Source organism: Oryza sativa, chromosome 6 (genome assembly GCF_034140825.1).
Source record: "Oryza sativa Japonica Group chromosome 6, ASM3414082v1".
In the NCBI taxonomy this organism is placed as follows: Eukaryota; Viridiplantae; Streptophyta; class Magnoliopsida; order Poales; family Poaceae; genus Oryza; species Oryza sativa.
The window spans coordinates 31,749,831-31,818,837 of record NC_089040.1 but is presented as its reverse complement, the minus strand read 5'-3'; the positions used below and the strand labels follow the sequence as shown (position 1 = coordinate 31,818,837).

Here is a 69,007-nt window from a genome sequence, read left to right as displayed (position 1 = left end):
CGAAGTATGGGCTTAGCTTAACTACAATGGATTATAACATGCTAGTGTTGGAAGAAAAAGAAATAACTCGCAGCTCTGAATCTCAGAACCATAAAAAAAAAGGCCTAGAACATAGTTGAATCCTGCTTTATCCAGGGATGGGTTGACCGAGAAATATCTTAACACAAAGGCACAAAGGCAAACAGCTGGTTGTTCGTTCCAGTCTCTAAAGCCATCTTAACACAAAGGCAAACAAGAGATGGCAGATGTATAAACAAGTTCAAACATATAGCACCCACTGTATCAGTCTTTATTATCTCTTTCCCAAGACACAGCAAGGCATATTTTCAGGATTCCAGATACAGTTTCACAACTTGCGTCACCAGTATACATATCACCGTATCACATTTTATTCACGACTACGGCTGGTCGACACATTACAGTTCATGTTTGACTGTCCAACATAGCACCACCACTGGATTCCTCCTGGCCGATCTACATGTTTGGTTTCAGGTTGAGACGTGAAGCCAGCTTCTGCCCAAGGGACGCATCACACTGCAACAACACACAAATATATGGTTTCAGTGTGTCAATACAAGGTACAATTGTACATGATCTCTCACTGACAACTGATAAGCACTTTGCACCCACGAAGAAATTATGTTACCTGCGACCAGTAGGAGATCCAGATGCCACGGAGTTCATGTGTAATACGAGGATCTGAGAGAGCATCAACCCACCGCTGGAGAAAACGATCTTGCCTGTGTTACATACAAAAAGAAAAGTTTAATTAGCGTTGTTGCTCAAACTCTTCGATGTGTTCACACGAATTAAATTGAACAAGAACAAACCTGGCAGGGTCAAATGACCGGTATCTCTCACCAGCCTGTTGGAAATTGTTCTCCTTGTCAATGACACACTGCATTTCCAACAAAAAAGAGAGGCAGAAAACATTGTGTCAAATGCATGTGGTCATTGTACTTTCCAGGGTACCACATCTATAATACATATTTCATCGCATTCCAAATCAGCAAATAGTCTCCTAATGTAGCGGGACAAAACCATGCTCACAAGGTAACAGCGCAAGGAGTTCAAGTGGACCAAGTTACACACCTTTTCCCGACAGCCTGTTAGAACACGAGGAGGAATAGGGACCTTCTCAGCATGACGTGCAGCATCAAACCTTGAAGGGAAGTAGTTAACCTAAAAAACAAGGCAAATAGATGTAAATGCAATAAACTGAATTGAAGGGAAGTAGTTAACCTAAAAACAAGGCAAATAGATGTAAATGCAATAAACTGAATGATAGTCCCATTCTGTTTGTGTTGACTGGAAGAAACAATATGTAATGGACAAAAACAGAAAGATGCATCACAACAACTGAATGCAGGAGATGTATCTCTGAAAGTATATACACACAGTACCTCTTCATCCCTGTGCATGAAATTCATGGAGCCATCGTGGTGGTTGTTGTGGTATGCACATTTTGGTGCATTCACAGGAAGCATCAAATAGTTTGGGCCAAGACGGTGCCTTTGGGTATCAGCATAGGAGAAAATTCTTGTCTGGAGCAGCTTATCATCAGAGTAATGGATTCCAGGGACAATTATCGCTGGGCAGAAAGCAAGCTGTTCATTTTCTGCAAAGAAGTTATCAATGTTTTTGTTCAGGACCATCCGTCCAACTGGCTGCAGGGGGATGATATCCTCTGGCCATGTCTTGGTGACATCAAGAGGATCGAAGTCAAATCTGTCCTCATGATCAGGATCAATAGTCTGGATGTAAAGCTTCCACTCTGGGTAATTCCCTGCTGCAATAGAATCAGTCAAGTCCTTCGTGGCATGGCTGTGGCAGGTGCCGCCAACAGTCACAGCTTCATCATCCAACAGGCATTTGACACCACAGGTAGGCTTCCAGTGGAATTTGACAAGGTGAGGCTTTCCATCCTTATTGATTAGGGTGTAGGTGTTGACACCAAAACCCTCCATGTGCCTGTAGTTGAGTGGGATGCCTACATCGTCAAAGAGGAAGGAGAACATGTGCAGGCTCTCTGGGTGGTGTGAAAAGAAATCAACTATTCTCCAGTTCTCCTGCATATTGGTCTTTGGACTTGGCTTGAAAGCATGGACCATGTCAGGGAATTTCATCCCATCTCGGATAAAAAAGACAGGCATATTGTTCCCAACAAGATCAAAATTACCCTGAAAAGCATTGACTCAGAAAATATCAAAATATGGCAGCACTGAATGCAAATCAGTAAATAAACAGTAAGACAAAGTTGTAGGTGACACTGGTTAGATATATGTCCAATGTGTGAGACTTTTGAGATATATAAGACCAAATTACCCTCATTTGCTTTAGTAGATATAAGATTAAGCAATGCACTGGACCTATGGAGTGTGGAGGTAAAGGACAACCAATCTTTCATGTTCTACTTAACCAACTGAGAACAACTAGACATTTGATTCTACAGCCTTATGCTTGAAGAATACATTATACTGAATGTCTCCCTCCTACAATCCTATGAAAGAAAGAAGCGAAAGAGCAAGTACCTCTCTAGTGTAAAACTTGACAGCAAAACCACGTGGATCCCTCAATGTCTCAGGGCTTCCACGCTCATGCACGACTGTGGAGAACCGAACAATAACTGGGGTCTGAACACCAGGAGCACGGAGAAAATCAGCACATGTGAGGTGAGAAATATCATGAGTAACCTCAAAAAATCCCTTGGCACTGGCTCCCCTTGCATGAACGACACGTTCAGGGATACGCTCCCTGTCAAACTGTGCAAGCTTTTCAATCAGATGATAGTCCTCAAGGAGGATAGGGCCTGTCGATTGAAGAATTCATCATGTCAAACCACAAAACAGCCATGATTACAGATTGCAAAAATACAGGAGTTGCTGAGTATAAATAAAGGGAAAACACTAGAAAGAAAACTTCACAGATCGATGATAGAAGCACTTAGTTCTAGATGCAAATACATCTTTGTCAGAGTTTGGTACTTTTAGTGACCATGACATTTGGAACATGACTTCCAGTCACTTTCGAAACTTGAGTCATGTTGGATATATGTATGAAATAGACTTGTGCTTCTCTGGTACTCCAGTAAATTTGATCGTCATCAGATTACTTTGTAAAGTGAACCGATAATGGTAAAAAAACCCCCAAAAAACAAGAATGCTGTTTTAGAACTGAGGACAAGTGAGATAATCACTACTATGAATGGGGAAAAGGTCAATTTTTATACGTTCTTTATTAATGGTATGACAGATTGACAGCGACAGAGAAAAATATCAAGACTGCGTCTTTTAGCGTTGATGAAGGAGTGTAACCGAGCAATAACAAGAACATAGTGCAACCAAACTAGAGATCTTCCTCTTTGTGTGTAAGCAGCACAGATGAATCACAAGGTAGTGACAAGGACATGTTACTCAAAGCAAAAGGCTGAAAACCCCCCCACACCAAAGATGCAAACTTTGAATAGCTCTAAAGGAACAATAGTAAGGCAAGATCGCACACGTCGTGCTACAGTCCAATTCACACAGATCCAGGGACCTTTTCTGTTGCTACCAGACACAGACAAATTATTAAGCATCTGATCGCTCAAAGTTAACATTGGATCATGATGGAAGCAAGCCCAAATACGCCTCTAAGCAGACATAAAGCACATGGATCGATAGGAAGTATAGATTCGTGGAGGAAGAGATGAGGAAGATGGAGGATGGAGCAGCTCAGTACCTCGCTCTCCGACGGTGAGGGCGGAGTTGTTGTTCCAGACGGGGGCGCCGGAGTTGGTGGTCCAGAAGGTGGAATTGCTCCCGCTGGACGGCCGATGCTGCAAGGAGGAGGAATCCAGTGAGTCAGTCAGATTGGGATGAGCGCATCAAGAAACCAAACCAAACCAAATCGACGATCGATCTAGAAGAAAAGAAAATCAGGAAAAGGCGGCACCTTGTAGGGATCCATGGCGTGATTTGTTGTGGGAGAGATGAGAATCGAACTGGATGTGGGGAAGAAGAGAAGAGAAGAGAAGAGGATCGGATTGGTGGTGATAAGGACGAGGAGAGAAGAAAGGGGCGGCCTTTTTTGTAGTGCAATTTGGGGACGAAGAGAAGGGGGGTTTCGTAGCGTGCTAGTATGCTTCTTGCCGGCCTCCCTTCTCTTCGTCCACGTCGTGTTTGTTTATTAATGGCCGTCTTGGGGTGTGTGGGGCCCACAGGCAGCGACACAGGTACCTGCTTCGGTTGGTGCGCGTGCTTGTCACGTACTACGAACATGGATCGATCCAAAAAAAGGGATCACGAGGAGATAAGACTTTTTTAACGCGAACCAAACGGATTATTATTATCCGGACTCTAGGATTATACGTACGTACTCTATTTTGTTTTGGAGCTTACTAGCTCGCTCATCGTGATCGATCGGATCACTGCTTTTTTCGTTTTTGTTTAAAAAGAAAGCCAGAGACTGGGAAATCAGGAATCCGGCCGGCATCCCAAATGCTAAATCCTGTATAATTTCTATATGTGTTTTCTCAATCTCAAAATATAAGATGCAACCATTCCTAATAAAAGAAAAACATTATAGTTGCTCTTAGTTTACATGGTAAGTTGAGACCATTGCTAGGAGCGATCTTCAATGCTTGTTGCAGTGATCTTGTGCTCGAGCGAGTAGGTACATACTTATATCTACATATTATTCTCTTTGCTTTAAAATATACAAATCTAATGTAAGATATTTAGATTTATAGTATTTTTTTTTAAAAAAAAATGGGATGGGTAGAGTAGCCTTCGCGATGGATGCGGCAAACTAAACTGAACTGACGTCGCCGTCAGTCGTCGTGTAGTATAGCAGTGCTAGAATATTATGCAAGTGGCAAAGAATCACGGTGTGTTCATACGACGTGCATGCATGTGGGCCATGTCCCATGTGGCTGACTTGCTACTAATACTGTACTCGCTCCGGTTCGATATTAATCGACATTTTGGACGAGTTTGATATCAAACTTTTATAACTTTAACCATTAATAACTTTAATAATATTTAGTTTAAAGGAACTAGAACAACATATATAGATTTATCTTTTAAAGTACTATAATAAAAGTAAACATATATTTATTTATTATATATATTATAATGGAAAAATAAGATCAAAGATGTATCTTGTAGACCGTGTCATTGTCCAAAACGTTAATTAAAATGAAACTGGAGGGAGTACTATTCAACCATTGCAAATTTACCAACAACATACTCCCTCCATCCAAAAAAAAGACAAACCCTGGTTTCCGTGCCTAACGTTTGACCGACCATCTTATTTGAAAAAATTATGAAAAAAATAAAAAAGAAAAGTCACACACAAAGTATTAATCATGTTTTATCATCTAACAATAATAAAAATACGAATTATAAAAAAAATTCATATAAGACGGACAGTCAAAGTTAGACATGGAAACCCAGGGTTTGTCTTTTTTGGACGGTGGGAGTAAGTTAGCCCAATAACTAATTAAGGCTCACCTCTCCAGCCTTCATTGATCAACTTTTTAGCCCAAAACTATAATAGTAATATATCATCCAATTAATTTTATTTACAAGCATGAATATAAAAATATTAGAATAGAAAAAACACATAGGGCTTGTTTGATTTGATACCAATTTATTGCCCTACCAAAACTTTGGTAACTTCAATTGTAGCAAGTGTATGTTTATTTTGCTACCAGGTTTTGCCCACAATAGTTCAAATTTAACACTACCCAATTTAGTAGTGCTAAAACTTACCAATATTTTGGAGCTACCAAGATTTTGGTATGGCAAAAATTGGCTCCAAACCAAACAACCCCAAAAATATAATAAGATTATATATAAAAACATAGTATTGGAAAGCACAGAATAAATACTATAGCATGTTGTCTGGAATAAGGGAATAGAGCAAAACACATGATTTTTGCTATTTAAGTATTAAAAATAGTTTTTATTGCTTGATGAGTGCTTAAATATGCTCATTTAAGGTCACATATATTGATTTGTCTCGGAGTTCTCAAAGGAAAATGAAACAGTGGTTGCTATGGAATTCCTATAAAAGCATTGGGTGAAAGAAAAAAAAACCTTCATTTTTCTCATATGATATCATGCACATTTCCTCCAATAATCCAAATGAGTGAATAATATTTATATCCAGGAGGAATTGAATCCTTCAATTTTCCTCTAAAGTTCCTACGCTCCGAGAAAGCCTTAAAGCCATCCGTGTAATGTTACACTATTTGCCTGCTCCTAGTTTTATGGGCTTATATAATTAGGTTGTTTTTAGTTCACGTCAAAATTAGAAGTTTGATTGAAATTGGAACGATGTGATGGAAAAGTTGGAAGTTTATGTGTGTAGGAAAGTTTTGATATGATGAAAAAGTTAGAGGTTTGAAGAAAAAGTTGGGAACTAAACCAAGCCTTAGTCCGGGCCGTTCCTATGTACACTATTCATTCTTTGTTTAGTAGCCACTTGAGTCCATCATGCCCTCCCTCTCTCTCTCTTGAATGTCAGGCTGTGTTCTTCTCTTCTTTCTCAACTTCTACTCGCTCATTTTTATCCACATATTTTTTAAACTACTTAACGGTATGTTTTTATTAAATTTTTATATATGAGAGTTGCTTTAAAAGAAATCACATTAATCTATTTATCATGTTTTTAGCTAATAATTAATCAATCATGCGCTAATAAAGTCACCTCATTTTTTGTGTTAGGAGAAAAATTTCCAAACACTGGTTCAAACACAGCCTTAATATGTTATATTACTAGCTACTATCACTATGTGAATGCCACATCAAAATTTTAGTAAATTTACTATGTGCATGTTGCCATAGCAATTTTTACATGTACATGTTATAGGAAATTCAGTTTATTAGACCTATGTCATGGCAAATTACAACTGTAAGGGTTTGTTTGTAAATATGTTTACAAAATATTTATTTCTATATAAATTTACATAAGGGTCTACTATAATCAGTTGTACTTAAGGTGTAAACCATAAGATGTTCACTTATTCCTTTGTTGCTTACACATATCTTTCTTTAGGTTCTTTTTGAATTGTAGGAATGAAAAAAAAAGGAGGAATATGAAAAAAACACATGATTCTGTCACGTATGCAAGTGCAAAACGGATGATTGCAAAACACATGAATAATCGTTTGATTGGACCGTAGGAAAAATATAGAAATTGAATGAGAAAAATAAACACATGAATTATCATGTTGGCATGCAATTAATGCAAAATAAAAATATTATTTGTAACAGAAATGCACATTCATTTTGAACATGCAATTAATGCAAAATAAAATATTATTTGTAACAGAAATGCATATTCATTTTGAACGAAAAAATTCCGGTCTGATATGTTAATTTACAGTAGTGCATATATACAACACGTAAAATTATAAATAAACATATGCAATTGAACATAAATACTACAAAACATTACTAGTTAGTATTCACATGAGTATATATTTTGCAATTTACACAGCAATATAGGCAAAATAATGTGAATAACCTGGGAGCGGGCCTTTCCAGCCTTTCGGCCTATTTGGCGTGGACATGATGGATAGGGCCATCGTCCTTAACTTTCAGCCACCAGCCCACTTCATCAGCGCCCGCCAGCCCATGGGAAAGAGAAGGCCCACCATCCCAACAATGGTCTTTTGACATTTCGGCCGTAAAGCTACAGCTGCAGGTACGTACGTGTACACCACGACGACGACGACGACTATACGTACGCCATTACACCAGCATAGCCGGAGTGACGACGCAGATGGATAGATAGATGAGATAGATGTGAAGCTCATGGGTTGACCTGCTTAGAGCTAGCTAAAACAAAATAAGCCGTTGATTAGAGATGTACTCCCTCTATCCCATATAAAATCTAATCCTAACATCCCAATGCAAAAATAGTGAAGGGTGAAAATGGCTAAAATGCTCCCCATTATTAAAAAAGTAGTGGTGGTGATAGGTAGTTAAAGGGTATTGAAGGAATAAAATTTCTCGTTTTATGTACTGAGGGTAGGTAGAAAGATAGAAGTTAGTTTTTTATGGAACAAAATTTAAACTCTAGAAGTTGATTATTATTATTTTTGGGACGGAGTGAGTATATGGCAAAGAAAGCCTTTGACTGCGTACCTCCATTGCATGCCCCTCCGACGACGGACAATCGATCCTCTCGTATGCATCTGTCTCAAGCTTTTCTATGGTTGTGTTCGTTCCTCCAGGTTGGGACGGACAATTCTACCCTAGAGAGCGAGGTCATGATGGGCAGGTTCCGCAGAGTGTACGAGAAGATAAATATGGCACTGGACTGGATGTTGTACGGTGAGCTGGGAGTCTCCACCCCTCGCTTCCACTGGTGGAGAAACCATCTTTGATCGGTCCGGCAAAATCCACAATAGTCTTGGATCCAAAAAAAACCAGGAGTAAAGATTGTTTTTAGTCCCGGTTATAAAATTTTTGATCTTTAGTCCCGGTTCATCCCCTGTCAGATGTATGTCAGGGGGCCGAGGATCTTTAATCCCGGTTGGTGTCAATAACCGGGACTAAAGATCACCACTTTAGTCATGGTTGGTACTATCAACCGGGATGATCTTTAGTCCCGGTTGATATCAACCGGGACTAAAATTAAACACGTAGTATATAATCCCTATCCCTTATCCTCTCCTCCACAGTTACAACTTAACAGATCGAATCTCACCCCCTCTCCTCAGATCTATCCTCTCTAACTCTCTTCTCCAACTCCTCCCCTTCCACCTATCCTCCCCCTTCTCTCCCCTTCCTCCTCCCCTTCCCGGCCAGCCTCCCCTTCCCATCTGGCGGGCCGGCGGGCGGCAGGGCCGCGTGCTACGGCGGCCGGCGGCGGCCGGCGGGGCGGCGCCCAGCGGGGTCGTGCCCGGCGGAGGGCGGCGGGGCTTCGGGCGGCGGGGCCGCGGCGGCGGCGGGCGGCGGGGCCACGCCCGGCGACCGGCGGCCGGTGGGGCCGCGCCTGTCGTTCGTGGCGACCGGCGGCGGCAGCGGCATTCTTTTTTTTTTTAATTTGTGATGATTCACTGAGATGTATTTGACTAAGAAGTTACAAATTTGTGATTCATTGTTTGGATCTGTGATGTATTTGAGTAATTTCTTAGGATATTGTGATGTATTTATTTGTGTGTATAAGTAACTTTGATTTGTGATGTAGATTTGAGATGTTACTTCGATTTGTGGATTGGGGGTTTGATTTGGGATATGTATCCCACTTGATTTGGGAGAAAATAAAAAAAAAGAAAAAGGGGATCATCTCACTGCCGTAACCCTCTCTTTAGTCCCGGTTGGTGTTACTAACCGAGACTAAAGATCTATTTTTAGTCCCGGATATTTAAACCGGGACTAAAGATAGCGAACTTTAGTCCCGGATTGGTAATCGGGGGTTACGAACCGTGACTAAAAAGTATTTCTCCACCAGTGTCCCTCCCTACCCCCACCCCCACCTCACCGCGTACACACACCCATCTCCCGCACACCCACACACATGCTCGCCCCCTTCACACTAAAATATTAGGCACACATTGTAGAATCTTTTATAGGTTAATCTAAAAGTGTTGAGCACACAATTTAAAATTTTTCTTAGGATCATGTGTCAGAGGCGTTATATGTATGATTGTATTTTCTACCGATTAAAATCTTACTTTACCATATATTATATACATATTAATGCCGCATGAACAAAAGTGTAGTTTGATAGAAATGTATGGATGGCCGTCCTCTCGTAGAGTTGCAACGTTCATATTTATGGTAAGGTGCCTAATCAAAACGTTAAAAATAAACAAAGAAAGCCATAAGTGGCAATGATATCGGTAAGGCAAATATACGATGAAGGCTACACAACCCTACCTACGTAAAACCGTTTTAGACCATTGAATTGAGTGGATGTTCCCTCGTTTATATACGCTCAATTAGTTATGAATTTTTTTAAAAAAATAACAACATTCATACATCATATATATAGCACTTCATAAAATTCCAGATCCAAACTCAACTCACACATTGAGATATAAATCATACCTAGATTTTTTTTATTGTTTTTCAGTGTGTAGATCGAATTTGAAGTTAATTTTTAGTAGAGTGCTAAATATCAATATGCTCTATATTGTCAAGTTTTTATAATTATTTGTAATTGAATTTAAAAGGAAAAGGAATCAGAATACAATCCCTACTTGTAGTCTGTAGACGACGATGATTATACGCCATTTAACACCAGCATATATAGCTGGAGTGACGCTCGCTAGCTATACACAGATGGACGTGAGGCTGGGGTTTGGGGAGACTATGACCGGGAAGGAGACTAATTAGTACGTAGTGACAACAACCACCTAGCTAGTACTAGTAATTAGGAGTAGTAATCAGCTAGCTTACAAGTGTAGCTGGAGTGACGCGCGCCTAGCTAGCATGCTGCCGCAGGCCGGCACAATGCTTATCTCTTGTGAGTTGTGACTTGCTTAATTAGAGCCAACTCTTACCCTGCTGTGAAAAGAAAAGAAAGGGTAACGTTGGACGAGAGGACTCACATGTAATGTAAGCAACAAATACACTTGCTTCGTCTTGCTCTTGCGTGTTTGGCATTGTGCGAATTCATATCTATCTATCTAGCTTGGAATTTACATAGGCGGGGTAGATATGTGTTGCAAATTTGGTTATTTAGTTGTATATAATTTTTTTTTCATTTCACTGAAAATGTCAGCTATATGTGACACTTTTATATCTTGTATTCTTGTGCATGACTCTGCTAGCTAGTGTAGTGTTTATTTTGGACGACCTGTGTCAAGCTGTTGACATTATTGAAAGTGCATATGCATGCCATCTTAGTATACCTCACGGTAGTTCTTGTTTTTTTTAATAATGAAATAGATATATCCCGGCCTTTACTCAACAGAGTTACAGCCAATTATTACAATATGTCACTCAACAAAGAGTGTAGTTCAAATAAAATTAAACACACCCAAGCATAATAGAAAGTGACCACACTAGGATAAGAAGAACACAATTATTTAAGTCTATTTGTTAATCTCCATCCATAGTTGGCAAAAAGTTGCATAACCGTCGTTTCAAGCTTACAACATACAACTTTCAGAAACTCTCCATCATTATCACATCCGTGCAGCTGTGCCCAAGGCCAAAGTCAATAAGTTGCCCTGAAAATTACTTGTATATATAAGATATATGGTGAATTGTCAAAAACCAAATCATTTCTACTCAACCACAGAGCCCATCATATTGTAGATGCTCCTACGAGAATTACGCGGTAGTTCTTGTGCATAGTTGGTTCAATTCGGGACGATGAAATGAATCTTGTATGTTTTTTTTTCTTGAAAACGTAACTAGCTAGTTATATATCTATGGCATATACATAAACTAATCTAGCCTTAATAAGCTCCATGCTCGTACTCGATCGAGCGAGCTAATAGAGAGCCCGGTCTGCAGCCATGAGCTCGCCGGACGTCGTCGCCGGCGGTGGCAGGCAGCGGTCAAAGGGATGGATCGACGGCCGGGGCGCGAGTGGACTCATGTAGCGCATGTACATTTTGGCATCACATCGATCGGCTGGTAGCTAGCTGCAGCTTGGTGTACACGTGTGATGAGTAGTACGCCATTACAGCAGCATAGCTGGAGTGACGCTACTCAGCTGTACCCACCGGCGCTGCGCCGCGCTATATAACACCGGTACCCCCCTCCGTGCACATCCATCCATCAGGTCTTCCACATACATTTTGCTGTCTCGCCACCGGAGACAGGTAGTATAGCTATGGCCGGTCAGGTGTTCGTCCATCACCTCGGCGGCGGCTCCGGCGGCGACGACCCCACCCACCCATGGCTGTCCCTCAAGTCGTCCCATGAGATGGACGACGCCGTGGCGAGCTGGCGCGAGAAGCTGGCGGACATGGCCGCCGCCGACGAACGCGCCGGCAGGTACCCGTGCCCGCTGTGCGACCGCCACTTCCCCACGGAGAAGGCCGTGCACGGGCACATGCGCAGCCACCCGGGGCGCGGCTGGCGCGGCATGGAGCCGCCCCGCGAGCCGTCCCCCGGCGACCTCGCCCTCGCCGCCGACGGGAAGCGGTACCGCTACGTGTGCGACCGATGCAAGGCGCCGTTCGAGACGCGGCAGGCGCTGGGTGGGCACCGTGCCAGCCACAGCACCAAGAAGGGCTGCTCCTGGCACGCCAAGCAGCTCGCCATGGCCAAGCCGCCCAAGAACGACTTCGACCTCAACCATCTCTCACTTGAGGCCATCCAGGCGGCGGCGCAAGAGGAACAAGCTGCTCAAGAGGGGAACAAGGATGAGGAGCCTAAGAATTAATTAATTAGGAATAATTGAACTTGCTTAGGGTTCGTTCGGTCGGTCGATCGATCGACTTCTTGTGCTTGCGTTGCGTCGGTCTGGGCTTGTGTTGGTTCGTAGCTAGCCAACTCCATGGCTCATGCAGCATATGCACATATGTCTCTTTCTCTTCTTTTTCTTTTTTAGTTTTTGTTTCTCTTTGATTTTTTGTAAGCTCGATCGATCGACAAGAAAAATAAACAAATATTGCAACCTGGATGATATATGTGCATATATGTTCATCATTTGTGGGTGATTTGGGGGAATGTGTGTTTCCCACATTTTATATGAATGTCTACACAATTTGAGGTATATCGATTGGACCTGTTTGACAAGAACAGTTCAAGCTATATATGTCCTGCGTTTTCAGTCCGGCCTGTTTTACAAGAACAGTTCAACTATATTGGTGCAAAGATCGATCGATCGTATCAAACAAAAAATTGCTACTCTAGGTGATGCACTTCTCATTTACCATCTCAAAAATTTATGCCTCCTACATTGTTTTTCACCCTGAATGGTCCCTGACTCCATGCCACTAGAAGAACTAACATCATCACGGCCGTTCAACCGATGAACAAACGTTCCGGATTTGTGGTTGTACCCACGGTTTTGTAGAAACCATCCTGGTTTTCAGTTTCACCTTTGAGAAAATAATTTACTTTTTTAATATATTTTTTCGTCTTAGCGTGAGTCAATAGAGCATTGCACAGGTGTGCTGTACATTGTCGTCCCTAGCACTTCCCAGTGTTTGTTCTTGGTGGTCGACCGGCATGACTCAACTTTTGAACTCGATGTCAAGAGAAATAGAGTTTACTACGAGTCTTAGTTTATCTTTTGACTTTTGGGTAGAGAATCGACATGAATTTTCTTGTTAAACTATGCGTACACACCTTCCCCATTCAAGCAACAAAAATCTTCACCATTCTTGTGAGACTGTTTTTGCCCTTAAACTAGCTAAGTCTTTCATGTACTTAGACCTTAATTTTACAATAGTTATTTATCTTCTTTGAATAAAAAACTATCATTTACTCATGCCTGTAAATGGCTACTTGGAAAAAAAATCTAGTTAGCTACATGTGTAGTATATGCTTTTTTATATAGACATGAACGAAAATACCATGTAAAATGCTATTAATTAGTAAGTTATAGTTGTCAGTCACTAACAAAGGCAACTGATACCGCCTAATACCCTAACGTACGTGTGGCGCTTATGAGGGCGCGAAAGATCACGTGCATGCATGCATGCACATTCGGCTAGCCTTCGTAACGTCCATGTGCATAGGCGCGCTCAGCCTATATTAATTAATTCTTGTTGGTATGGAGAAAGGTGGACTTAACTTTCTTTTTGCCAATGAAATTTTCCACCCAATAAATTTCTATTCATACTACAAATTTTTCCATGTTACTTCCTACTGGCATAGTGTCTACCAGTAGAAAATAGTAGAAAACTCTGCTCGAAGCTGTTAATAGTACAAACTTTATATGGAGAATTTTATGCGGCGGCAAAAAAAAAAAAACCTTCTATACTTCAAAACTTGTTATAGGAGCAAATATTTCTGTTTTGCTCAGAAACTTTCCAGTCCGGATTAATTCTTTTTTTATACAAAATATGGAATTTTGAGTTACAAGCTACTATATTCTAGTGTGCTACAACTATCACGAATTTTCGTGACTGATCCAATGAGGAATGGAAGTGTAGTAAATTAAACCAAAATCATTTTAGATATTCATATTCACGCATCTGCAATTGTGGTATTCTGTTGGGTTAGAACCTCAAAATGCCAAGGAACAAGTGGTATACCATCAAAATAATATTGATTGGATTAATTTATACTATACTAATTGGGGAAGCATCAATGATGTGGTGGAATAATATGTCCCGATACCTATAAATATTACATATATACAATTAAGTGAACTTTCAGTATGAATTTAATAAGATTATAAATGTGCCGTTGGTTTTTTTTAGCATATAAGTTTGTCATATAATTTAAACAAAATATACTACCGGTCACTACTAATAATATCATGCATTTATGCATAATGGACGTTAGCATGGGAGTTACTCCAGTATATGGTTTTTGGAGAGGCTCTTTCGAAACCCACAGCTTTCTACAAAACCACACTGGTTTTCAGTTTCCCTTTGCAAGGAAAATAGAATTTTTGTTTTTCGTATCTTGCAGTGACGACACAATTACAGAGTCAAAGAGTCCTACTAGCGCTGGGACCGGAGTCAACCTTCCTCCTGCGATATACATCAGCGAAGAACAGCCCAGAATTTAATACCATCATGATTCTTCTTCTTTTCTTTGTTAGAGAATTGATATTCTTTTCTGAAACTACACCATAACGCTAGGTGGATGTATGAGATATTTGTTGAGATTTACTAGCAAGGAAGCATGCATGATGCCACAGTTATGTATAGTATAATATGAAAACTATCGTGGGATAAAGAAATGGACATCTGAGATTTGTCTACATCATTATGAGTAAAATTTTTACTCGCAAATTAATCATGAGTAAAAGTTTTACTCAGGATAACGTGCATAAATATCATACGTTTATTTTAGCTATGTACCTACCCACTGAGAAGGCAGGGTAGGTACGTGCTTCAAATTTGTTTATTTAGCTATTTTTATTTTTCACTAAAAAGACAATCTATATATGACATGTGATGCAGACTCTACTGGTGTAATGTAGTGTTAATTTGGAATGATACGCGTTCAGCCGTTGACATTGGAAGCGAATGCATGTCATCCTCTAGCTAGCACTCCATATCTCAGCAGTTTCTCATATATTCTGCTCATGTTGTCTCTACTAGCTAATTAACTGACTAAGACCAGTATCTGAAGATTGAAAACGATGATTTTCTTTTTCCTTCGAAATGATATGAATCACTCATATATAAGAATCCTTTTGGAAAAAAAACGTAACAATATACTCCAGTATAAGCCACACATACAGTTCATTGCGCTTGCTTGCTTCTTGCAATCTAATCGAGGCGATCGAATGATATGAATATATATATAGCGCATATATAGGTTTTCTTTTTGAAAAGAAAAGGTAACATAATAACTACCTTAGCTAGCTAGCATGGCATGTATCAATAATCTAGCCTTTAATTAATTAAACTCCAGTGAATGACAAGCTGAGCAAGCGAGTACGAGATATCTCATGAGCTCGCCGGCCGATATCGAGTGATCGACGTCGTCGTCGCCGGCGCTGGCCGCGGCCAGACATGGCCGGCTCTAGCTAGGGGACTCATGTAAGGCATTATGCTTATATACGGTAGCTAGCTAGAGCGAACAATACAGGGTAGGTGTACACGTACGACGACGACTATACGTACGCCGGCCATTAATTAACACCGGCCAGCATATAGCTGGAGTGACGCTAGCTAGTTTTTTTTTAAGTAAATTTCAAAAAACTACAAATGCTTCAATTAAATTATCCCAAAACTATATATTTAACTAAAGTGATGTATTACAAAACTATAGATTTTAACAATAAATTTATTTCAAAATTATATGTTTAATGCTAAGTATCGTAAAACTACATATTTAACAATAAGATTATCACAAAACTATATATCTTGGGGTTTAAATTCTTAGTACTAACACCTACTATGTTTGAGTTATAAATGTCCAAATTTTGTTATTAAATTGACGCTAAACATGTATATGTACGTAGTTTCATGATAAGTTTGTTACTAAATCTGTTGTTTAATTTGCGATACTTCACCTTAAATATAAAATTTAGTGATAAGTTTGGTGTTAAATCTGTAGTTTTTTTTATACATCATCTTAAATATATATATATAGTTTTGTGATAATATTCTAATTAAGTAAAGTATACACAGTTTCATAAAATTTACTCTTTTATTTACAGACGCTAGCTACACAGATAGATGTGAGGCTGGGGAGCCGGCCGGTGACTGGGAAGGGGATCGACTAATTAGTACGTACTGACAACAACCACCTGCTAATTAGGCCCTGTTTGATTCAGTTTAGAATTATTATAATCTGAATTATTAAGAGTAAGCTGAAATAAACAAGTAGATTATTATGATAGATTATTATAATTTATAAGCCAGATTATTATAATCTAATAATCTCCTCTGGAGGAGCTTTTTTTAGATTATTGGGTGGCTAAAGACCCATTACCCTTAGATACCTTCAATAATCCAGATAAACAAACAGCTCGCAGTTTATTCTATGTTAGCTTATTATAATCCAGCTTAAAATAATCTGATTTAATAATCTAGATTATAATAATTTTAAGCTGAAACAAACAGGACCTTACTCTAGTAACCAGCTTATGTTGCTGGAGTGACGCCTAGCATGCTTGCTGCCGTAAGTATATATCTCTTGTGACTTGCTTAGAGCCAACAAGGCCGTTGATTAGAGATGTAGCAAAAGCAATATTCCTTTGACCACCTACCTGTAATGGCCCTTCCTCCTTACGCATATGCATCTTCTCAAGCTTCTATCCAAGTGTCACATACTCGGCCCTTTGTTAATTCAGCCTGATGACCCCCTTCCATTTTTCTTAATTGATTCGACCGGGTGCTGAATAACATTTTATTCCTTGACGTGATCAGCTTAATTATTTTGGTTAATTAATTCTCAAAACTTACACCTTGGGTTAATTATTAGTTCTTGATTGTAAATTTTACGATCAAGGTAGCATTTAATTGATTACGTACCAACTTTTCATGACTTGTAAACAATTGTGTACATCGTTATGAACTAGCACTGAAATATATACATTTACCTTTTTCTTATAAAAACAATCAAATTTTGAACCAATAAACTTCTATGGAACCGTCAAAGTATTCGCCTTATTAATTTTCTATACATACCCCCCCTCCCCTCCCACACACGTATCTCCCGCACCCCCCAAGCCCCACACACATGTACGCGTGTGCACGGACGCCACACAGCACCGCGTGTGTCCTCTTTCACACTAAAAATGTTAGGCACACAACGTAAAATTTTTCATAGATTAATCTAAAATATTGGACATATAATTTAATGTTTCTTTTATTCATGTGCCGTAGGCATTGTATGTACATCGTATTTTCTTTCGATTAAAGCCTTATTCTACTTTATTTTATATTAATGCCGCATGAACAAAAGTGTAGTTTGATGGAAATATATGGATAACCGTCCTCTCAGGGAGTTGCAACGTTCATATTTATGGTGCTTAACGAAAACGTCCTGGGGTCTTTCGACTAGCTCCATAAGGTGGTGGGCTAGACGACCTGGGTTTAAAGCATCACCCCTTCTAATTATTTGATATTAGGTCCTTTCTAATATTCGCCTTTTTTAAGTTGATTTTTGATAGAGTGCTAAGCTAGATGTCACTATACTCTATAATATTATAGAAAAGTTGATTTTTGGTCGACTTCGATCTCAACGATCACTGGTGGAGAAACACTTTGTTGTCCCAGTTGGTAACCCTTTATAGTCCCGGTTCAAATAACCGGGACTAAAATCGATTTTTAGTCCCGGTTGGTGACTAAAAATATGGTCCCGGTTGTTGTTACCAACCGGGACTAAAAAGTTTTGGTTTTTTTTTCTTTTCCTTTCATCCCGTTGGTCTTTTCCCTTTTTTATTGTTTTTTAGCTTTCGCTCGTGGATCGAATGAATAAAATCAACAACAAAGCCTAAATCAATCATAGATCGAATGAATAAAATCAAACAACAAAGCATCCATATTGTTTACACTTGTTCAGATCTACAACATCTCATCACAGAGAGCATTCATCACAGAGAACAAAGAAAGGAAAAAGAAAGTTCGCATCTACAACATCTTCAGCATTCATCAGATAGCACAAAGAAGAGAAAAAAAAAATTCTCCTGTCGCCGCCTTCCGATCGGCGTCGGCTGCCGCCATCCCGACCGGCGCCGGCCGCCGCCATCCCGACCGGCGCCGGCCGCCGCCTCCCGCCCGGCGCCGGCCGCTGCCCTCTCGACCGGCGCCAGCCGCCCCATCTTGTCGCCCCGCGCCCAACACAGCCGGCCGCCGCCGCCCCCGACGCAGCCCGCCGCCGCCTCCATCTCGCCGCCCCGCGTCGGGTCGCCGGCGGCGGCCTCCATCCCGTCGCCCCGCCCGGGGCCGCCGCGGCCGGCCTCCATCCCGCCGCCCCGCCGGAGGGGAAGGGAGGGGAGGAGGGGGAGGAGAGAGGGGAGGAGGAGATAGGGTGAGAGAAGAAGGAAGAGAAGGATGGGAGGAGAGGAGAGAAGAAGATAAGATGGAGATGGCTGAATGGGAGAGGAGGAGATAAGGATGGAATTAATAGGAGACTTTGCATGCGCGTGTGGATAGAGGTTTTGTTTTTCCTAACTTTAGTTCCGGTTGGTAACACCAACCGGAAGTAAAGATCACCGCTGACAACATACGAACCGGGACTAAAGATGATCTTTAGTCCAAAGATCAAATATGCCCACTGTAGCTACCAACCAGGACTAAAGATTTTTAGTCATCTTTAGTCCCAGTTTTTAGTGGAACCGGGACTATTGTGGATTTTGGTCGACCGACCAAAGATGGTTTCTCCACTAGTGGATCTGTCACTGAAGATCCAGGCAACACAGGAGTGAAGAAGCTGTTGCTGCTGAAGAGGGGAAGAAAGATGATGAGACGAAGAATTAGAGAGAGAGATCAACAAGTGAAGTGTTTTAGGGTTCGTTCGGTCGGTTGATCGTCTTGCTGGTGTCCATGTGCGTTGTGTGTTGGTTTGTACTCCCTCCGTATCCTAATATGATATTTTATTTGCACTATTTGACCACTTGTCTTATTAAAAAAAATTGTGCAAATATAAAAAATGAGAAGTTGTGCTTAAAATACTTTGGATAATAAAGCAAGTCAAAAAAAATAATAATTCTAAATTTTTTTGAATAAGACGAATAGCCAAACAGTGCAAGTAAAATATTAAAATTCCTTATATTACGGGACGGAGGGAGTAGCTAGCTAGCTTCCTACTCCATGGCTCCATGCATGCAGCGCGCCTATGTGCACATGCCCTTTTCTCTTTCTTCTTTTTATTAGTTTTTGTTTCTCTTTGACACTTTTGGTCCTGTCGGGACTTTGTAAGCTCGATCGATTGACAAGAAAAATAAACAAACATTACAACCTAGATCATATGTATGCATGTTTGGGCTCCGCAATTTAAATTCTTCTCTCCTGAGTTTCTTATCTGTTTCCATATCTCTCTCTCTATATATATGTTCTTAATTTGTGTGTAGCTAGTGTTGGGGAATGTGTGTTTCCCACATTATTTATGAATGTCTAATTTTTTAGGCATATTGAACCTGTTTGACAATAACAGTTCAAGCTATGTCCAGCTTAATTTTTTCAGTTATATTTTATAACAGCAGTTCAAGTATATCGGTTGCCCTAAAAAAGGTATATTGGTGCAAAGATCGATCGTATCAAAATGGAACTATATGTGATTTTCTAAATCTCCACTTTATAATTTACCATCTCAAAAATTTTCAACCTCCTACATTGTTATTCACCTGAATATTGGTCCCTGCTTCCCGAAGAACTAGCTTCATCATGGCCGTTCAACGGGTAAACATACGTTCAGGATTTGTCATTTGTGGTTGTACCCATAGTTTTTATAGAAACCATGTGGCTTTCAGTTTCTAATTTGAGAAAATATTTTTTCATCGTACCGTGAATAAATAGAGCATTAATGCACACGTGAGCGGTATATTACCGACCCTGTTAGAGCTTGTATCAGATATGTGTATAAAATTGGTGACGGTTTAGAGAATTGTAATTATAATATGTGCAGAATAGAATTAGAGTCGAACTTTACTCTAGGCTCTTTTTTAAATAAAGAGACACGTATAACCATATGACGACAGTAGTATAGATATGGGTACGATTAGCCGGTGGTTAGCTGTAGATCGAGGGTCATACTACCTGGATACACAGTAAGTTGTTGTTGTTGTTGAGGAGGGGAAGAAAGATCAAGAGGCGAAGAATTAATTAGCTAGAGATCAATAAGCTAGCTTAGGGTTCTTTTGGGGTGTGTTTAGTTCACACCAAAATTGAAAGTTTGGTTAAAATTGGAATGATGTGACGGAAAAGTTGGAAGTTTGTGCTATAAGAAAGTTTTAATGTGATGAAAAAGTTGGAAGTTTGAAGAAAAAACTTGGAACTAAACTCGGCCTTGGTCGATTGACGTGTTGGTGTCCGTGCACATCTCAAAGGCTTCATTTTTAGGTTTTTTTTTCTAACGTTTGACCATCCGTCTTATTTGAAAATTTTATACAAAAGTAAAAAAAATAGTCACGTATAAAATACTATTCATATTTTATCATCTAATAATAATAAAAACACTAATCATAGAAAATTTTTAAATAAAACGAAGAGTCAAACGTTATATCAAAAACTGAAAAATGAAGCTGTGGGACGGCATCTCTCTCTGTGCGTGTGTGTTATTTCTCTTTGGCTTTTAGTCTGAACTTCATTTAAGTTTCTTAGCTCGATCGATCGACAAGACAAATGATATAATTAAATATTTATAAACTGCTAAGCTCATATATATACATGTTTGTGTTAATTCCTTGATTTCAACTCTTCTCTTCTCCTGATTTTCATATATGTTGCCTATCTATATATGTTCTTAATTAATTTGTGGGTACCTAGACTTGGGGAATGTGTATTTCCCACATTTTGTATATATATGACTGCACGCAGTCAAAAAAAATAATAATTTGAAGCATATGGGCCTGTTTTTATAACAGTACGTTCAATGCATGTTTCCCTAATTAATCCTCAGTGTTCACTACTTCGTGCATAAATCGTCCCCATATATATGAGGCTAACAATTCATAGATTTCATCTAGAAAGTACAGCTCCAGAGAGCTATTGCAAGAGCATCAAAATTTTGATCGAGTAGAGCAAACGGCACGCGACGAAATTAAACAAAGTACCCTAGCTAGAAAAACATCGAGAGGGAAGGGCGCGAGGATCTTGCGAGAGAGGAGGCTGGAGCCGAGGTGGAGAAGCGTATGTCTCCCTCTCCACCGTCGGTGCGCGCGTCGCGGCGATTCCGATCCGGCCGGGAGAGGAGACGGAAGGGAAGTCCCTCCCGGTGGTCGGACATCAGAGGAGAGGATGGCAACGACGGTGAGATAGAGCTGGGCCGGCCTGTGCGAGTAAGGAGGTTTTCTACTTGTAGTTGGGCTGATGTGTTGTTAGTTGGGCTTCTTTTTTTCAGTAACCTCACAAAGGGTCTGTTTGGGAGAGCTTTAGATTCTGAGAAGCAGCTGTTTGGTAGCCAGCTTCTGATAATCTGGAAAATCTCTGAAACCCAGCTTCTGGCTTCTTAGTTCATTTTTTAGAATCTGTAACTACAGATTCTCAGAAGCTGTGGACTGTTTGGGGCAGCTTCTAACAGAAGCAGCTTTTGGAAAAAGCTGCAGCTGGGACAAGCTCCCCCAAATAGGGCCAAAGTCACTGTCAATGTACTGCGAAACTAGTACTAATAATTTAACCTGAATAAGATACTAGTAAATTAATTTTGCTTGGTTTCCTATTAAAACACCAACAACGACTTCTCTTATACATTTACCATAGCATAGTATAGAGACTTAATTACAACAAAAATTGCAGTAATGCCAACAAACAATTAATCTTTGTAATTTCTCACTTACATGTTAGTTGTTGTACGTGTGTGTGTGAACATGACAGATTAGCTATCTACTATTGATCCAAAACTAGTGGAGTATATAAAAGAATAATTACTGTTGCGGTTTCTGACAGTTGGTTCGTATTAACTCGATCTTCTTCTTCTCATGAACACTTGCGAGCTAGCTGGATGAGAGAATTGGCCTTCCTCTGCGCTCTGCTGGTGCCGTTCTTGGCAATGTCGGCCAGATGGTCATGGAGATCGAAGCCGAGGGCGTGCGCCATGAGGGCGTTGTTGCTGGAGCCCAGCTCGAGAAGAACCGAGACCGCGCACTCCTTGTTCTTGGGAGTCCCTTCCTTGATGATCTGCACCAGCTTCTCCACGAAATGCTCCGTCCCAACCTCGCCCCGGCACGTAGGGTTGGAGGCCAGCAGGAGGAAGATGGAGAGCGCCTCGTCGACCATGGCGGCCTTCTTGTCGTCGAGCAGCTTGAGCAGCGTGGGCAGGATGCCGGCCTCGATGGCTCTCAGCTTGTTGCCATTGTTGAGCATGAGGTTGAAGATGGCCGTGGAGGCGTCCTTCTTGCCTCTGACGGTGCCGTTCTGCAGGAGGTCCACCAGCGGAGGTATGCCTCCCAGGGTCCCAATGGCGACCTTGTTCTCGTCCACCATGGACAGGCTGAAGAGCGCCGCCGCGGAGTTCTCCTGCCCCTCCACGCTGCCGTTCCTGAGCACGTCGATGATCAAGGGGATGGCCCCGCCCCTGGCGATGAGGAGCTTGTTGGCCTCGTCGATGGAGAGGTTGAGCAGCGAGGTGACGGTGTTCTCCTGCATCTTCTTGTCGGGGTAAGGGAGGAGGCCGATGAGCGCCGGGATGCCGGCGTTGTCGGTGACGAGCAGCCTGTTCTCGGGGTTCTCCTTGGACAGCGTCCGGATCTTCTTGACGGCCTTGCGCTGCACGTCGAGGTTGGGCGAGGAGAGGTCCTTGACCAGCGTGGGGATGACCACCTTGGGGTCCTCGGGTGGCTCCGGCGGCGGGTCGCCGGAGTGGATCTCCACCTTGTTCTTGTCGCACCATTGCATGATGAGGTTCTTGAGGGCGTAGTTGGGCGCCAGGGAGAGATGGCCCAGCGGCTGCTGCGTCTTGGGGCACGTCCTCTGCCCTGCGTCCAGCCATTTCTGGATGCTGCGGCGTTCATAGGTCTGCATTATTTGAATCCATCAGATAATTGATATCCATGGATGGATCGAGGAAGAAGATGATGATGATGAATAGAATACTTGCCCTTCCGGTGGCGATGATGACGGGATCGGTCATGATCTCGAGGGAGATGGGGCAGAGGAAGTCGTTGGGGATCATGAGGGAGGGGCACTTCTCGAGGTACTTGGGGATGAAGACGTCGCCGAGGATGTTCTTCTCGTCGACGCCGGCGATGGCCTTGAGGCGGTGGAGGAGGTCGACAATCTGGTTGGTGGAGTCGGACTGGTGGTCGTTGATGAGCTTCTTGATGGCCATGGTCTCGGCGCGGAGGTCGGCGAGGCTCTGGAGCTGGAGGCGCTTGGCGAGGCGGTCCAGGATGGGGCGGTCGGCGTTGTTGGCGTCCTGCTCCTTGCTCTGCAGGATCATCATCAGGTCCATGGCCAGCTCCATGTCCTGCGTCTCCGTCCGCTTCTTGCTCCGCTTCTTCAGCTGCGCGCTGATCAGCTCCACCTGCTCCTTCACCTCGTCCGACACCCCCAGCTCCGCGTACGGCATCCCCTCCAGCGCCATGTTCATCTTCTCGTACACCCCCCTGAACCTCCCCATCACCGCCTCGCTCTCCAGCGTCAGGTAGATCTTGCTCCCGTCGTGGCAGCACCGGAGGAGCCGCCGCGCCGCCTGGAACGCCCGCCCCAGCAGGGCCAGCCGCCGGTACGCGTCGTCCGACAGCGCCGGCGCCGACTCCCGGAGCTCCTGGACCAGCGGGAGGAGGAGCTGCAGCCACCGCAGCAGGTTGAAGCACTCCTTCCGCTGCGACTGCCGGAACTCGTGGAACGCGCGCGCTGCGTTCGCCGTCGACAGGAGCTCCTCAAGCAGGTCGCCGTCGGACAGCTGCCGCCCCGACGGCTCCGCCTCCGCCACCGCCGCGCCCATCCGCAGCATATCCTTCGATCTTCGACCCTTGCCTGTACGTGCTTGATGGATCGTCGTTGGAGATGAGATTCATTTCATTGTCCCTGCCACCATGCAATACTTCTGCATGCAACAAACTAACTTAATTGCCGGCTTCACCTCAATTCCAGGATCATCTACCTCTATTTAGCATTTCACTACATGCATATGCACTTCAACCTCATACTACATGTTGGTATTCTTTGAGTTTGTGCCTTTGTGGTGATCTCAATTTTTTTTCTTTTACTAAAAAAAATTTTATTTTCGTCCTTTTCAGCACTAGCCCAATATGCTACCTCTTTTCAACCCAACCCACAAGTGAAGCTGTAGGTCCAGTTGGCACATCCTACTACCGTCTTCAACCTTTGTTGGTAGTTTTGTGCCCATGAGATGCCGGAGTTGATCCTCCCAAATCCGGCTGAATTTTTCTCGATCTTCCAAAATTGATAAAGGACTTTTGATCACTAATCTACTCTTTCCATTTTCCCAAAATCGGAGCGAATCAAGCTCACCGATTGGGCATCATCGGCGGCTGTTAAATAGAGATTAAATTCAGCGAATTAAAGCCGAATTGAAATAATAAATCATGGATAAAATGATGATGGAGGAGTGGGGAATAGATATTTATGCAATCAATTGGAGGAGGAAATGTACGGGCGAATTGAAATAATACATCATGGGTAAAATAATGATGGAGGAGTGGGGAATAGATTTTTACAATCAATTGGAGGAGGAAATGTACGGGGAGGTAGATTGTAGTGGCAACGATGCTAGGATTTGGCCCGATAGCGGCTGCGGCGTGCGGATCATACCGGAGGAAATTGAAAAAAACCAGACTTACCACATGCGCGCATAAAAAACCGTTCTACCAAAAAAAGAAAACGGCGAAAAAAACGGAATGGACCAGACGGACTTTGGTCCGATGGCGGCTGAGGTGTACGAATTGGACTAGAGGAGATTGAAAAATATGGACTTAATGCATGAGGGTAGGAAAAAACCGTTCGGTCTAAAAAAAATGGCAAAAAAAACAGATGGACTAAAAACAAAATCAGAAGCCTTACTTTTTTTTTTAATTATTAGGTATAGACTTACCTAGTGCGCGCAGGAAAAAACCGTTCAGCCTGAAAAAAAGGCAAAAAATCATATGGACCAAAATCAAAATGGAATCTGGCCTTACTTATTTTTTAATTAGATATAGACTTATCGCGTGCACGCAGAAAAAAAAATCAATCGGCCTAGAAAAAAAAGGCGAAAAAATTGTTCGGCCTAGAAAACAAAGGCGAAAAACCAGATAGACACAAACAAAATCGAAAGCCTTACTTATGTTTTAATTAGGTATACAGATATAGTTGTACTTGTATACATATCTCTCTTTTTGGTACAGCACGATACTACTGACACACTAACGATTGCAGGCAAAAATGTTGTTCTGGTGTCCCAGTAAAATTACCAAACAGTAAGTATAGCCTGAACTTTTACTGTGACCGTGATGCTTCTCTACCTAGGAAAACAAATAAAAATGGTGGAGACATAACGGTAAGGACTGGACTGAACAGGAGGACCATGTGGACCCAAAAAGCAACAAGAAACCAACGGCATTATTAAGCCGTCACTAGGAAAAGGACGGCATGTAGCATGTCCCTCAAACATTCATTCATTCGTTTTTCCCAATCCCACGATATCTATACTCCTTAAAAAAAAAGTAAAAAATATATTTTCTTCATTCAAATATAAGTGGCAGCATAATATAGATGTGATATATCTAAAACTATGAATTTGAATAACAGTCTATTCAGATTTATAGTCGTAGAATATGTCATATTTGTAGTATGTTGCATTTATATTGGAACGGAGATAGTAGTAATTTATCCCACAATATTTATATTCCTTTAAAAAACAGTGATGGTTACAGTAAATATGTTATCCTACCTACTCTCATTTTAAATTTTGCAAATAAACCCCTAAACTTTAAATCAAATCCAAATGGCTAGCCCCATAAAAAATTAGAGCAAGACGAATATTCCTATACATATTAATAAATTTTCTTTTATCCATAGCAAAGAAGGGCATTTAGCTAGTGATCATGATTTCTCAGTCATTTTCCTTTGATTTACTTCAAGCTATGAAACTATACTGCATACAGTATGTGTTAAGTGTTAACGATAATTTAATTTGCCTCATCTTTTATATTTCACTCATTCTCTCCATGACGCATGGGCCCGATTCTCCTTTTCGTATAGACAATATTTGAGGGATTTCCAAATTTTAGTGGCAGAAATCGATCCAAAATACATCTGCCTTGTGCCTACACGTGCATGAGTGTCTATCAGTCTAATTGTTTGGCCTACGTACAGCTAATGTAAAATGTTTTATCGGTAAAAAAAATTATGGGTAAAACTTGTGTACACGTCAACAAAGTCAATGTTGAAATATATAGTATGATAAAAAGAAACTCTAAAATTAACTCCAAAATCAAAATTTTAAAACTTAAATTTTAGCAGCGCCTTATAAGCAAAAGGCACACGATGGGAGGCTATATTTTCACCCCATTGCCACACAAAGCAAGTATTAGTTTCCATGAAAATAAATGGCAAGTATTACTTTTCAAATATTTTATTTCCTGATATGATTTATCCCATTAAACTTGGCCACCTCATATTGAACAAAATGAAAAAAAAAATCAAGCTATGATTTAAACCATTTGGGCCAACCTGGTGTATACTTAAAAAATAATTAAAAAGCTTCCTTCTATGATTTAGGTCATTAAGTCAGCCACCTCATATTGAACAAAATCAAAAAAAAAAATCCAGCTATGGTTTAAACCATTTGGGCCACCTAGCATATATTAAAAGTAATTAATTACAGAATTCCTTCTATAGTGTAGGTCATTAAGAGTCAGCCACCTCATATTAAACAAAATGAAAAAAAAAGAATCTTGCAGTTAATGGTGTAGCCCACTAAATCACACATTAAACAAAAATGAAAAGGATATACACAAACAGGCCGACGCCAACCACCGTTGTTTTTGCCGATTCCGCTAGCAATCTTCCTAGTCGTCGACCAAGATCCTTTCATCAACTCCATCTACTTATTCATCCAAGTAAATTGCACCACCATCACATTGGTTGGTGTTGAAATACCCTAGGGAGATAGCTATGCCAACCACAACCCTATGTGTTGTTGCCGGTTTCGCTAGATCCAACAGTCTTCTTAGTCGTTGACCATGGTCCTCCCATCGCTCCCTCAAAATACCATAGCCACCATTGAGAGGTGGCCATGCCAATCGCCATTGTTGTTTGCTGATTCCACTGGATCTAGCGGCTTTCCTAGTCATCGACCACCCCTACATATGCCACCGCCACATCAATCATTGCTATTGAAAAAGCCTAACTACCATGGGGAGGTGGCGATGCTAATCACCACCATTGTTGTCGATTTCGATGGGGATGATAGGCTTCCTACCCAGCGGTCAACTCTACACGTTCCTTCCAACCTCCTTCTCGAATTCCTTATGTTTTGCTCCCGTCGTCGTCGTTGTTGATTCCGCTAGATCTAGCGGCCGCGCTAGCCACTAACCACTCTTTACATGTTCATTTCAGCCTCCTCCATGGATTCTTCTATAGTGAATCTTGTCACCACCACACCAATTAATGCCATCAAAAGGAATTTGGAGAAGACAAGTTCCTTGATGATCGAGCTGACAATGAAGGTCAGTGTAACACTAATGGCCACTTTGGCGTGCTTGATGGGGAGCAATGGAAGCATGACATCCCCTTCCCAACCTCAAAGGACATAGATGTGAAGGTATGACATTAAACAATTGTTGCTCTACTCGGTTAATAGGTCGGTCCTTCTATCTCTCACTTTTTTTTGGGTGGGTTTGGGGGGGGGGGGGGTTGTGACATTCTTAGGCCCTGTTTGGGGGGCTTACGATTATGAGAATCTGCTAGTTGGTAGGTAGCTTATGAGAATCTAGAGAAGCTGGATTTTCTAACTTCTAGCTTCTAGTTCATTTTATGGATTCTACAACTATAGATTCTCAGAATTTGGGGTGACAATCTAAATTGTTTTGGGAGTTGGAGATTCTATGGGATACTGCAGCTGCTAGAAATTCCCCCAAACAAGCCTTACAGTGTGTGTCTTTTCTCCTGTTTTCCAACTTTTACTCTCTTGTTTTCCATGCACACATTTTTCGAACCGCTAAATGGTGTGTGTGTGTGTGTTTATTTTTTGCAAAAACTTCTATAGGAAAGTTACTTTAAAAATCATATTAATTCATTTCAAGTTTTTTAACTAATACTTAATTAATCATGAGCTAATCCACCACTCCATTTGCGTGCCAAGAGGAAGACTCATAAGAACACAACCTAATCACGTTCCTTATGTCCTTAGTTGTTTCAAAGATAATGAAAGCTTTATTGAACTCAACTAATTAAATTACACATGATATAAACATGGCATAGTTTTGTAAAGTTAGATCTTTGGCAAAAAAAAAAGGTCATTCACACCTATTGTTTTCTAATTGGCTTACTAGCCACTACAAAATTTTGAATTTTTTTAAACCTAATTTTAGAGTTGGTTTTGGAGTTTTTTTTCATCGTAGTTTCTTTTCTATCATTGGCTTTTGAATTGCTAAGAACATAAATATAAACTTTTTAACTATAAATTATTTTTGGTTGCTTCGTTCATTTTTTCACGGCTTATCAGCTGCAAAGTAAAACAGTGGGTCTATTGTCGAAAGAGCACACATATTTCCCCCGGTATTCTGCGTGTTGGTAAACAGAAAATTATAAGAATATATTGAAAACCTAAGATTCAAGGGCTAACCAAATTGTACAAGTTACTACCATGATTTGTATTGTGCGATATATTGAGTGGGGCCATGATATATAATTATCTTTGTAACAGGGAAGATAGTTTTTGCAAAATCTGTTGCATTCGAATCAAGCAATATTTGTTAATAAAACCTGACATGACAGTAGGGGGGGTGCATTTAAAGGAGAATTGTGAAGCAAGTGACTAAAAATAGACCCCTAAAAGGTGTTGGCTGGCGATGAGATGAGGAGGGGAGAAGGAAACAAGTGAGACCAGCTTCTAATTTGAAAGCACATGTGGGAATCGGGCCTTGTGGGGTGCGGGTAGCCGTTAAGGCCGCGGGGTGACTCCTCCGCCGCAGGATGCAGATCCGACGGCCCAGATCCCACGACCGTTGCGTTTAAACAGGAGAGGCCGGGTGAGCCCTTGCCTTTTCGGCCAAATTACGCCTTCCTACCTCCCCTATTTTATCTCTCCTTTGTCTCCCCTCTCCTCCGCTCCTCCAACCACCGCAGCTCGCACTCGCAGCTAGGCCTCTCCCCTCTGCTGCTTCTTCTTCTTCTGGAGCATCGAGAGAGAGAGAGAGAGAGAGGGGGAGAGAGGTGGCAGGGCAGCAATCTTCTTCCTCCTCTCTCGTCTTCTAGATCGTGTAAGGCTCCTTCTTGCGGTAGATTGATGCGTTCTTGGTCGGAAATTTGGGCTAGAGGAGGAGATTTTCATTTTGAGGGGTTTTTTTTGATGTGGTTTTGCGTTCGATTTGGTTCCCTGAGCTCGTTTTCCCTTGGATCTCCGCTTGGATGGAGACGTGGACGAGTAATTCAGGGAAAAAGATTAGCAGCTAGCTGAAATCGAATCGTCGGTACTCTAGCCTGTAGGATTGGTTCAAGATTAGATCTTTGATGTTTTTGATGGGTTCTTCCTCCTGGTTTTTTCTACCAAGAACGGAGGAAACTCGACAGGGAGATGATTCCGCTTCTTGGAAGGCATGTTCAGCAACTTCTTGGACAGCCTTCCTTTTTTTGTGGGTGTTTTTTCTTTTCTTTTATTTTCTGCTGTGGAATTTCTTCGATCTCTCCACCCTGACGAGAGAGTTCAAGCACAGCAAGTCTCTCGAGTTGGAATTACGAGGGTTCTAATCTGTTTCTTCTCTTGGTTTCTGCCATATTTGACTTCTTGGGGGTCGTTTCGTGGTCAAAACTGGAATTTTTAAGACATCTAGCGAAATATCAGGAGCGAATTCAAATAATAATGTCTTGCCTTTTGTAGATCCGCGTGGCTCGTAATGCTACATGTTCATATCGCTGCCTGTTTCTTCGATTTCTGACAAAAAAAGCGTTCGTGTTCTGACAAAATTTCGGTTTGGTTTTTCTACAGTAGAACGTCAGCAATGGAGAACATGAGATCTGAGAACTTTAACCAAGGTACCAACTTTATCCGCATCTGGAATTCAGGCTTGTTCTGTGTGGCCTTTGTTTGCTGCTCTAACATGTAAATTTGGGCGAAGGTGTTTCAATGGAGGGCGTCAAGCATGCGCCCGAGATGGCAAACACCAACAGGAGGGCTCTGCGGGACATCAAGAACATCATCGGAGCACCTCACCAGCACATGGCTGTGAGCAAGAGGGGTTTGCTAGAGTAATTCCGCCGAGCCTTTGTTTCAACTTTGATTTCTAATCTGCTTTTACAGTTTCTCTAATGGGTCTGAATTTCTTGACATGCTTCAGTAAACCTGCCGCTAAGAACCAAGCTGGACACCGTCCTATGACGAGGTTTGAGCTGTTCTTGATCTTACCGTTCTGTACTGAATTAAGTGAAATGTTTTGTGATAAGTTTGATTTTTTGACAGGAAATTTGCTGCAACACTGGCAAACCAACCCTCCAGTGCTCCCCTGGTAATTACTCATGAAAGCCATATTAAAGTTGTTGCTATATTGATACTGCTGCTGTTCTGATATGTCAACTTCCCCATCATATATCCAATGCTTTCCTAATTGTTCTTTAGGTTTGCTGTTGTTTTGATATGCTCTGAAAATGCTGTGCTCTTTCTATTTGATTTTGTTTAACTTTGAATTAGTACATGTGGTTATTCAGATTTACATGCAGAAACTCGAAATGGTAAATCGGAAAGTTGCAAATGAGATATTAATGTTGCCTGTACACTGCATCTTCTAATTTAATCCAGTGATGTAGAATTTAGTTCGAATGACAGCTCTAGGACTTAACGCCTACAGTTTTCTGACTTCTATTTACATATTCCATAACTAGTAAATTTACAGATGCATAGCAGAACAACAATTCTGTGAGCTGCTTTGAACAAATACTAGTAGTCTGAAGAAGCTGTCTTTATTGTGGCAGGCACCCATTGGAAGTGAGAGGCAAAAAAGGACAGCAGATTCTGCATTTCATGGTCCAGCAGATATGGAGTGCACCAAGATCACATCTGATGATTTGCCATTGCCAATGATGTCTGAGATGGACGAAGTGGTAAATGACATGATATACTTGGAATGCATTATTTAGCAATTAGCACTTGGTAGGTAGGATTCATCACTAATCAGCAGTCCAACTTGTTATTTCAGATGGGTTCTGAACTGAAAGAAATTGAGATGGAAGACATTGAGGAGGCAGCACCTGATATTGACAGCTGTGATGCAAATAACTCCCTTGCAGTAGTTGAATATGTTGATGAAATTTACAGCTTCTACAGGAGGAGTGAGGTAACTTTTTTGTGGAACCTGAGAAGTTGTTTTGATGTGTTACCTGGGTAATCAATCTCATTGCAAATTCTGTGTGCACAGGGTTTGAGCTGTGTCTCTCCTAATTACATGTTGAGCCAAAATGACATAAATGAGAAGATGCGCGGCATTCTCATCGATTGGCTGATAGAGGCAAGTATTTCATTCAGCATATTCATCATGTGGTTTGGGAATTCTTAGTTTCTGACAATAACTTGACCAATGCAGGTGCATTACAAGTTAGAGCTATTGGATGAGACCCTCTTCCTTACTGTGAATATCATAGACCGATTCTTGGCTCGCGAAAATGTGGTGCGAAAGAAGCTTCAGTTGGTTGGCGTGACTGCCATGCTGCTCGCCTGCAAGTATGAAGAAGTGAGCGTTCCTGTAGTGGAGGATCTTATCCTAATCTGCGACCGCGCCTACACAAGAACAGATATTCTCGAAATGGTAAGAAGAATACTGTACCTGTTTTTTTCCAGAGCGATCGATATATGTTCAGAGAAGTGAAAGTGTCATTTGTATTTGTGCAGGAGAGGATGATTGTAAACACTCTTCAGTTTGATATGTCAGTTCCAACTCCATACTGTTTCATGAGAAGGTTCCTCAAGGCTGCACAATCTGACAAGAAGGTAGGACAAAAACACACTGGTGCATCCATCTTTGTATTGATATACAGTAGCTTTGCTATGTGAGTGCATTGTCTGACCCAAGTGCCTACTGAAACAGCTTGAGCTCATGTCTTTCTTCATAATTGAGCTGAGCCTTGTCGAGTATGAGATGCTCAAATTCCAGCCGTCAATGCTGGCGGCTGCTGCCATCTACACTGCTCAGTGCACCATTAATGGGTTCAAGTCCTGGAACAAATGCTGTGAGCTGCATACAAAATACTCTGAAGAACAGCTGATGTACCAAAACTGTCCCCAATTCCTGCATTTCAGTACCATATAAACTAAAACTGTCCTCTTGTACTGACAGTTATTTTGTTATCTTTGCCTTGCAGGGAGTGCTCCAAGATGATGGTTGAGCTCCACCAAAAAGCAGGACATGGGAAGCTTACTGGAGTTCATAGAAAGTACAGCACATTTAGGTATGGTTGCGCCGCAAAATCGGAGCCCGCCGTCTTCTTGCTCAAGAGCGTGGCACTGTAACTGATTGGCTCACTATACACACTCTAACTACTTCCATGGAAAGAGGGAATGAGGGGTGTATATATAGAGGCCGGCTGCTTTGATGAAATTACAGAGAAGAGATCTGCATATATGCAACAGCTGTTGCAAAGGATTATTTGATGGGTGGGTTGGGTTGGTGCAATGTGTGCCTTTACTTCCAATAACTTAACATCGTCGAGACATTGATCTGCGTTTGGATGTTTTAGGTTGCTTCCAATTAAATCTGTTGGAACTTGATTTCATGTTGTATTTAAGAGAATTATTCTTCATTTGTTCTGTGGCACATGCAATTTGCCAATAAACATTAATTGAATTGCCTGTTCAATCATCTTGAGTTGAGTCTACCTCTACTGTGGTCTGTGCCATTTTACCATGTTTTTGGTTATGTTCTATGAGTAAACTTCTCTTTGCACCAGTTTGTTAGAGAAATTCAATTCTGAACTCTTTGTGCCCAAAATTTGCCTTGCTTTTGGCTTGGAGAAAGCTGCTTGAGGTTGAAGCAGGCATGGTTTTCAATTGATGACAATATGCAGTGTTGTCAATTGGATTCACATAAAATGCTCCACTATATTCTACCGATGCTCAGATTTGCACTAAAAATGATTGGGGGTACTTTTCTTGATTCAATGTGGAGCATAACAAACCTGAACATTTTCCTAAGCTCTAGACAGTTGAAACCCAGAACAGTAACTTGAGGAGTTTAGGACACAATTTTGTTGGTGTATCCTGATGAGTTTGAATGTCTGATCAACCAGAAAAGGCAGGAAAACATATGAAGTTTGGCAGAAGCACTTTCATTTTGCAAAACTTTCTGACCATTTGCCGATCAGTGTAATGAACTGAATGAAGCGGCCTGACGCCTGTTGGTGTTTTTATGGGACTTGTAATAACTGTATTAGTTCCTGAACTGAAGTATGTGAATGAGCTCTGAAGTTGACTATCCGGTATAGCTGACATTCGGTACACGCACTTTGCCAGAAGAACTGATATGATGGGATAAGTTAACTGCGGATCTGATTACTTTTCTTTAATGTGATAAACAATCCAATCCAATGGATAATCTGATTAATTTTCTGTCATAATTCATAAATGGCCATGGCTATGAGAAAAGAAAAACAAGAAGATGAATGAGAGAACTGGAGAGTTCTGGAACAGGCCATCAGATTTAGGTAAGAGAACGAAAGGTACAGTACAATTAGGCCAATTTATTAAAGGGAAAAAAAAACACGGCACAACACGAGTTAATAAACAATACTTGGATCGATTAATCTCCGTCTCCCCAAGCAATCGTCGCCGGAGGGGAACGCCCCTCCACTCCAATCGCCGCGGCTGCGCCAGTCCAACGCCGGTCAGGAATTATATCTCTCTCTTGATTTATTAACACCTTTCTCTGATTTTTTTTGTTTTGTACTACTAGTACTGTGAAGTTTCTAGTTTCTTGTTTTCAGTTTTTTTTTCTTGTCATTTTTTTTCTCTTCAAATTATTCCTTTTGCACTATATTTCAACTTGAATTTTTTGCTTCAGGAATTCATCTTTTTTATTTTTTATTTTAGGCCTTATTTAGTTCCAAACTTTTTCTTCAAACTTCCAATTTTTCCATCACATGAAAATTTTCCTACACATAAACTTTCAACTTTTCCATCACACCGTTTCAATTTTAACCAAACTTCCAATTTTAACATGTACTAAACACACCTTTAATCCCCCTTCATGTTTTTTAAAGATTCAATTTTATATGGCTTGAGCTATCCTATCCTACCGCGGATAGTATTTTCACCTTGAACTCGCAATACTATCCGTGCAGTAAAATAATAATAATCAATCTTAAGTATGAAAGATTCATAGAAAAAATAAGAGTAGATATATAAAATTGTTTCGGTCCCAAACACTCACCAAATTTTTTTATAAGAATATCGTAAAATATATTAGAAAATTCTTATAGTTCAGTTCAAAGTAGTATTAAAATCATCGAACGTATCAGATCGAGAGCACGCTACGCCTACGCGGGAGGGTTCCTCCTCCTCCGCCCCCCATCCATCCAAATCCAATCGCCGTCGTCGATCCCCTCAGCCCTGCTGCCGCCGCCCCCTTTCAGCGCAAATCGTCGATTTCCCCCGCCTCCATCTCCCGCCGCTCGCCGCCGGGACCCCGCACCGCAAATCGTCGTCCTGCCTGCATCTTCGATTCCCTCCGCCGCCCGTGGTTCCGCTCCTTAGCTGCCCATCTTCACATCTCCCTCAAGGTGAATGCTAACTTGAGTGTTGATTGATCGATGGTATTCTTTTTTTTTCTTTTTGGATCTGTGTATTTGCGTGCTGATGATTCACTAGTTTTATTAATAATGTTGATTTATGTTGGCATGACACAAATCATAGCTGTGGAAGTCTTTCAATATGCTTCCGTGTCTTTTCATGCATACATAATCTTGTTGTGACTTTTATAGTCCCCAATTTCACTTCTTTTTAGTTTATGATATTTTATATTAGATAGTTTGAGAAACAAAATTTACCAGTTAAAATGTTTCCAGCTACAAAAAAATACTCAGGTTTCAGATCATTTTTCGAGGTTGGAATTGCTGCAGGATCAAGCGAAGCCTCGTCAGGCCATGCCCTCGTCTCATTCCTCAGCTTGCAGAGTCCAGTTCCAAGCAGGTACAATATACATCCTCCTAACAAATCAATCTCTTTGGTTTTTTTATAAGAAATAAATACTAGTTTGCAGTGTATCAGTGACCCTATATTCCTGCTTATTGGAGTACATACATATCTGATAATTGGCGTGCATCTGTGATCAGTTCCCTAGGTTTAGATCCATTGTGTTCTTTAGATTTAGAATGATCATTGACTATGTGAGCTCTTTTGAACCTGTAGGAACCAAATCTAAAATAATATTCCATGTACACAGTTTTGCCCGAATAAATAAATAACCTGATCCACATATTCTCCATTCTATTTGTCTACTTCACTCTAGTTTTGTCTCATAATATGCATTGTTTCTTATATCCAGGATTGAATCTTCTCGCCCATACAAAACTGAATGTAGGTTCTGCGTATTTCTCGAAAATAGAAAAAAGTATGAATGTGCTAGGCTTGCCTGTTTGATTCATGCATTGTAATTCTTTTCATTGGGAATTCTGCCATTTAAAGTCAAGGATATATGCAGAAATCCCATTAGTGTTTGATTAATATATAGATTATAGAGTGGTACGGTTTGTTCAAATATATCCCTCAACCACTAATGCCCTTCAATTTCATTTCACTTATGCAAATAACAATCAACTTGACATCACCCTCTAAAAGCACGAGGAAATGATGTAGTACAAGCAACAATTGTTTTCATGTTTCCCCTCGTACATCTCATAAGTAGCTCACTCAAACTTTTGCAATAAACAAACTTCTATTCAATAATGCTACAAGAACTGACAATTTGCAATTTTAACATTTACCTGCCACATCTTACTGATATCTTAACAGAAAATTACTTGCCACAGGTAGCAGTTCTTTTCTATTTTGTTGGATCCTTTTTTTACCCCTTTAATAATAATTTTGATGTACATGGAAATTATGCAATCTGAACATATCAAATGTTATACCATGAGTGTTCAGTGCTGAATTTCTGCCCAGAATACATGAAGCTCATATGCTGAATTTTTTATCATCACTATGAATTTATGAAATATGCCCTGTAAAGACTTGAAAGTTCATTGCTGAATTTCCGAGCTTTTACTATTGTTCTAAATTTCCGGAGATGTACTACCAGGATTTGAAAGTTGAGTGTCCCTCACCACATTGCATCTTGTTCTTTAGATACATTTCTTAAACAGAGGAGCAATTAGAACAATCAGATTTATACCATAGGAGCTTCATGTATTCTAGGAAGTGAAAGAAGTTTAAAATCAGATAAAATGGTTTATGACTTGTTCTATGGTTTGGTTCTTTGTAGAGATTTTTTTCTGGAGCTAAATATTCTTAACCATTAAGCTCAACATTTTTTAGCACGCGGTGTTTATTCTGCTCTCTTTCTTTTTGTTTCCACTCATTTTCCAAATATTTATGTGCAAAAAATATATGTTGTGGAATGTTTTACATTTAGATGTGTGCACCTTGTTGCAATTTTTACTTCTTTGTTCAGCCACTAGCTCACAATGTGTTGCATAATTAGAGTTGTGCAGCGCACTTGATATATAGAAATTTATATTGCATTATATTGTGAGAAAGAAAGCTTCTGTACTCGGTTGTTTCACTTTTAATTATCACCGTAGCGTTAGCACGGGCTTGTAACTAGTAAGATAAGGGGAAAAAGTTAGTTAGAGACCTAGATTAGCAAGAAAAAAAAAGGGGGGGGGGACAAGAAAGGAAAGATGGGCCCAGATCAGCATAGACTCCAAAATGTTGGAACCAAGTGCTCTCTTCTCTCATGACGAGATTTCTCACTTCTGAACTTCAATTTCTCGTCACAAATCGCCTGCTAACTACGATTCCGCCCCACCACCTACCCTTCTAGTCTCATCAACAATGATCTAATTATGCAACACATTGTGTGTTGCATAATTAGATCATAAAGCTCCTCTCCAAATATATTCTTCTCCTAACTCCTGCTCCTCTCCAAATTCTAATTAGATCATAATTAGAATGCAACACATTCTTCTCCTAACTCCTGCTCCTCTCCAAATCCCAAATCCCATATTCCAAATCCAGACGCAACTTTGATCGTTGGATTCTTCGGCTTCTTCCTTCTTTTATTCCCTTCACTTCATAAATTGGCTCTCCTCTCTTGCGGCACAAATCTGATCCTCCAGGTTTGTGTTGTTTCAGACCGTAATATCTGTTCTTCGATTCATTGCCCCTCCTTGGGCGGATTCTCCTTTTGCTCCTCAGTGGGGCACTCTATAGGGCTATTAGCAGTAAAATAGATTGGTTTCGATGGAAATTCGGCAGAAATTTGCGTTTTTTTTTTGTTTCTGATTCACGGCGGCATCAAAGTTAGGAGTTTGATTGGAAAGATGCGATTTTTGTTTTGCTTAATTTATGAGCCTCGTTTTCTCCAGATTTAAATTCGGCTGGTACTCCTTTCTATGGAGGGCATGTCCTTGCTGCTGGTCCTTCTGATCTGGGATTTGCCCATAAAAATTTCAGTCTTTTTTGTGCTTGCAGTTGAATACTACCGTGCATTTGGTGGAAGAACATAATCCTACCTCTTGGTGTCTGCCTCCTAATAAAGGACTCCAGTATCAGTTGGGGCTTGTGAATTATGATACTTTATGAACCATATTGTGAAACAGGAGGAGGCTGTCAATATATTGGTAGCTCTAATAGTGGCGTACTTTGAGTAGAATTGAGGGAGACAAGAGAGAACAATGGAATTGGCAGAGCAGCTGTACTCAGTTTTCAGGAGCTATGCGCCCCCTATTTGGGCTTCAATCACCGCTGGCATTTTTGTCATCACCTCGCTTTCACTATCTCTGTTCTTGCTGTTCAATCATCTGTCAGCCTACAAGAACCCAGAGGTGCAATCAACATTTACAATTTGAAGCATTGTGTTCATATATCTGGAGCTGTGTTTGACTTGCTATTTTGGCTCATTGGTGCCATATTTGTGTTCTTTTTACAGGAGCAGAAGTTTCTTGTCGGTGTTATTCTCATGGTCCCATGCTATGCGGTCGAGTCGGTAAGGTGCTATGCTATGTCTTTTTTATAATATTACAATCACAATGTCGGATGAGACAATTTTTTTTTTACTCTGGTAGTAACATTTTATGATTATTGTTTCAGTACATATCATTGGTGAATCCATCAATTAGTGTTGATATTGAGATTCTGCGAGATGGCTACGAGGCATTTGCTATGTACTGTTTTGGGCGGTATCTAGTTGCTTGCTTAGGTACTCCTTTTTCCAGCAATTTCCACTCCAACTGTTATTATCATTACATTAGTCCTTATATGTAATATTTTCATTGCTAGGTGGGGAAGATAGGACAATTGAATTTCTGAAGAGGGAAGGCAGTTCAGGTTCTGATGTACCACTTTTAGACCATGAAACTGGACAACGATATGTGAACCATCCTTTTCCAATGAACTACATGCTGAAACCTTGGCCTCTAGGAGAATGGTTCTACTTGGTTATTAAGTTTGGGCTTGTTCAATATGTACGTGGCTCTTTATTTCCTGTTCTTTTTAATTTTCAAGTGTCTGATGGAAATTCAAACTAATGCATTCTCTTGTTCCTGGGACAGGTGATAATAAAGACAATTTGTGCTATTCTTGCGGTGATTCTTGAATCCTTTGGAGTGTACTGTGAAGGAGAGTTTAAGTGGAACTGTGGGTAAGAGGCATATACACATGAAGGGCGTTTATTTAATTCATTTAAACATTTTGTTCAACATTCCTTGCATAAACTTTTTCTCATTTATGCTGCATTGCTTCCATACAACTTTTGCCTCTAGAGCTTTTTAATCCAGTTAAAAATTATGCTGTTTTTTTTTTCTTTTAAATTATGGATATGCTTGCATGTTTCATTGTGGTATATCACTTCCTGTACCTTTTACTCGATTTCAACTTGTGAGTTCAAGCAACATTCAACATTTATCTGTAAGTTCTACAATTACTTTTCACAGACTACTATAGATTGCCTTGAATAATCTTTTCTCTGGCACAGAGTGTTCTGTGAACTCTTAATAGTTTATTTTCATATGCCTTTCACCGCACGAAAAATATGTTTATACATAACTCAGTTTTATGCATTAGACTGCAAATTTCTTAAACCACGGTTTCAGTGGACAAATGACATGCTAGCATTGGTGAATTAGTTCATGCATCAGTTGCTGTAATCATGAAGCAGTTAAAATGATGTTTCCTTTTCGTTTTTTTATTGTTACTCAGTAAAAAGTAGGAGCACTAGCTTGCTGATGCTGAACTAATAACCCCTATCTACCAGGTACTCTTACACTGCTGTGGTTCTCAATTTTAGTCAGTCATGGGCCTTGTATTGTCTGGTTCAGTTCTATGCTGCCATAAAGGATGAACTAGCCCATATAAAGCCTCTTGCAAAGTTTCTGACATTCAAGTCTATAGTCTTCTTAACATGGTGGCAAGGTGTGGTGATTGCATTGCTGTACAATTGGGGCTTGCTAAGAGGTCCTATTGCTCAAGAGTTGCAGTTCAAGTCCAGTATTCAGGACTTCATTATCTGCATAGAGGTTGTCGATTCCTATTTTACCGTGACAGTGAAGGATTTCCTGTTTATTCATTTAGTCATGCTTGTGTCTTTTTTGTTGTCCATTTGAAACAAACCCTAACTAGTTGTTTTGTCATCCAATACAGATGGGAGTTGCTTCTATTGCCCACCTGTATGTGTTCCCTGCCAAGCCATATGAGATGATGGGTGATCGTTTCATTGGAGGGGTTTCAGTTCTCGGAGACTATGCTTCAGTTGATTGCCCTCTAGATCCAGATGAAGTTAAGGACAGTGAGCGACCAACCAAGACTAGGCTTCCCCAGCCAGGCGATCGTGTCAGATGCTCCACTGGCATAAAAGAAAGTGTTCGTGACGTCGTACTTGGAGGAGGAGAATATGTAAGATAAAGATGCTAGCTCCTCATTGCTGTCTCCCATCAATTTTACTTCAAAATATGTTTCTTACTGTAACATTGACTGAATCTTGCAGATTGTGAATGACCTGAAGTTCACCGTCAATCATGCTGTGGAACCAATCAATGAAAAGCTGCACAGGATATCACAGAACATCAAAAAGCATGAGAAAGAAAAGAAGAAAACAAATGACGATAGCTGCATAAATTCACAACAATCCTTGAGCAGGGTAATCAGCGGTATTGACGATCCTCTCCTGAATGGGAGCTTAAGTGATAATAGTGGTCAGAAGAAATCACGGAAGCATCGCAGGAAATCTGGGTACGGGAGCGCAGAGAGTGGAGGAGAGAGCAGTGATCAAGGATTAGGTGGGTATGAAATCCGAGGGCACAGATGGATTACTAGGGAGTAAGGATTAATGCTCTGAAACATGAATTTCTTGGTCTGGATCTTCCTTGGAGGCTAAATGCTTACTACCACGCAAACAGATGACAGAGACTCGAATTAGGTTGAAACCTAGGATCTCTTTGTGAGGACACTGCAATGCTGCAGATTGAGCTAGCAGATGACATTATCTCCAGGTTGTTCAACTGACATTTCAGATGCTAGGGTCTTGATGATAAACATTGCAGGCATGCATGCATCAAATTGTGAAGCATGGCAGGTTAACTAATTCATGCTTGCATTATCAGTTGTAAAGGACAGTTTTTTCCACAAAAGTATATAAGATTCTGATTTGAGGAAGAAATGTCTTGCAAGCTTTGTTTTTGGTGTTGTCAAGTTTTTGTTATATGTACTTACAGTATATTGTTCATTCTTTCATTCAAATAAATTATAAAGGAGGGCGTCCTTTTACCTCCCTGGCATTAGATGAATGATTTGCACCGTAGGTAAATCCAATCATTGGGATATACCGCATTTGAGTTGAGTTGCGTCAGATCATGACAGAATGATAACTGCTCTGAGCTTGCAATTTCTGTAACATCCCAGTTAACGCAAATACATTTCAAGTGGCTACTTTTTATCAAGAAGACAATAAATTTCAAGCAGATTAAAGTTGAAGAGGAAAATAAATATGCAGTTCTTTTCTTATCTTTTCTTCAAGGTTTCATCCAGATGTCCTTGAATCCTTTTTTTTTTTCTTTTTGACAAGAAAACATATGCCTTTGTGCCGGGAATTAATGGAAAAAGAACCTTAGTTAAGCTGATCACGCGACAGATTTGGCACAATCACGTTGTGCTACATAACACGCATACAAAGTGATTATCCTCCTAGGATGCTATGAGTCACCAAAAGCAACTGATAACAAGACGTGAGAGTAGGCCCTGTTTAGATGGGACTAAAACTTTTAAGTCCCTATCACATCGGATGTTTGAAAATTAATTATAAATATTAAACGTAGACTATTAATAAAACCCATCCATAATCTTGGACTAATTTGCGAGACGAATCTAATGAGCCTAATTAATCCATGATTAGCCTATGTGATGCTACAGTAAACATTCTCTAATTATAGATTAATTAGGCTTAAAAAATTTGTCTCGTGAATTAGCTTTTATTTATGTAATTAGTTTTGTAAGTAGTCTATATTTAATACTCTAAATTAGTGTCTAAAGACAGGGACTAAAGTTAAGTCCCTGGATCTAAACACCACCAAGCTGATCGAGCAACAAATACGTTTTATTCCCCCACTGCTTTAGCTATCAAAAAGGCCACATAATTACACATTTTGACAGAAATCAAAGCTGCTTTTACCTTGTATGCATTTGCTTTACTGACAGCTAACAGCAGCAAGCAACCTCATTTGGATGAAACAAGCAACAGTGTCAGCATAGAAATCTCATTACCTTTCGCTTTTGTCTTGTATTATGATTTACAGGAATTCGGTTTGTATTTATTTGCGTCTGGAAAAAGAAAAGGAAGGAGAGACACGTGAAGGCCCATGGCCAATTGGCCCAAAGGCTCCTGGGCACCTCCTGGCCGTCCACGTGGCAGGTGTCCACGTCAGCACTTTGGCTTTGTTTTCTCCTTTTTTTTTCTCCCAATTTTCACTCCACTGCTGCACAAGCTTTTCCGTGCTTCCTCGCCGCCTCCGGCCTCCGCTCCGGCGCTATAAATCGCCGCCGATTTCGAAGCTGTGGAAATGGGAGTCGCCTCCACGGCCACCGACATCCGCCGCAATGCTGTGTCTCACCTCCTCTTCCTCCTCCGCGCCCGCTCCGCTCCTTCCCTCTCTCGCTGATCGACCGAGCCCGGGAATCGCGGTCAGTCAATATATAGAAACTTCTATATATGATATGATTAGTTTTCCCTCTCTCTCTTGTTTTGTTAGGTGTTTGGGTTATTGATGGTGTGGTGGTCCGCAGGGCGGGGGTGGCAATGTTCGCCTGAGCGTGGTTTCTTCGCCGCGCCGGTCGTGGCCTGGAAAGGTAAGATACTGTTGCAGGATATCTATCGAATTAGGAATTTGATGATGGTGATAATTAATTGTGGGGAAAACAAGTAAGTCTGAATTTCTTTGGCCACAGGCGACAGCCCCAAAACCCCGACACCCCACCGCCGACCACCTCGCCGCCGGCGGCACCGCTCCCCTTTGCCGCCGTCGGCTCTACCTCCTTCCCACTCTCCCGTCCTTCTCCTAGCCTCCCTCCTCTCTCTCTCTCTCTCAATACTTTTTTCTACCTTTCATACTACCTTCCATGTTCTTGTTCCGAATCTGGGTTCCCAAGCCGCTGATGCGCCCCTTCCCTGATTCTTCTGATGGAACTAGGGGAGGCTGTGTGGCCATTTTTCCCGTTGGAGGGTTTCGTCTAGATCTGTCGGGTGTGGGACATGCGGATTGCAGGTGCTGTCGGTTGTGTTGGCGGCGGCGGGTCCTGCCGGGATAGTTGGCCGCCGACGGCCGCTTGGCTGTTGGGTTGCACGGTGTGTGCTGGCTGGTAGCGAGGATGGTTTTAGGGTGTTGGGCGAAAGCTCTGTCCGACTCATAGCCGGCCTGACGGCGATGAACGTCCTTGGACATCATGCAATGCCCCTCCTGGAGGCGTCGTCGCAAGAGCATCTCCAGTAGAGACCCTAAATACAATTCCTAAACAGTTTTTAGGTGCTAAGGACAAAAAATAAACTCCAGCAAAACCCATACTACAGGTCCTAAAATAGGAAGGACCTCAAATACCCCTCCGCAGTCCCTAGGCCTGGGGGCTGTAGACCGAGGCCCTATCGCCGTTTTTCTACGCGGGAGGAAATTTCCTGACGTGTGGTGTCTGTCTTCCCTCCCGCGGAATCGCTGCCACGGCGCCGATCTTCGCCAGCTCGCTGGTTCCGCCGCTCGTGGCCGACGGTGCGACCATCCAGTACCTCCACCGGCCACTGCTTGTCGTCCGCGTGCCCGCTTGCTTGTTTTTTCGTGGTCCTTGATCAGTTCGCACACTGATGCACTATATGGTAGACAAGAATGTTCTGAAATTCATGACCATCAGAAACATGTTCTAAACAATCCTGCTCTCGATTGGTTTATGGCTAACTGTGGTTCTAAACGATCATGGCATAAAAATTATTGTTCTGTTCCTTTAAAGTTTGTGGTGCTTGGTAGGTTGAGACAATTAGGCTGCTTGCAATTATGCAGTAGTTCCTTCAAAGATTATTCTGCAGTGTTGTTCTTTTGTGTCAGTTGTGAGTTGAAGTTTAACTTCAAGGTTTTTTTTTTCTAGGAGGATTTAAGCTCTTTCTGAAGTTTCTCAGATAGATTAGATTGGAAAAGGTATAGAGTTAATTTTATCTATTGATTATAGTTCTTATTTAATTGAACTACGTAGTGTCTTGAATACTTGCCGGTAGGATTTCACTCCCATGTTTGAGAATTTTGAATTTGAATTATGGTATTTAAAATTATGGATTTGAATACAATTGAATTCTATACATTAGAAATATTCGTATTTGAATTATTACTATGTTAAACTAGGTGTAAGCATAGAGTATAATCAGAAATACAAGAGAAAAAGAAATGGGGGCTAAGAAATAGGGTCTGCTGGTAGAGTTGGAGGTAATTTTTGAATTCTTAGAAAATAGGGACAGCCCTCATTCAACCTTTGAGGACTCTAAAATAGGGACTACTGCTGGAGATGCTCTAACACCCTGTTCCCCCTTGCTGCTGGGTGAAAACCCTTTCCAGTCTCCTGTTTATGCGATGGTGGCGTCCTTTCCGACGTCGTCACCTTCTTCAAGGCATCGTTTTTGGAGAAACCCTGCAACCAGTCCCCCTGCTTTCCCATCCTTCTCCCCTATTCCATCCCCTCCTCCTCCCCTTTTCTTCTGTCAAGGGCTCCTATGCTTGGAAACTCTCATGTATCTCTTCTCTGTAATATATTCAGGTGGGGAAATGTTGGATTTTTATTGATTGGAATACTGTATTGGGTCATCTCGGTGACACCAAAGCTGTACTTTGGTGGAGTAGCAATCTTTGCCCTTATTGACCGGATAGGATTTTGGTTAAATTTATCTACGTTTTTGTTTGCGGTTCATCTTTTTTCCTACCAGTCTTATACAAGATGGTACAGTTTAGCAACTGATTGTTACATTGCAATATATAAATCGAAGTGATAGAAGCCACCTCAAGTAAATCTAACTATTGTTCATAATTCAAAGGTCAAGACCAATTTCTCAGTTCCTGCGACTGCGCGAAAAAACAAAACCATGGTGACTGTTGTGGAGGAGGTCGACCACCTTCCTATATATGATCTGGACCCTAAGTTGGAGGAATTCAAGGATCACTTCAACTATAGGATAAAAAGATACCTCGACCAGAAATGCCTGATTGAAAAACATGAGGGGGGCCTTGAAGAATTTTCTAAAGGTTAAGTTCACTACTTCAATTTAATGCACAAATACTCCTTCATACAAGAGTCGGCATATGCTATTTTCTTTGCATCTTTTAACTCTTTATGGTTCTCTCATTCCATCTTTTGTAGGCTATTTGAAGTTTGGGATTAATACAGTTGATGGTGCCACAATATATCGTGAATGGGCGCCTGCTGCACAGTAAGTTCTAATGTAGTCATCCAGCTATTCGCTAATGTTTATGTGTTGTAGGAAATATGGATCACTGATCAAGTTGTTTAAGTACCACTTCTTCATTTTATTTTCAATACTATGCTTTGTCTGGTAGCAGCTAGCAGAAAGTTAATTTTACAACATAAGATAGCTCCTCACCGCCGGTAATAGAGATGTTTTGAGTTTTCACTCATAGCACGTCTTGGCTGTTTAAGGTAAGTATCGGGGGTAGAACATAATGCCATGAAGAGAGAAAATTATGTTATCTGTGTCCGATTGTAGTTGGTTCTGAACTTGTGAGGCTGTGATTTCTTAATTGTCGTTTTTGTTAAGACCTTACCAGTATTTGCAATATTTAATGCATTTTTTTGCGGGGAAATATTCAATGCATTTAACTTGGAGGTTTTTCTTCATGCATATAGAGAAGCACAGCTCATTGGTGAGTTCAATAACTGGAATGGTGCAAAACACAAGATGGAGAAGGATAAATTTGGCATTTGGTCAATCAAGATTTCACATGTCAATGGGAAGCCTGCCATCCCTCACAATTCCAAGGTTAAATTTCGCTTTAGGCATGGGGGTGGAGCATGGGTTGATCGTATTCCCGCATGGATTCGTTATGCAACTTTTGATGCCTCTAAATTTGGAGCTCCATATGATGGTGTACACTGGGATCCTCCAGCCTGTGAAAGGTCCTCTACTTGTGCCTTGAACTACAATGTAAACAAGCTTCAAATATTTGGGAAGCATAAAGACGCAAAGCTTTGCTGACATGATCACTGTTACTGTTTACCTTACAGGTACGTGTTTAAGCATCCTCGACCTCCAAAACCTGATGCTCCACGCATCTATGAGGCTCATGTGGGGATGAGTGGTGAAGAGCCAGAAGTAAGCACATACAGAGAATTTGCAGACAATGTGTTACCACGCATACGGGCAAATAACTACAACACAGTTCAGTTAATGGCAATCATGGAACATTCCTACTATGCTTCTTTTGGGTATCACGTGACAAATTTTTTCGCAGTCAGCAGCAGATCAGGAACACCAGAGGATCTGAAATATCTTGTTGACAAGGCACATAGTTTAGGATTACGAGTTCTGATGGATGTTGTCCATAGCCATGCGAGTAATAATGTGACCGATGGTCTAAATGGCTATGACGTTGGACAAAACACTCATGAGTCTTATTTTCATACAGGAGATAGGGGCTACCATAAACTCTGGGATAGTCGTCTGTTCAACTATGCCAATTGGGAGGTCTTAAGATTTCTTCTTTCTAATTTGAGATATTGGATGGACGAATTCATGTTTGATGGCTTCCGATTTGATGGGGTTACATCAATGCTATACCATCACCATGGTATCAATAAGGGATTTACTGGAAACTACAAGGAGTATTTCAGTTTGGATACCGATGTGGATGCAATTGTTTACATGATGCTCGCAAACCATTTAATGCATAAACTCTTGCCGGAAGCAACTATTGTTGCTGAAGATGTTTCGGGCATGCCAGTGCTTTGTCGGCCAGTTGATGAAGGTGGAGTAGGGTTTGACTTCCGCCTGGCAATGGCCATTCCTGATAGATGGATTGACTACCTGAAGAACAAAGAGGACCGCAAATGGTCAATGAGTGAAATAGTGCAAACTTTGACTAACAGGAGATATACAGAAAAATGCATTGCCTATGCCGAGAGCCATGATCAGGTATAGTTATCCATTATCTAACAGATGATCAGGTATAGTTGGGTGGTAATACACTTGTTTGACTTGGTAGACAAATCAACACTTAGCTGATGGCTCTGAATACTTTGATATCGCATAATCCTGTAGGTTATCAAATTGCTACTCTATTTTTTGATAGCTATTGACAGTAAGCAGGTTCCTTTTTTCACTATGAATAGTAACAATGTATAAGGGCCTTACAACCATTATCCAATAATTAGCTGCAGCATGCTGTTAGCTTCATGTTCTTATGTCGAGACAGTTACTGAATTGCTGATTTTACACATTTTTCAGTCCATTGTTGGTGACAAGACTATAGCATTTCTCTTGATGGACAAGGAAATGTACACTGGCATGTCAGACTTGCAGCCTGCTTCACCTACCATCAACCGTGGCATTGCACTCCAAAAGGTTATTTTCCCCTTAATTGTTGTTGATTTCATGGTGCTAGTTCTAGACAATTGTTGTAATGTCCATAGATTTACTAAAATTTCTGGTCGTTATTTGAATACAATGTGTCCTGGCCTCTTTTAATATTATTTGGCTAATTGTGCTTCAAATATTTCAGATGATTCACTTCATTACGATGGCCCTTGGAGGTGATGGCTACTTAAATTTTATGGGCAATGAGGTAATATCTTAGTAATATGTTGAAACTCGCTTCCTGTTAATGCGTTCCTTGAATGTTGATTCCTTTGCATTCTCTTTCCTTTGTGTGGGTAAAGTGAGGCACATAAAGGGTTAGCCCGCTGTTCTTAAGATGCCCAAGTACTTGGCAGCTAATTTTTAACATACATAAACTGAAGCATTGTTATCTTTGTGCATGATGTGTTCTGTTATTCCTGGTCATCCACTAATCCAAATCATACATAAACTGAAATCACACACATGATTTATATTGATATTTTCTCTTGAGTAGCACAAACATGATATAGTGGTATTATCAAGTCTTATGCTACATATAAAATGAGTTCCTTGCACAACATGGGCTATATGTACGGCATAGCTGCTGTGTCTGGGGTTCTTGTATGTCTTTCCAACTCATATTGATTCTGCAATTTCCTTTTAGTTTGGCCATCCAGAATGGATTGACTTTCCAAGAGAAGGCAACAACTGGAGCTATGATAAATGCAGACGTCAGTGGAGCCTTGTCGACACTGATCACCTTCGATACAAGGTTGTGCCTAAGTATATCAATGTATTTTACATGTTTTGTCATGGCAGCACCTTTTGGTTGTTTGCCATCATCACCTCCCTTTTGGTTCAATGTTCTTGCTATTTACAGTGGGCTCCTATTCACTTTGGAATCGAGTTCAAATTTCCTGTGCAGCACATTATTTCAATCCTTTCCTATTAGCATAAAATGTTTCCTTAGGCTACCTACAGTTTCTTTGATGTTCACACAGAATTGATGTGGGCATGCATTTTCCATGCATAAATCGGAACGGCATGTTCTGAAAAATTATTCTAAAGATAAAGGACGAATGCCAAGGACCCTGTCCATTTGTTCAAATGTAGTTCTTTCTCTGCATAAAACAATTTATCCTTATGAATTATTCGTATTTTCCCCAGCATTCTCTGCAGTCAAGCTCTGCAATTTGTCTCACCTAACATGTCTAATTTTTAATTGCACCAATATTGAACAGTATATGAATGCATTTGATCAAGCAATGAATGCACTCGAGGAGGAATTTTCCTTCCTGTCATCATCAAAGCAGATTGTTAGCGACATGAACGAGAAAGATAAGGTAATGGCAATTGTAATTTAGTATGGGCCCTTGTTGCTTGTATGTCCTATGTATTCAAATGAGGTGAGTTGTTCAGGAAAGCACGGCACGAAATTCTAGCTATGTGGTGAGAACAATTAATTTCTTAAAATACAACTGTACAATTAACTCCAAGTTCCTTTTCAGGTTATTGTCTTTGAACGTGGAGATTTGGTTTTTGTTTTCAATTTTCATCCCAACAAAACTTACAAGGGGTAACTAATTCATTTTAAGCTTTGCCTTTTGAAAATACTCTGTTCAGTACTTAATATAATCTCCACTTGCAAAATGTGCAGTTACAAAGTCGGATGTGACTTGCCCGGGAAGTACAGAGTAGCTCTGGACTCTGATGCTTTGGTCTTTGGTGGCCATGGAAGAGTAAGCAGCGACGGCAAATGCTCAAAATATTTTTGCACTCTTTCTCCTAAACTATTGAGGCACCACCAAATTTGCATCAGATAACTTATTTGCAGTATTGATCTTGTTGTACCACAGGTTGGCCATGATGTGGATCACTTCACGTCTCCCGAGGGAATGCCAGGAGTACCAGAAACAAATTTCAACAACCGCCCTAACTCATTCAAAGTCCTTTCCCCGCCCCGTACCTGTGTGGTAAAGTCCATTCACTGAAATTTTCATAACTAATGAGCCATAACCAACTGCAATGCAACCTCACAAAATGCTTCACTATCAGGCTTACTATCGCGTTGATGAAGATCGTGAAGAGCTCAGGAGGGGTGGAGCAGTTGCTTCTGGAAAGATTGTTACAGAGTATATCGATGTTGAAGCAACAAGTGGGGAGACTATCTCTGGTGGCTGGAAGGGCTCCGAGAAGGACGATTGTGGCAAGAAAGGGATGAAGTTTGTGTTTCGGTCTTCTGACGAAGACTGCAAATGAAGCATCAGATTTCTTGATCAGGAGCAACTGTTGGTGCCCTTGTAATCTGGAGATCCTGGCTTGCCTTGGACTTGGTTGTGGTTCTTTAGCAGTTGCTATGTACCTATCTATGATATGAACTTTATGTATAGTTCGCCTTAAAGAAAGAATAAGCAGTGATGATGTGGCCTTAAACCTGAGCTGCACAAGCCTAATGTAAAAATAAAGTTTCAGGCTTTCATCCAGAATAAAACAGCTGTTCATTTACCATCTCTGTTTCCTGTAACATGATGGATACATTGAAATTGCAGAAGTTTCTATTGGACATATAAGCATAGACCGAAGAACTGAGGAAGAAGGTTCACTCCCTGTTTATTTTTCTCATATCTCAGGAGCAGGCTTTGCTTTTAGCTTGGAGATGAGCACTCACACTGACTGACTCAGGTGCATCATGGTGTCACTGTGATAGACTGACACACATAGTATGTGACATACTACATCTTTTCATGCCTCATTTTTTCCTCCAATTCATATGTCAGCTAACGACTTCTTTTTCCAGGTCTTCCCAAAAGGAAAAATGGTATCATCATTCAGAGCACTGATGCGCACTCACACAATGACACAAAACACAACCACAGCCTCAAGAGTCACAATGTGTGCTTCTCGCAAGACTTGGACCATTTCAAAGTACAACCATGGACAGCTGCTGCTTCTCTTCTTCCTCTTCTTCTTGTGGTGATTGGTGAGAGGGAGGCTGCAATGCTTGCACAATATGCAATTCCATGGACTTGACTTGAGGAGATAAACGACGACTTGTGTAGGATTGGATTTGGATTGGAGAGCCCATCAAAGAACTGGTCCAAGTGAAATGTAAATGCGTGAAAACCTCTCCTTATCTCTCGTTCTATACCTTGTTGTATGTGTACTGACGCTCCTTTAAAATGTTAATTCATCCTCTTGATTTTTCTAACTACTACGGCTGTACAGCTTGTGTCTCCTAGCACCAGACAAGTAAGTACATGCGACTTGTCAATTGCCATAGTACCAAAATATATTACGTCACTCTTTAATTAATTCCTTGTGTGGTATTTTGTCATGTGTTTCCTTATAGCCATATGGGCAACCTTTTTGCCTTTAATGCCTGATGAATATGATGGCTGCGCAATATTAGCATCACTGAGAAACTGAAAAATTCAGACTTCAGAAAAGATGACACTTTGGCGTTCAGACTTCAGAATTTCAGATGATACTGCTACTATTTTAGTGGTTAAATGATAATATTGTTAACCTGATGGATGCATCACCATACCTACCTATGAATGAATATTCATCTTCCATTCAGTTTCCCTTCTTGGTTCCAAAAGGAAAGGCTTACCTTTTCGAGTAGAATTTCCAAGCCAGGTTGCTTCCCATGAAGATACATAAGAATTCAATCACTTTAGCCCTTTCTCTGATTTCAACACGCACTGATTGCACTCACCTATAGCTAGGGAGGCGAATGCTAAGATACCTGAAAAATGAATCCACTTTAGCTAGCAAGCCATTCTTTTCTTTTTCTTTTATGCCGCAACAGCCGCCAAAACTATCAGCAGCAATGATTTTCCACTAGGAAATTAATATCGTCAAAAAAGAATAATCTCAGGAGACTTGGAATAATTCAACACGGTTTTGAGAGAGAGAAAGGGAAAGACTTGAAGAAATGGGAAAAGAGTTGGAGATATCTGAAGAGAGCACTATCAGGAGGACCTCACCAGCATGTCGTCTTCTTGGAATTTCTTGTGGAAGTCATGACCTCAAACACGACTAATGGACACACAAATCATCAATTAGGGGTCGAATCATTTGTGCTATTGCAATCTTGTTGAAAATACGTGGATCATAGTGGAACTTAAACATGTACAGTACTACTTAAATGGTCCAGCCATTCACTCTTGAAACACTTATTACGTTTTACCAGTTCAAAGTATTATGTCAAAGTAAAGCCATCCATATCAAAGCTAGGAACCCCACAAGCGAATGCGAAACACCCTTCAGTTACTTATCTCTACACAGCTGTTAACAGTATTATGGTTTATGAGCTGGCTTGTTTGGTCATATTCAGAACAGTGCTAAGCCAAATTCACTTCATCAGGGAAAATTCTCTTATTAACAATACATAATGTTCCTGAAAAATGAACAGAAGGTGTCAAGTTAGAAATGTGTACAGGGCTATTAATTGGTGGGAAATTAATAACTTGTAAAAAAAAAGAATTTATTGGTGCATATATAACAATTAGTTAACATAGAGAAACGCCTAGGGATATTTGTGGAGCTAACCGGTCTAGATTCGAAGCCTTATATTTTTTTTATATTAGATTCTTTCTTAATATTCGTTTTTTTTTACAATCAGTTATATGGGTCAGGAATGGTTTTTCTAATAAATTATACTACCTGGGGAGTCATCATATATAGGTGGTTTCTCTCCGCATCCTTTTGAAAGCGACGTCCACCCAATTTTGTACAGAAGCGATACATCGATCTTCGCATTATCTCATCACAAAGCTTGACTAATATATTGTCTAATTACGATAACTCTATACTTAATTAGTGTGCTACCACTGGACCAAGTCTTCTCAGCACTTTGCAGGCTTGCAGCCACTCACTTGTCCCTCGCATTCACTATCAAGATGTTTTATGTTTTTTTTTTGAGCAATTTTACGGTTCTTGAGAAGGTACCATGAGGTACCATTTTTTCTATTGTAAATTTAGTACCTCTTAGTATCTAGATACTATGAGGTACCATGAGGTACCAAATTTTACACTAAATTTTTGGTACCTCATGATACCTCCTCAAGAACCATAGAATTGCTCTTTTTTTTATCCTCCAGTGCCTGCAATTGCAACAGTTTTTCAATCTCCAATGCGTGTCCAGGATTAATCAGTCAAGCACTAGCAGGAATGAGCTTTAACGACTGGGTAGTAATTTAAGCGTACTTTGCCAGATATTTTACTTGTCATGTAAAGTAGTAGTATTACTAAATTAAAAAGTGTGCTTATCATTTTTTATATTAGGAGCATATCTAATTGCTCTAATTGAATTCGATCAGTGTGATTGATGCTATATATAGAGAAGTACTACTACAACAGTAATTAAATATCTGCATTTACAATTTGTTACCTAGTTTTTTTTATTGATTTGCTTTTATCTAGTACTAGCTTTTTAAATCGCGCTTGAGGGAAATTGTTCCACTGTATATTTTTGGGCAAAGTCCATTGAGCAAAATGTAGTGGAATTTTAACAGGGAACACAAGCACAAGAAAGACAGAAAACCTAACCCTACAAATTTCCTTTTGGTACGATTTGCAACAGGCTTTGGACATCAACTTGCATTAGACCCAGTCCATCCTCTCTTTTCATCGTTGTTTTAGAAAAAAAGGAAAACTTGTCCTCAGCTCTAGCACTAGCATGCCCAAGTCGATGAGGTATGTGCCTTAATTAACTAACATTCAGTCAGTTAGTCACCGGATAGCTACTACTACTAACATGCAATGTAGTAGTATTAAATTAATTTAGTTAATCAGGTAGTGGGCGGCGCAGATTAAAGCAAGAAATTCCGATGTTTGATGAGCTACGCAGCTAGGACAGGATGAGACAGTGAATGGCAGAGTCCAAGTCACACACACTACACTAGAATCGATGTGTCGTCGTCGTACGTTTGTCCAGTAAAAGTCAGCTCTCGCATGACTACGACGATGGAATGGAATGGTGACCACTTGCTTTGCTGCTACAGTACTTCCTACTGTTACATATGTCATCGTCATCTTCTCCAACGCCGGCCTATATATACCAAGCAATTTAACCTCTCCTTCCTCCCCCAACTCATCGGTCGATTAATCTCGCCTACAAACCCATTTACATCCAATACAGCTAGCATCAATACAGAGCTATGGAGCAGCAGCGGAGCAGGTCGACGGCGGCAGGAGGAGAGGTGGAGGTGGAGCAGCTGCCGGGATTCAGGTTCCATCCGACGGAGGAGGAGCTGCTGGAGTTCTACCTGAAGCAGGTGGTGCAGGGGAAGAAGCTCAAGTTCGACATCATCCCCACCGTCCACCTCTACCGCCACGACCCGCGCGAGCTCCCCGGACTCGCCCGCATCGGCGAGCGCGAGTGGTACTTCTTCGTCCCCCGCGACCGCAAGCAGGCCACCGGCGGCGGCGGCGGCGGTAGGCCCAGCCGCACCACGGAGCGCGGCTTCTGGAAGGCCACCGGCTCCGACCGCGCCATCCGCTGCGCCGCCGACCCCAAGCGCCTCATCGGCCTCAAGAAGACGCTCGTCTACTACGAGGGCCGCGCCCCTCGCGGCACCAAGACCGACTGGGTCATGAACGAGTACCGCCTCCCCGACGCCGCCGCCATTCCCGACACCATGCAATTGCAAATGCAACACGACGACATGGTGCTCTGCAAGGTCTACCGGAAGGCGGTCTCCCTCAAGGAGCTGGAGCAGAGGGTCGCCATGGAGGAGCTTGCACGCTCCACCACGTCCTCCGGCACCCACAACACCGGCTCGCCCCTGCAGCAGGACTCCTCCTCCATCTCCATCTCCTCCTCCTCGGACGCCATGAAGAAAGAGGTGGTGGGGGTGGATGAGGCGTCGGCGGCGGCGCATGAGCTGGTCCGCCCGGCGACGCTGAGCCTGCCGCAGCTGGAGGTGGCGAGGCCGCAGAGCGGGCTGGAGTGGATGCAGGAGCCATTCCTGACGCAGCTGCGGAGCCCATGGATGGAGACCTGGTCGCCCTACTACGCCAGCGTCCTCAACTTCTGATTACGTACTCTTACCTCATTAAATCACTGCTATGTACTTAGTAGTTAATTCATTCACAAAGAATTACACTACTACTCTTTCTATGAAATGATCATGATCAGAGAGCTCGATCGATCATCAGTTTATTAATTAATTATGACCCCCGGTGCATGGTTTTGCAGCTTAATTGCACATGTATATAGATCGACAAATCATCTTTTTTGTTCTTTCGTTTTTTAGAACTGAATGTATTTCGCAAAGATGGCAGCACAAATATAAAGCCCAAATAAGCGTAGGCGTTAACAAATGAATGGAAGAATCATATTCGTTTTCGAGGCATATGTATGCTTTTCAATTGCGAGAATTTATGGATTTTGCAGGCAAGCATTTAAACGGTATGATGTTTTTTTTACATCATTTCGTATATCAGTTTATCAGAATACCTTTTTAAAACAACTTTTCAACTTTTATAATAATTATTTCATTTGTTTATACCTTCAAATATTTGTCATAAGTCCCATTGTTTCGCTTATACCTGTACTAAAAAATTTTTATAATCCAATTATCTAATTTCCGTTCCACCACCGCAAATTAGGTACGGGGACTCCCTCAACTATCAAAACCATGTCACGTTGACCTAATTGGTTTGGGCATCAATTTCATCCTACGTGGCACGTTCATTTGATCTTCATCCGCTGCACGGTGAGCATGCACCGCCACAGACCATCTCTCTTTCTGACTCCTTTGTTGTGTGCCGTCAGGCCAGCAATTGCCTTACCTATCCAACCGTTGTGGCACCATCTGGAGAGAGGGACTGACCTACCATTGCCATCGCTCATGAGGGCTCCATCACCTCTTCTCTCTCTTTAGTATTCTCTGACCAAAGGAGCCCACAGAGGACTACCTCAAACCAGCATTTTAGATATAGCCCACAAGGCCTACTTCTCTCCAGAGAAATGCATAAGAACATCGGTTCCCTAGTTTTTAAGGGACCTGATGCAGAGCAAGAGTTAAATGCTTTCAGAAAGGCTATACATCCAGGTTAATATAGTCAAATTAGGGAAAATGGTGCGAATGTATAAACAAGGCCCCCCACTCATCACAATGAACAGTCATGGTCTAAGAAACAAATGGGGATATGGCAAAATCGGTAGAGGGAGTAGCTTGTAGAGCTGGTAAAAAGTGCTGAAGAGAGTAGTTTAGACTTCCGGGATCGAACTTTGGTCTTACAAGGAGGCAATAAATAAATAATTAATTTTTTTTTAATAAGACGAATGGTCAAACACGTACTAAAAAGTTAACGGTGTCAAACATTTTGAAACGGAGGGAGTATATTGTAGCGACAGTTTTACAGTATCGATTTATAAATTTATGGTTACCGTCCCCTTTATATTTTCATGTTGCGCAGTGTGTGCACGTCAAAGATGGAGACTTCGGCCGTGTGCACGTAGCAGATCGAATAGTTGGCGTGCAAACCGAACGAAATGCAAGTCTCTGTCGGCTATCAGAAATCCGTGGAATTCCACGCAATCACGCATGCATTCACATGTCTGTCTCAGTGTCTCTAATGGTAATCGATCGAACGTTCGCACTCGCTAGTAGGAGTTCTCAAACTGGAGAGCGTATCTTGTTTATTATGTAGAAGTATTAATTATTAATAATCGGAAGCACAATATATTTTCCATCAGCCATTGTGGGCATTACTGATGATTGTATTATTTGTCTGCTCGGATGAATTCTTATTCATCGATGTAAAGCATCCGATCAGTGGTTATCAGTGCAAAGCTTGAAGCTAGAACGAGCTATTAGGAGTTGAAAGGCCTCTGGTTGTAGCAGTCCAAGTTGGCGCCGTAGCTGACGCCCAACATGTCGCAGTAGCGCTTGTAGAACCCAATCCGGTCGGCGACTCTGCTGTCCGCGCCGTGGCCGCACTCCACGCCGCCGTTGATGATGTTGGTCACCACGCCGTAGCCCGGCACGCGCCCCGCCGCCTGGTCGTTGCCGTTGGGCGTCCACTGCCCTGTCATCACCGCGTGGCACGACGGCTTGGGCGACTGCGGCGTCATCCAGAACCAGAACGCCGTCTTGAAGGAGACGGTGGCGTCCGACGCCACCAGGTCCGGGTTGCTCAGCAGGTTGGAGCCGATGGCCTGCCCCGCCGGGCCGTAGTTGTAGTTGTAGGAGATCTGGATGGGTCCCCGGCCGTAGTACTTCTTGCCGGCGGCGCACGGCCACTGCGAGCTCTGGACACAGTAGTCGGACCCAACGTTGCCGTTGTTCTCCTCCTTGAAGCAGTAGCCCCACGAGTAGGGGCCATCGGGCGCCGTCGCCCACCCGCCCGTGGTCTCGTGCGACGTCTGCGCCAGGAACGCGGCGACCTCGCGCTTGCGGGTGGCGGCGTCGCCGGTTGTGGCGAAGCTCGGGAAGGCGTTGGCGGCGGCGACGAAGGCGTCGTAGGTGTAGAAGTTCTTGGCCGGGCACGCCGCGTCGTTGCGGTGGAGAAGCATCTGGTCGAAGAGCGAGCGCGACACGATGGAGGCGACGCCGCTGCCGCCACCGCCGGAGGGCGGGGTCGGGCCGCCGCCGCCGCAGCTGCCGGAGCACTGGCTCTGGCAGCCGGAGCCGCAGTAGGCGGAGGTGGATCCGCACCAGCCGTACTGGCTGCAGCAGAGGCAGTTGGGGCAGAGCGCGCCGCCGGCCTGGCTGCCGCACTGCTCGCCGCGCACGGCCACCACCGCAAAGGCCGTGGCCACCACGACCACGGCGAGCGCTCTCATGGTGGCAATGCAAAGCAAAATGGAGTTAGCTTGCTTGCTGCTGAGTTGCAGTGATGTTAAGAAGCGGTGGGAGCGCATGGCTTTATATAAGGAGGGAAGCTAGCTGGTGTGTGCAGTGTTTGGCATCTTTGATATATTTTCAACAACAAATTGCGTTGCCAACTATGCCACGATTAACAGTAACTACTTCAATACTCCACTATTGTATATCCAAATTATTCATGGATGTATATGGTGTTGGTCAAATATGTACTCCGATCAGATCGGATATGATGATCATGAGTTCAGTTACACCGAGAGAAAAGTCACTCAGACTTTCCATTTCCATGGAACGTACGTACTAAGTCTACATCATATGCATGGTGAGCTTTGACGATTGATCAAACTTAGCGGCCGGTCGCATTCGCCACAGCTGACCATGCATGCATCACAGACAGCTAGCTATGTATACGGCCGGACGATGTGTATATCTCTTGGAATTCTCTTGTTTCCTTTTTCTTCTTCTTCTTCTTCTTCTCGTGTGCAATCAATTAGCCCAATTGTTGCACGCAACAAGCTGCAACAAATACAGTTGCCAAATGCTGAATGCTGCTGATGCTACTTCTGAATATATCTATATATGATGTACTCAACTTACCAGAGCAGATGAAAACTAATCCACAAATTCCACATGACCACAAAATATGCTCAATTTTCAGCTAGCTTCATAAGTTGGTGGGCCAGCCGGCCTGAATTGGAAGTCTCACATATTCTATTAGGCTGTTTTAGTGCTAGTTTTAGTGCTAGTTTCCAATTTTTACTTCTAGTTTTTACCATGCACGTTTTTCAAAATACTAAACGGTATGTCTTTTACAAAATATTATATAAAAAGTTATTTAAAAATACATATTAATCTTTTTTTAACTTTTTAGCTACTTAATTAATTATGTGCTAATCCGCAGAGGCGTATCTAGGATTTAATATATGGGTGGTCCAACCTAAATTTTTTTTTCTAAATACCGTAGATCTAACAATGCTATTATATACAATAGATAATAGAATATACACCATCATATATTAATAACCCATCTTAAAACATATAAAATTAGTGATTAAGCAAAATTTTGACTTGAAGGAAGCTTATATGCTTAAAAAAGGTTGAACCATACGAGCTAAACTAAACTGCGCCTAACAATGAATGATAAGAATGTCACAAAAGTTGGATGCAGCACAGGAATCAGGCGATCAGCACCTAAACGTGACACCTGCTCATCTCCAATAAAGCGTGAAAAATCAAAGAGTTATAAATACCTCTTCGCCGTTGCCGGCGGCAGTCGACATCTAGAAGCGCCGAGAGCGCCTTCATCTCGGCCTCCTAGCGCCCATCTGCGCGCGACGTACGCGATGTACATCCTTCCCATCCGGAGTCGGAGACGCAGGCCGGCCGGGCACGCGACACGGACAGCGGTGAGCGGCGGGAGAGTAGCCGGCTACCGGCGTGGCGGCGGTCGGCGCTCGCGGCGGATATACAGTAGGGTTGATCGCAACTTTTTTGGGTACGCCCCTGCTAATCCGTTGTTCCTTTTTACGTGTGTGAAGGGTAATTAGTTTGGAAAACAGCTCTTAGAGCAAGGATAATGGTGAGCTATAAGTAAGCTAAATGCTTATGTGGAAGAGAGAGATAAACAAAAGTGGAGAGTATTGGCTTTCATGCAAGAGCTAGCTCCACACAAACTCCAAGAAATATACATTAAATTCATAGAGAGATAAAGAGAGAGGATGAAAAAAATAAAGCTAACCTTATAGCTAACATATATACTATTATATATGTTAGATTTAACATTGGCTTATAGTACATTAATTTATTTACTAGTACAGTAAGCGCTCTCTCATGCATGGTGGCTTGTGGCAATTCAATTATGCAAAGCAAATGAAGTTAACTAGTGAGTTGCTGCGGTTCGTGCAAGAAAAGGTGGGGACCACATGGCTTTATAATCTACTCTAAAGTTTAACATGCAACCATGCCACATTATTACCCACTAACAATAATTACTTATTCAACCTCATGCAAACATGCAAGAACATCTACAATCTATTTAATTCTATAAATTAACATGCAAGCATATTCAATCATCACCTCTAACATCATTTCCACAATAGTTTTACAAATCTCTCTATCATTTTTATAATATTTAACATATACTTATCAATATATTCTATATTAAAGTGCAAATTTCATTTGTTTCATGATAAATATTGATAAACCCTGAGATTTTGATTATTTTTTTTCTTTTTACTTCTAGCTGAACTGTAATGAAAAATAATATTGAAAATTACTTATAAATTCCCGCGTTATATAGGGGATTAGTGGAGGGGAAAAGTGTTGTGTTGTGTTGCCAACAGATTTCAACCTGCTATCATTGAAGAATGACAATGGATGCAAAGCGATCAACTCATCATCTTCGACCGCATTGTGTTAACGTCCATGGTATTGTCAGGTGAAAAAAAAGGGTATAAGTCACCTTTAAATAAGAAGAATGATCAAATCTTTGTTTTAGAGATATGTATTAAAATTCAGAGGTAGTATATGTTTTTCACGAGTCTCACAATCTCGTGTGCATTGTATTTTATTCGTCTGCTCGGATCAAATATCAACTAGGAAGGCGGGTAGGGCCTCTGGTTGTAGCAATCCAGGTTATCGCCATAGCTGACGCCCAGCATGTCGCAGTAGCGCTTGTAGAACCCGATCCGGTCGGCCACCTTGTCGTCCGCGCCGTGCCCGCACTCCACACCGCCGTTGATGATGTTGGTGATCTCGCCGTAGCCCGGAACGCGCCCCGCCGCCTGGTCGTCGGCGGACGGCGTCCACTGGCCGGTGATCACCGCGTGGCACGACGGCTTGGGCGACTGCGGCGTCATCCAGAACCAGAACGCCGTCTTGAAGGAGACGGTGGCGTCCGACGCCACCAGGTCCGGGTTGTTGAGCAGGTCGGAGCCGATGGCCTGCCCCGCCGGGCCGTAGTTGTAGTTGTAGGTGATCTGGATGGGTCCCCGGCCGTAGTACTTCTTGCCGGCGGCGCACGGCCACTCCGGCTTGGGCTCGCAGTATGTGGGGGCGTTGCCGTTGTTCTCCTCCTTGAAGCAGTAGCCCCAGGAGTAGGGGCCGTCGGGCGCCGTGGGCCAGCCGCCGGTGGTCTCGTGGGACGTCTGCGCCAGGAAGGCGGCGACCTCGCGCTTGCAGGTGTCGGCGTCGCCGGTGGTGGCGAAGTCCGGGTAGGCGTTGGCGGCGGCGACGAAGGCGTCGTAGGTGTAGAAGCCCTTAGCGGCGCACGCCTGGTCGTTGCGGTGGAGCAGCATCTGGTCGAAGAGCGAGGGCGATATGATGGAGGCGACGCCGCTGCCGCCACCGCTGGAGGGCGGGGTCGGGCCGCCGCCGCAGCCGCCGGAGCACTGGCTCTGGCAGCCGGCGCCGCAGTAATCGGAGGTGGAGCCGCACCAGCCGTACTGGCTGCAGCAGAGGCAGTTGGGGCAGAGCGCGCCGCCGGCCTGGCTGCCGCACTGCTCGCCGCGCACGGCCACCACCGCCATGGCCACCACCGCGAGAGCGAGAGCTCTCATGGCGGCCGGCAATGTGATGCAATGCAAATTAAGCTAGTTTGTTTGGTATGATAGAAGTAGAAGTAGCTAGTGTGTGTGCAAGAATCGGTGGGATCGCATGGCTTTATATAGAGATGGATATGCATGGTGCATCGATCTTCAGCAACGAATTGAAATGCATTCGCATTACCAAAGTTTCCACGATTAACAAGTACTACTATATCCTTCCATGCATGCATCTACTAGTATTGTCTAGCCGTCGTGGATATATTGTGTTGGTCAAATTTGTCTCCTGCCTCCAATCCGTTCAGTTATTTAGAAAAAGTAAGTTTCCAGAGATATTTCCACGTTGACCGTGGAGGCGTGGATGCCATGCATGCACCATATATAATTGAAATGTGTACACGCTAGCTCGCTAACAAAGGCAAAGGGTTGACGATTGATAGATTGATCTCAGATCGACCGAACTTATCATAGACCAGCTGCAATCCACATATATGGAGCTGGCGTGCTACAAACAACCAGCGACGACCAAATAAGTTTGACCCGGCCGGGGTCTATACGGTACGAAAACCTCTTTAAAAATCTTGTAAATTTTAGACCATTCGATTGCTTTAAGATTTATGTAGGCAACAAAACAATATAATATCACCTAGCTCCCTTCTTCTGTTTTCTCGTGCAATCAATCCAACAACGATTTTGCTATAATTATGACGAAAATTTTCATGAGATTACAGTCGATTTTTGGTTCAATAGATTTTCGCCTAGATTCATGTCGCTAAAGTAGCTCTCCTGTGTGCCATGCCCAGTGATTTTGCCCAAGATATCGTCAATTTTATACATATTGTTTAGACAAAGAGGGACATGCATAACTATTTAATTACCCATCGTGTCAGGCCAGGGGCGGACACACTCATTAGGCGGCCTGGGGCGGCCGGCCCAGCTACAGCCTACGTCGCCCCACACTCCCGACCCGACTCCTCTTCTGCTTCTTGGTCTAGGCCTAGACCGCATATTATCTAGTACATACCATCGATCCAGCCAACTGATCAGTTATTCCAGCCTTTCAAGCATAACGAATTGATTGATCTCGATTCATCTTCCGCAGTCCACACTCGCAGCATCGCATCTTTGGCATTGTCAGTTCGTCTTCTCGCTCAATCCACTAAGCCTTGATGCAACACTGGAACCACGGTCCAAGGCAGCGAGCTTGCGCTGTGCATAGGCGCGGTTGTGTGCCTCGACGAATGTGCCATTGTTGCAGCACGACAGCAGTGCGCTGGCGCCAACAGCCTAGCCAAACAGATTGCAGCTGTTGCTGCAAGAAGCACCTCAACAGACCCAGTGCTAGCGGCTGGATATGTATTACACCTCATGCTTGATATGTATTGCAATTGGAATATATTGATTGCACATTATTTTTGTGCAATTGCAATATAAATATGATAGGGTTCTAGGATTCAATTGCATAAGAATTTCGGGACCTACTAAAATAGACAGATTTTAACCAAATTTTACCAAACACCATAAACTATGGGCGAAACAGGAGGTCATGTCTTGGGCCTCATCGAAATAGACGAATTTCGGAGCATTTGGTATGAATTCCAAAACCTTATATGATATGTGTTGCAATTAGCTGTTTTAATCGAGTGTATCCGCCCCATCTATATTTTAGGGTTCCGTCCGGCTGAAGCATCATGAGCAAGAAAGATTTACTTCTAGTGATGTAAATACTGCTAGCTTTGCATGTTTTGATTAAAAGTATATTATAATTACATATTAATTGGAGATTTTATTAAAAAAGAAAGTTAAAGTCCACTCTTCTGCCCCGCGCCAAAAAGAAAATAATTAATATGAGCCAAGCAGGCAAAGCACGCACATGCACTTTGGCGCTACGCAGGCTAGCCGAATGCATGTGGGCTTCACACCCTCATATGTGCCGCACGTACATTCAGGTATTAAGCGTTATTAGTAGACTTTCTTAGTTTCTGGTAGCTAAGTAGTTACTAATAGCATTTTACATAGTATTATCTTGCGTGTATTTAAAAAGTTTATATCACACATTTAGGTAACTAGAACATTTTTCTCGAAAGTGCTATTTACAGGCATGGGTAAATGATATTTTTTTCAAAGAACATAAACAACTACGATAAAAGTTCTAAGTACATGAAGAATATACCAACTGCTAGCTAGTTTAAGGGCAAAAATAGTCTCCTATTAGGAAGAAAAGAGGTACTTCCTAAACGTTCACAAGTGATGGTGAAGATTATTGTTTTCTTAGAGAAGGGTATTTTTTATCCTGCCTCTACGTACATCCAACCGGATATATATATATATATATATATATATATATATAATATATATATATATATACGGCCATTGAAATAGGGAACTTAGCCCCGTAAACAACTCAATCTAACTCAATCTAAAATTCGCTCCATAGAAGATTTAAACTCAGAACTTTGAGGTACTACTCAGGTCACTGTAACCACTAGGTTACATGACTTTTTGTTGGTGAAGATTATTGTTATTTGAATGGGGAAGGTCTACACATAGTTTCACGAGAAAATTGATGTAGATTCTCTACTCCAAAAGCCAAAAGATAAAACAAGACTGTAGTAAACTCTACTCTTCTCTTGACGTCGAGTTCAAAGGTCGACTCATGTCGGTCGACACCAAGAACAAAAGTTCAGAAGTGCCAGGGACGACAATATACGTACTGCACTGTGCAATGTTCAATTGACTCAGGCTAAGATGATTTTTTTTAAAAAAAAGTAAATTATTTTCTCAAAGGTGAAACTGAAAACCAGGATGGTTACTACAAAACTGTGGGTACAACCACAAATCCTGAACGTTCGTTTATCGGTTGAACGGCCATGATGATGTTACTTCTTCAGGTTTTAATGACCTTAATTTCATGGTGAAAAACAATGTAGCTAGGATGCTGAAAATTTTGTGATAGTAAATGGAGATTTAGAAAATCACCTAGCGTATCAATCAACTTTTGATACGATCGATCGATCTTTGCACCAATATACTTGAACTGTTCTTGCAAAACAGAACTGAAAACATAGGACATAGCTTGAACTGTTGTCAAACAGGTTCGATATACCTTTTTTTTTACATTCATATAAAATGTGGGAAACACACATTCCCCCAAGTCACCCACAAATTATGATCATATATAGATTTGGAGGCTTAAACACGCACATATATGATACATGTCGCAATCTTTGTTAATTTATTTTTCTTCTCGATGGATCGAGCTTACAGATTAAAAGTCCCGACAGAACCAAAAGTCAAAGTGAAACCAAAAGCCAAAGAGAGACATATGTGCACATGCTTAATGCATGGAGCCTCTAGAGTTGGCAAGCTAGCTAGCTACAGACCATCACAAACACAGACCCACGCAACGCAAGCACAAGCACAGCAGGTCGATCGACCGACCGGACGAACCCTAAGCCTCTTAATTTCTTGATCTCTACCTAATTCTTCACCTCCTCATATGAGAAATTTTACGGTTCTTAATAAGTATCTTGAGATATCTAAATTCTTAAGATACTTTGCTTCTTCTTCCTCTTGCGCCGCCTGGATCGCCTCCAGTGACAGATCGTTGAGATCAAAGTCGTCGTTCTTGGGCGGCTTGGAGGTGGCCGAGGCCACCTCCATGGCAAGCTGCTTGGCATCCCTTCTTGCTGCTGTGATTGGCACGGGTGGTGGGTACAGCTGCTAGGTAGCGTCACTCCAACTATGCTAGCTGCTGTAATGGGCCTACTCATCGTCGTCTACACGTGTACAAGTACCTGCAGCTAGCTACCGGCCGATATCTATGATACCAAAACATGCGTTACATGAGTCCACTCGCCGGCCGTCGATCTCTTGCTCTCTCCCCTTTGACAATATAAGAAAAATTAACAATATAGAACATGGTGACATCACCAAAATCCAACTTCAAATTTAACCTACACACTGAAAAAAAAGACACATTCAGGTATGATTATATCGCAAATGTGTGAGTTGAGTTTTTTTTTTCGAACGGTCATGTGAGTCGAATTTGGATATAGGACTTTATGAAGTGCTATATATATGTTGTATGAGTATTGTCATTTTTTTAGGAAAACTGTCAAAACCATTTGAATGATTTTTATATTCATTCGAGGGTTTATAACGGTTTTCTGTAGGAAGGGTCGTGTAGCCTTCACCATATATTTGCCTTACTGATATTCATTGGCACTGACGCATTCATTATATTCTTTTATTGTTTTGATTAGGCACCATAAGCATGAATGTTGCAACTCCATGAGAGGACGATCATCCATATATTTCCATCAAACTGCAATTTTGTTCACGTGATATTAATATAAGATATATGGTAGAGTAATATTTTTGAAAGGACCTTGATGTCGCCTAGAGGGGGTGAATAGGCGATTTTTAAAATAAATGCGGAAGCTAAAACAAAATAGGGTCAGATTATCTGATATCAGGTTGGATAGTCCTATGTGATCGGATAGTCTGAACTGAGATCAGACTATCTGACCTGCACAACAACAAAACAAACAAGAGAACAACCTAAGAGATCTAGATTCAATCCACAAGCAAAGAGGTGAGCTCAATCAACAACAATATTAGCATGGCACAAAGCAATGCAACAAGAAGGTAAAGGGAGTGAGGATATCACCGAGGTTTATGCGCCGATGTATTTCCCGGAGTTCAAATCCTTGAGGGGATTCTAGTCTCCGTTGAGGGGCTCGCAAAGAGCCGGGTCTTTTTCAACCCTATCCTCGTGAGGTTGCACAAATGCACTCCTCCTTCCACTAAGGGTATATCTTTCCTTGCGGAGGCGAGATCCGGCCTTCACAAACTTCTCTTGGCCAACCACACGTAGATCGGTGGCCCAAGAACGACACCTAGCCGTCTAGGAGTCCTCAACCTCCAAGAGTAATAAACACCACACTACTCTTGGACAAATCCTAGTGCTCAAGATCTAGAGAAACACACACTAGGCTCCCAAACATCAAATCCACACACAAAGATCCAAGTCACAAAGAACAAGGGGGATTTGAGATAGAGAGGGAGAGAGCTCAAAAATCCAAAGCACTTAGCCAAAGCTCAACCCAAAGCAAGATTGGAATGAAATCAGTTTGGGCAACCTTAGAAAAGGGTTGGTGGGGGGTTTATATAGATCCCCCAAAATGTGACCGTTAGAGGGGAATCTTTCAGCCCACGTCGGATAGTCCGATACAAGATCGGATAGTCTGATATTTTAAACCTCCAAGGCAACGAGAAACAGAGAACGAAGTTCCATGAAATTTCGGACTTTCCGAGAAATCGGGCTATCTGATGTTAAATCGGAGTATCTGATATTTTAGAAGCAAAAACTTTGTCCTCAAACAGAGACTCAAGTTCCATGAAATTTCGGAGTCTCCGTGTCATCGGACTATCTGATCCGACATCGGATACTCTGATACTTAGAAAAACTCACTCGACAGGATTTTTTCAAATCAAGACAGAGAGTGAAGTTCTGTGAAAAATTGGATAGTCTGATACATCGGATAGTCTGATTTCAAATCGGATAGTCTGATGTTGCTCAAGTAAAAATGCAATAACTTTTTACTCCGAACTCCGATTTCGAAGATCTTGGACTCTATGGAAAGCTAGTTTCGTGGGCTATCAAACCCAACATAAAACATGGTCCAAAACCTTCAAGAGATGTTGAAAAAATTGCAAAGAAACCCGGTGTAAGTGTTGTGACAAGTGAAACAACTCGGGATTGAAATTTTGGCTTAGGTTTTTCAACTCACACAAAGATGAAGCATTTTGAGCACTAGTATTCAACCAATTATATGCATGTGGTATCCCTCTTAATAGTACGGCATCCTAAAGTCAAATTTGAAAGGCAAAGTTATACCAATAGGAGTACCTTCACACCATATTGTTTCTTCACTTGGAGGGTTACCAACGTCAAGGTCATTTGATCATCGGGAAGATCTCATCTTCTTGATCTTTGACATTTCATCTTTCATTTCTCAAATGATTGATGTGGATAATCCATGGCTTCAAATGGCCTCGCACGGTTCATCACGACACAGTCTTCACTCGCCCTTCACCATCGGTTTCGGTTCGTTGGTGCCAAGCCCCTTGCTTGCCCTTCACCACCGCATGGTCCATCGCAACTGAGCGTCGCTTGCGCTTCACCGTCTTGCCATAGGTAGACACTTCATACCCGCATCTTCAATATCTTCTCTTTAATTCTCATCCATCAATAAGTCCATTTCCTAGCTTCTTCATCGGACTAATCACTTGCTTATACACTCAATAAGTGCATTAGTCCCTTAATCGTTTGTCATCAATAAACCAAAACTCACTAGGGGCATAAATGCTCTTTCAATTTTAATCCACAAAAAGTACGATGATACATACAACGCCTACAACACATGATCCTAAAATAAATTTTAAATTGTGTGACCAACATTTTTAGATTAACCTATGAGAAATTTTATATTGCGTGCCTACCATTTTTAGTGTGAAGGCTAGGGGGCACACGGTGCGGTGTGGGGTGTGTGCGCGTGCACGCGAGCATGTGTGTGGGGCCATGGGGGCGGGGGAAGGGGTGTGGGACATGGGTGTGTGAGTTGGGGGAAAAGGGGGGGGGGAAGGGGAGGGTGTGGATCAAAAAAGTAGAGCTTCTCCATGCATATATAAACTGATACTACTATTCTACGTATGCTTATTGGTTAGAGGTTTGACTTTTTTTTTTTAAAAAAAGAAGATGATTAATTTATAGCCCTGAGTGCTAGTTTGTAATCATATACACCATTATATATAAAAACAGCAAAAACTGTTATTCAATTAAAAGGCTACCTTGATTGTAAAGTGATTAATTGATAAACTAACCTAAGGAGTAAAATTTGAGAATTAACCAAAAGTAATTAAGAAATTACGAAATATGGAAGGTGAGGCTGAAGACCGAAAGGGGCGGCCGGCAGACTATGGCACTTGGATAGAGAGCTTAATTGAGAAGATGCATATATATGAGGATCAGGAGGAGGGCATGCATTGCAGGTAGTAGTCAAAGGCTTGCTTTTGCTATATGTATCTCTAATCAACGGCTTAATTTGTTTTGGCTCTGAACAGGTTAAGCCACAGGAGATATGCATGTACCTACGGCAGCAAGCAAGCATGCTAGGCGTCACTCCAGCTACTCCGTACATAGTAATTAGTAAGATCAATGTTACATTGTTACTCGCTCCATCCCAAAATATAAACATTAATAATAAGTCAAACATTTTTAACTTTAACTATTAATAGCAAAAAAAATCAATTATGTAAAATTAATGTTACTAAATTTGTCATTAAATAAAATATCATAATTATATAACTCTTTTTATTTAAAGCATCTTATTTTTTTTAGATATTGTTGACCGAAGTAGTATCTCGGAGATCGTGTCAACTATTTAGTTAGCGGATGGTGGTTCTCAAATTACTCCCCTTCCCCGGCACCGGCTCCCAGTTCAGTATACCTAGCGTCACTCCAGCTATGCTGGTGTAATGGCGTATAGTCATCGTCGTCTACCTGTAGCTGTAGCTATCGGCCGATACGATATATAAACGTACATGCATGCGTTACGATCGTCGTCGGTCACTCGGCTGGCGAGCTCATGGATACATATATATATTTTTAACGAATCGGTACTTGGTTGTGTCTATTTTATTAAATAGAGTAGGAGAAAAAAAAATTGTATAGCGTATACGGAAATATTTATGAAGGGAAAAGGGCTGTCCCTAAAGAACTAAGCTACACAGTTTATTTATTAGTATTGATTTTCGAAATTGCTATTTTTAAATAACTAGGCTAAAGATATAAAAGTTTTGCCCACTAATTATTTTAGCTTTGTGCCAAACGATTTTTGGTCGAGCAGGTTATATCACATTTACAAGATGCGATTGCAAGTTGAGTTTCTTAGTGGAACTCTCTTCTCCGGTGCT

The 69,007-nt window shown here is 41.7% G+C and overlaps 10 protein-coding genes across 21 annotated transcripts in view; 6 read left to right on the top strand and 4 right to left on the bottom strand.

Annotated features, from left to right (window-relative positions):
• Window positions 1–482, top strand: part of LOC4342125 (probable galacturonosyltransferase 3) — a 3,722-nt gene extending 3,240 nt beyond the window's left edge. For all 3 annotated transcript variants that reach the window (XM_015787588.3, XM_015787589.3, XM_015787590.3), the window contains one exon: window positions 1–482. This exon is cut by the window's left edge and continues 561 nt beyond it. The gene's annotated coding sequence lies outside the window, so the exon portion shown is untranslated.
• Window positions 113–4,140, bottom strand: LOC4342124 (catalase isozyme B-like). Its single transcript, NM_001402963.1, has 8 exons — window positions 3,934–4,140; window positions 3,721–3,817; window positions 2,532–2,809; window positions 1,404–2,180; window positions 1,093–1,182; window positions 831–898; window positions 647–740; window positions 113–534 (listed from the first exon to the last, which is right to left on the bottom strand). Exons 1-8 carry the CDS (start codon window positions 3,946–3,948, stop codon window positions 475–477), a joined length of 1,479 nt encoding a protein of 492 aa, NP_001389892.1. The 5' UTR covers window positions 3,949–4,140; the 3' UTR covers window positions 113–474.
• Window positions 4,141–11,725: 7,585 nt separating this feature from the next.
• LOC4342123 (zinc finger protein ZAT2) lies at window positions 11,726–12,579 on the top strand. The gene has a single exon (XM_015787351.2). The coding sequence runs from the start codon at window positions 11,785–11,787 to the stop codon at window positions 12,337–12,339; it is 555 nt and encodes a 184-aa protein (XP_015642837.1). The 5' UTR covers window positions 11,726–11,784; the 3' UTR covers window positions 12,340–12,579.
• A 9,310-nt stretch (window positions 12,580–21,889) lies between these two features.
• On the bottom strand, window positions 21,890–24,267 carry LOC4342122 (U-box domain-containing protein 15). The gene is made up of 2 exons (XM_015786955.3): window positions 23,292–24,267; window positions 21,890–23,209 (listed from the first exon to the last, which is right to left on the bottom strand). Exons 1-2 carry the CDS (start codon window positions 24,147–24,149, stop codon window positions 22,172–22,174), a joined length of 1,896 nt encoding a protein of 631 aa, XP_015642441.2. The 5' UTR covers window positions 24,150–24,267; the 3' UTR covers window positions 21,890–22,171.
• Window positions 24,268–29,471: 5,204 nt separating this feature from the next.
• On the top strand, window positions 29,472–33,209 carry LOC4342121 (cyclin-B2-2-like). Its single transcript, NM_001421948.1, has 12 exons — window positions 29,472–29,622; window positions 30,348–30,394; window positions 30,478–30,607; window positions 30,697–30,741; window positions 30,819–30,864; window positions 31,328–31,456; window positions 31,552–31,689; window positions 31,771–31,860; window positions 31,936–32,157; window positions 32,241–32,339; window positions 32,437–32,615; window positions 32,711–33,209. The coding sequence occupies exons 2-12, from the start codon at window positions 30,361–30,363 to the stop codon at window positions 32,856–32,858; spliced, it is 1,260 nt and encodes a 419-aa protein (NP_001408877.1). The 5' UTR covers window positions 29,472–29,622; window positions 30,348–30,360; the 3' UTR covers window positions 32,859–33,209.
• A 1,638-nt stretch (window positions 33,210–34,847) lies between these two features.
• LOC4342119 (protein LAZ1) lies at window positions 34,848–41,335 on the top strand. 6 transcript variants are annotated; one of them, XM_015785425.3, is made up of 10 exons: window positions 34,848–35,122; window positions 35,462–35,531; window positions 38,034–38,386; window positions 38,491–38,547; window positions 38,652–38,760; window positions 38,841–39,025; window positions 39,113–39,201; window positions 39,814–40,075; window positions 40,200–40,451; window positions 40,543–41,335. In XM_015785425.3, exons 3-10 carry the CDS (start codon window positions 38,237–38,239, stop codon window positions 40,876–40,878), a joined length of 1,440 nt encoding a protein of 479 aa, XP_015640911.1. In that variant the 5' UTR covers window positions 34,848–35,122; window positions 35,462–35,531; window positions 38,034–38,236; the 3' UTR covers window positions 40,879–41,335. The 6 variants fall into 6 exon arrangements, with proteins under 6 accessions (XP_015640911.1, XP_066167289.1, XP_015640909.1 ...); XM_066311192.1 differs by having other exon boundaries at window positions 35,446–35,531; window positions 38,491–38,552; XM_015785423.3 differs by having other exon boundaries at window positions 35,426–35,531.
• Window positions 41,336–42,522: 1,187 nt separating this feature from the next.
• LOC4342117 (1,4-alpha-glucan-branching enzyme, chloroplastic/amyloplastic-like) lies at window positions 42,523–50,225 on the top strand. Of its 5 annotated transcripts, NM_001402960.1 has the most exons (15): window positions 42,613–42,731; window positions 42,834–42,896; window positions 44,178–44,227; window positions 45,112–45,319; window positions 45,435–45,504; window positions 45,939–46,208; window positions 46,317–47,223; window positions 47,536–47,652; window positions 47,810–47,872; window positions 48,311–48,418; window positions 48,888–48,989; window positions 49,155–49,222; window positions 49,304–49,385; window positions 49,503–49,619; window positions 49,702–50,225. In NM_001402960.1, the coding sequence occupies exons 4-15, from the start codon at window positions 45,160–45,162 to the stop codon at window positions 49,903–49,905; spliced, it is 2,268 nt and encodes a 755-aa protein (NP_001389889.1). In that variant the 5' UTR covers window positions 42,613–42,731; window positions 42,834–42,896; window positions 44,178–44,227; window positions 45,112–45,159; the 3' UTR covers window positions 49,906–50,225. The 5 variants fall into 5 exon arrangements, with proteins under 5 accessions (NP_001389884.1, NP_001389889.1, NP_001389888.1 ...); NM_001402955.1 differs by lacking the exon at window positions 44,178–44,227 and having other exon boundaries at window positions 42,523–42,731; NM_001402959.1 differs by lacking the exon at window positions 42,613–42,731 and having other exon boundaries at window positions 42,802–42,896.
• A 3,515-nt stretch (window positions 50,226–53,740) lies between these two features.
• LOC4342116 (NAC domain-containing protein 22-like) lies at window positions 53,741–54,822 on the top strand. Its single transcript, XM_015788084.3, has one exon. The coding sequence runs from the start codon at window positions 53,811–53,813 to the stop codon at window positions 54,687–54,689; it is 879 nt and encodes a 292-aa protein (XP_015643570.1). The 5' UTR covers window positions 53,741–53,810; the 3' UTR covers window positions 54,690–54,822.
• Window positions 54,823–56,273: 1,451 nt separating this feature from the next.
• Window positions 56,274–57,623, bottom strand: LOC4342115 (chitinase 1-like). The gene has a single exon (NM_001402946.1). It carries the CDS (start codon window positions 57,521–57,523, stop codon window positions 56,474–56,476), a length of 1,050 nt encoding a protein of 349 aa, NP_001389875.1. The 5' UTR covers window positions 57,524–57,623; the 3' UTR covers window positions 56,274–56,473.
• A 2,239-nt stretch (window positions 57,624–59,862) lies between these two features.
• Window positions 59,863–61,119, bottom strand: LOC4342114 (chitinase 3-like). The gene has a single exon (NM_001421933.1). The coding sequence runs from the start codon at window positions 61,040–61,042 to the stop codon at window positions 60,080–60,082; it is 963 nt and encodes a 320-aa protein (NP_001408862.1). The 5' UTR covers window positions 61,043–61,119; the 3' UTR covers window positions 59,863–60,079.
• Window positions 61,120–69,007: the final 7,888 nt, after the last annotated feature.

Excerpts from the sequence above, each read along its gene's own strand:
- LOC4342115 (NM_001402946.1), bottom strand. The coding sequence starts at position 57,523 with ATGCGCTCCCACCGCTTCTTAACATCACTGCAACTCAGCAGCAAGCAA.
- LOC4342117 (NM_001402955.1), top strand. The coding sequence starts at position 42,648 with ATGCTGTGTCTCACCTCCTCTTCCTCCTCCGCGCCCGCTCCGCTCCTT. Across the intron at positions 42,732-42,833 it reads GACCGAGCCCGGGAATCGCG|GGCGGGGGTGGCAATGTTCG; the intron begins GTCAGTCAATAT and ends GGTGGTCCGCAG. Across the intron at positions 49,386-49,502 it reads TCTTTGGTGGCCATGGAAGA|GTTGGCCATGATGTGGATCA; the intron begins GTAAGCAGCGAC and ends GTTGTACCACAG.
- LOC4342123 (XM_015787351.2), top strand. The coding sequence starts at position 11,785 with ATGGCCGGTCAGGTGTTCGTCCATCACCTCGGCGGCGGCTCCGGCGGC.
- LOC4342121 (NM_001421948.1), top strand. The coding sequence starts at position 30,361 with ATGGAGAACATGAGATCTGAGAACTTTAACCAAG. Across the intron at positions 30,608-30,696 it reads AGCAAGAGGGGTTTGCTAGA|TAAACCTGCCGCTAAGAACC; the intron begins GTAATTCCGCCG and ends GACATGCTTCAG. Across the intron at positions 31,861-31,935 it reads TCATCGATTGGCTGATAGAG|GTGCATTACAAGTTAGAGCT; the intron begins GCAAGTATTTCA and ends TGACCAATGCAG.
- LOC4342124 (NM_001402963.1), bottom strand. Across the intron at positions 2,181-2,531 it reads TCAAGTTTTACACTAGAGAG|GGTAATTTTGATCTTGTTGG; the intron begins GTACTTGCTCTT and ends AATGCTTTTCAG. Across the intron at positions 1,183-1,403 it reads TCATGCACAGGGATGAAGAG|GTTAACTACTTCCCTTCAAG; the intron begins GTACTGTGTGTA and ends CTTGTTTTTTAG.
- LOC4342119 (XM_015785425.3), top strand. The coding sequence starts at position 38,237 with ATGGAATTGGCAGAGCAGCTGTACTCAGTTTTCAGGAGCTATGCGCCC. Across the intron at positions 38,387-38,490 it reads CAGCCTACAAGAACCCAGAG|GAGCAGAAGTTTCTTGTCGG; the intron begins GTGCAATCAACA and ends TTCTTTTTACAG. Across the intron at positions 39,026-39,112 it reads AGTTTGGGCTTGTTCAATAT|GTGATAATAAAGACAATTTG; the intron begins GTACGTGGCTCT and ends TTCCTGGGACAG.
- LOC4342114 (NM_001421933.1), bottom strand. The coding sequence starts at position 61,042 with ATGAGAGCTCTCGCTCTCGCGGTGGTGGCCATGGCGGTGGTGGCCGTG.
- LOC4342122 (XM_015786955.3), bottom strand. The coding sequence starts at position 24,149 with ATGCTGCGGATGGGCGCGGCGGTGGCGGAGGCGGAGCCGTCGGGGCGG. Across the intron at positions 23,210-23,291 it reads TCATCATCGCCACCGGAAGG|ACCTATGAACGCCGCAGCAT; the intron begins GCAAGTATTCTA and ends CAAATAATGCAG.
- LOC4342116 (XM_015788084.3), top strand. The coding sequence starts at position 53,811 with ATGGAGCAGCAGCGGAGCAGGTCGACGGCGGCAGGAGGAGAGGTGGAG.